Source organism: Polyodon spathula, chromosome 2 (genome assembly GCF_017654505.1).
Source record: "Polyodon spathula isolate WHYD16114869_AA chromosome 2, ASM1765450v1, whole genome shotgun sequence".
Classification (NCBI taxonomy): domain Eukaryota; kingdom Metazoa; phylum Chordata; class Actinopteri; order Acipenseriformes; family Polyodontidae; genus Polyodon; species Polyodon spathula.
This window is the reverse complement of record NC_054535.1, coordinates 44,157,164-44,222,875: the sequence shown is the minus strand read 5'-3', so window position 1 is coordinate 44,222,875 and position 65,712 is coordinate 44,157,164. Positions and strand designations below refer to the sequence as shown.

General features: G+C 38.4%; 1 protein-coding gene across 1 annotated transcript; it reads left to right on the top strand.

Annotated features, from left to right (window-relative positions):
• The first annotated feature begins 9,490 nt into the window (after positions 1 to 9,490).
• Positions 9,491 to 42,166, top strand: LOC121296959 (mothers against decapentaplegic homolog 1). The gene is made up of 7 exons (XM_041222934.1): positions 9,491 to 9,577; positions 16,842 to 17,463; positions 30,717 to 30,977; positions 31,554 to 31,673; positions 39,794 to 40,015; positions 40,227 to 40,483; positions 40,776 to 42,166. Exons 2-7 carry the CDS (start codon positions 17,064 to 17,066, stop codon positions 40,917 to 40,919), a joined length of 1,404 nt encoding a protein of 467 aa, XP_041078868.1. The 5' UTR covers positions 9,491 to 9,577; positions 16,842 to 17,063; the 3' UTR covers positions 40,920 to 42,166.
• Positions 42,167 to 65,712: the final 23,546 nt, after the last annotated feature.

Here is a 65,712-nt window from a genome sequence, read left to right as displayed (position 1 = left end):
ATTTTATTTTATATTTTTGATTGCGTTAGAATACACAGTGTGTGTATATATATTTTTGCCCTCAGCTGTGTTGACAACACTATAAAGGAAAAGGTGATGCAATAACCCTATCACGTCCAGTATTCTCTCCCTGAAGTGTAATTCTCTAGGGCCAGGATGATCTCACTGGCTAGCATTAGAATCACATCTGTAAGATATAACATGCTGCTGACAGTGTGCATATTAGAACAATAGCTGTATTTTTTCCAAAACTGCCACCACTTGGGTAAGTACTGTACTTTTTACACAATTCCTAATAGCCAGCTGACTTCTTGTTTTGTTACAGGCATGTTATTTGTAGCATTTGTTTTTTCTATATTTCAACTGTAATACAAGCTTTATATTCTTGTTTGCTATTCCTCCATTAAGTCACCTACCAGATATATATGGTTGTGTTACTCTGTTCAAATACATCCAACAAAATCTCCAAACAATATATGTGCAGCACACCCTCAATCTGTGTGTGCTTTGTACAGCATAATGTCAGTGCAGTATGGTTGTGTGTTTTCATGTGTGGGTGTGGGTGCATGATCCGGTGGAGGTATGTTAATATTACTCTATAATTAATTTACTAATATGATTACTAAAATAAACCTGTTACATAGTCCTGATTACTTTCTTATAGAATTTATATATTTCAGATAAGAACCGCTTTTCTAATAACTTTATTATTAAATTTGATATTAAACTTATGTTGATGAAGTTATTGATAATATCTGATAGTGGGTATCTGTATATCTGTACATCCTTCTATCTGAAATGTGTTTTTGCATATATCTACAGAAATTGCTTATTCAGTTGTCATTAAACTTGGTATTAACGTTATTTTTTCTGTAGAACTGCTTAACAAATTGTGGTTTAAGTTTTTGCACTTATGGTGTTGTGACAGAGAAAGAATGAATCTTGGTTATAAATCTCCCTCCTGACCTTTTAGGGCTCTGTGTAAAGGGAACAGAGTGCCCCAGACTGGCTGGTCTGGCAAGTCATTCCAGGGAAAGGTGGAAGTCGGCCATCTTGAAAGGGGGCGGAGCCACAGTACACCAAGTCATCTCCCCAGACGGGAGGCGATGTGGCAATCACGAATTGGAGGAAAAACAATTTTACTCGCTAACCAAAGGGGCGTGGCTGAAGGTACAAAAGGGGATGTGGCCGAGTGAACTGCTCCCTTGTTATGGTTGTGAGAGACCCACTGAAGGACCGTAAAGTTACCGCGAGTGTTTCGTGTTTGTTTGTTTGCCAATTCTAATTGAACTTGTTTGTAATTACCCCATGGTTTAAACTGTGCGATACACATTGCTGTGTATTGCCAGGGATTATTATTTATGGTCGCCAAAACTACCTGGATTATAAGACAAATAAAGAATTGTTTGGACCTTGGACTTTGTTGTTCATCATCTGTTTATGCATTGCGTCACCCCTACACCTGTGCACTGCAAACCACTTTGCCACAGGTGTACAATAGGTTTTAATAAACATAATCTTGCTTTAATGCTATAAAGGTAAAAAAAAATAAAAAATAAAAAGTTACAATTTTTGCATACAGATTACTTAATACACTTTTAAAAAGTAATACCTTACTTTAACAAGTTACTCAAAAAAGTGATCTTATTACATGTAAACAAATTATAAGTAACTTGTTAGTTTAACAAACCTGAACTTGTGTAAGCTCTTCACTTGATCAAACGCCAGATCTCAATCTCTAGGCAAGGCTGAACCTTGTTTTTTTTGTTTTTTTTTAAATATCATGGATACATCTGACTCATTTCAGGTTAAGTGGACCAGGGGGAGTTGCCCTTTGAAGACCTATTTACAATAGAGGCTTCACATGACAAATACAAGTTATGATTACAGAGAAAATGTACTATTCAAGCCAACTGAATAACATGCTAAAGGAGGCCTATCTCTATGTTCATGTAGTGAATGGATAAAATAGTATTAAATGAATAAAAGTGCATGTGAAAGGTTCCAGTTCCTGTAGCTGAAGCTCCCTATTTATCCACAGCACAGCAGCTGTGCGAGCCTCAGCAAATACAGACCACAAATCTGCACACATTCCTAAGACTCTGTAAGGACTATCCTCCTTGGCTTCCAAATGGACTGCAAGCAAAACAGCCAGTTGTGACACAGTGGCATACTGGGAACTGGGCAATCTTCATTTGAGATAAATCTAACCATCTACTACGCTATCCACCATCATATACAATTTATTCAGCTTTGTCTGTAATAGGATTTAAGGTGAAGTAAACAGGAAGCCTTTAACGAGCACAGCATATAAAACTGTATAGGTAATGCATAATGAAACTGTGAAAGGGTGGCAGGGCTGTAAGCCATTGGCTTTCACTTCCACAAAATCATCATCTCTCAGGTCCAGGTAGTTCTACTTGTTGAGGGAAACAGCATTCACTGATATTTGTCAGTTACAGAAGACAGGTTTAACAGGAAAACCTTATTTGTTTGAAACTATAGGTTGCATATATTTCAGGCAACCAAATTGTGTTCCAACATCCTTCTCCAGTTGGATGCAGCAAACTCTGAATGCACAGTACAACCGCATTAAGCTATGACTTTATAATGATGTTGTGCTATTATCGTCAAGGACTAATGACAGATATTTTGAAGTACATTATAATAATTTCTAGGACTAATAACATGACAGTATGCAAAAAAAAAATAGGTTAACAATGTCATATAACAACTAACATTATACATTTCTAAAATAATTCAGTTACTGAGCATTGCAAATATGCCAGTATGCAGCAGCAAGACAAGTTAAACAGACAAAATATCTGTGTGTATTACTATATCAGTTATAACAAGATAGCGTCAAGAATGAGACTCAGTCAGGAAAAGTTTAAGCACTGGTGTGCACGTTTAATTAAACAAATAACAAAGACAAACAAACAGCACAAGGGTCAAAATAAAGATTTAAGCAAACAAAAGAAACATATCCAAGCAGTGTTATCAGTGTGCTAGCCCAGAGTACAGTCTGCCAAACTTCAATTCAAAATAATACATTTAGAGCAAAATATTATTTACACGCAGCAGGGCTATTCCCTGCCACATCAGTATTAATAAATGCAGTCTACTGGTTTATGTGTATTGTTATTATAAAATAACAATAAAACTATAAAATGACTGCTGTTTTGGAAGACAAACACATTACTTCACCACTGATAAAAAAAAAAAAAAAACAGCATAACCTACAAACAACTTAATGATGTAAACAAGTTCTCTCACAGGAGATTCTGAAAACCCCAAGCAACTATCTGTCTCTTATTTGCCTACAGGGCTTTTAAATTGCAGACAATGGTTCAGACAAATTTATAATTATCAATTTTCAAAGATTAAAAATGCCTTCTGATGAGGTATGGTTTAGAAGGTATTGAAACAATAAAAATTAAATTAAAAAAATAAAATAACAAACAGTGCTGCAGACTTTTCAGATGAGTTCTTATGAAGAAGTATATATTCAGATCTTCTGTGAATGAACTGTACCTTAACACACATGGCCTCACATGCACCCAGCATGTTCTGCTAGCAGCTAGAACAGTATCGTGTGTACATCAGATAAAAGATTACACTTATAAATTAAACAGGGAGACACAGATTAAAATCACAGTTAACATTGTGTCTTGGAGTATCATTTGCATGATTTGTTATTTGTGTTAGGCCTGTATGCTGTAATGCTGCCTTTGGAATCAGGGAGCTGGGGAGTGACAAGAGCTCTCTTATTGCAGATAGTTAGGGATATTATATATGATAGCACTTGCAATCCCTTATATAAGTTTATGGATATTCTGCAATATGTTTTTATCATATACAGTATTTACTATCCATCACCATGGTATACCATGGTTTTGCTGTGCTTAACCATTATTTCACAATGTTTTTTTTTTTTTTTTTTTTTTTTTTTTTAAATACACCTCAGTAAACTTTATTAACGGATCTAAGAGGACACAGCAGACACTGACAGACGGCGTGTGTGTGTCCGATAGATAGATAAAAAAAAAAAATAAACACATTAACATTAACATATATAATGTGAGAGGCTACTGGGTTTGGGAGGGACAATATGCCTTACATCTAGACACTGCTTACCTTATATATATATATATATATATATCTATATATATATATTATATATATATAATATATACGTTATATATATACAAGTGCTTGGTTTGTTTTGTCATGAATACAAGTATATCTCTAAAACAATAAACCTAACGCACACAAACAATACTGTGCATAAAAAGGACCACGTTTTGGGTCAATAGAATGTTTGAAACTGACATATTACGGTTTTGTTTTGTTTTTTTTTTAATTCTAAACAAGGTCCTATAACTTCCCAATGTAACACATGGAACTGCTGAACTTGAAACTACAATGAAAGACTGACTTTAATCTAATACAAGTTACTATGTACAATTTAAAAAAAAAAAAAACAAAAAAAAAAAAAAAAAAAAAAAACGGCAATAAATATTATTTTAATTGAAAGCAAGTTGAGTGTATGCCATACTCCTCTACCTACATTTTCACACCTTGCAACAAATTATTTCTGAAGACAATAATATTTTTATAGACTTGTTTCCAAATCAGTTTCTTACAAAATTAAAACAAAGAACGAACGAGGTACATCCAGTTACAATCAGAGACACCCTTGAGTCCTCACTCTTCTACCCGCCCTTCGCTGATAAACTGCGGGCGTGTGTCGTCTGCTCCGTTACCGCTCCACTCAATTTGCTCACTCGCACTGTTTTCCCAGATTTCACATTTACTTGCTGCAAGCTCGAGCCTCACTCAGACATTCTGTCGCCAGCTGCGTGACGTCACCCGTTCTAGTGAGTGCTTCCATATATTCCAAAATGTTCATCCGCCGGCCGAGGTTTGTGGCATAAACTAGTCCTGGGCAACACACGGGTTGCAGTGAAATGAAGAGTTAAAAAAAAAAAACACTGAAAATTGATTCTGTTTTCTTAACAGGAAAACTTTGTCACACACGTTCTATTTGTAATTCCGTTCTAAAAAAAACAAAACAAACAAAAAAAAAACAATAAAGCTTTAATAATCAAGTTGTCAACAAAACCTACATTTAAGTATTCAGAATAATGGCAATGGTTCAGTCAGAGTTGAAGTTTGCATACCGAAGTGTACCTTCCCAAATTTCAACCATACCCGGAATATTTAAAATAGCCTTTTCAATTTTGGTATTGTATTGAGATGTAGTTAGATTGAAAACAAAAACCAACCACCACCGTTCAGTTCCCACGCCAAGGCTTGCACTGGAAATCTGAAAAAAAAATGTAACACTGAAACACTTTCGAAACGAAGTATTTTTAGAATAGAAATATTATAGAAACGGAGTGTAGTTCTTAACAGCGTGGAAAGGACTAATTTTTGTTGTTATTATTAAAAAAAGAAAATCTTCACGTCCCTAGTGTTCTAACGTTGCTCACAAACATCTATTTTAGTGCAGTAGTATGAAATATTAATGAGCCCATTTGATGCCCATCTGGAATGGCTATACAATTATTGTGTGTGTGTGCTTTTGAGACACATTAATTTTGACTCTTTCTGCTATATTTGCTACTGGCAATAGGGTAGCTTATTTCAATGCTGCCAGTAGCTGCACAAAACACATTCTAAATCTAAGACCAATAAAATATAAATATTTATTTTTCTGCATTCTTAATGGGAGGTTTCTTACTGGCAGTAGTGAAATAATACGCCAAATAATGTGGTTTACTGCTTTGATAATAATCTATGTACAGATTTTTCATTTAAATGCATTATCAGATTTTAAACTGATTTAAGATGTTCAATGAATTACTTTTTTGTAATTAGTATTTACTTTGTTATGTTTGATTTCATTCAGATAGCATTTCTGTAACAGTAAACTTCGATGTGGGTAATTCATTAATCTTTAATAGATAAACGCATTAAAATTATGTTTTCGAATGAATTTTCTAGGATTTCAGACCTGGTTGTGACAGGAGTTCCTCTAATATATAAATCAGCACTGGGTGTGTGGGAGTGAGGAGGAGTAAAGTGGTGGACCTGGGCTTTCACTCTCCAAAGTCCTCAGGGTGTAGCATGCAAGGTTATCTCAGGTGTCACAGGACCCAAACAATCAAGTACTGACTTGTCACAATTGTTTTAAGGAGTCCTATAGAGATTTCCTTTAAATCGATACACTGAATGTTCTCCTTAGTGTTCCAAGGTTGCAAAGTGTAGACACAAACCATTGCATGTTTTTCAAGGGAGAAATACTGCAGTTATTTACTAATTTTTGTGGGAAAAGAAAGACTTACATAATACAACTATTCATTAATAGAACTGTAGCTAATAAATGTAACATACAGAAGACAAAGTAAAACTAGATCAATTGAGCAATTGTGGGCATTTCACTTTAAGATAATTGTCTTTTCTATGCTTTTGAAATTGTTGTTGAAGTGTTTCATTTTATAATGTTTTTATATATTATATATTATTTTATAATATATATATTTGTGGAAATTAAAGCTAATTTAACAATGTCCTTTTTATGTCCTAGAAATTGCTACTAAAAAGAGGCAGCAGATAAAAACAGTATAAACTGATTTTTTAAAAAACTTTTATTTATTGCTGTATTTAATTATTGCTTGTTAATTCTAATACTTTTCTGAAAAGCATTGCCCTCTTTGTTTAAAGTAATCCCTGAGTCACTATTTATTTTACTGAATAAGATTGCATGCTGTGTTTTGAGGTAACCCCTGAGTAACTATTTACTTGTACTGAATAGGATTGCAGGCTTTGTTTTAAGATAATTATGACTTAGTCATTCTTTAGATGCGTAGAACTAATCACGGGGGTGGGGGGGGGGGGGGGGGGTGACTCTTTCAGTCTCTAAATAGTGTCTGCAGACACCCACTAAACATGATACTCTCTGGATAATCCCATGCACTTGACAGAGAAGGCTTAAACAATAATAATAAAAAAAATGACCTGGGTTAGGGTCACCCAGGGGGAGGTGTTAAATCCTCTGTAGATTTTAATGAGTATTCCACCTCAGTGCAGGTATGCTGCAAATATACACCAAATACTGGGTTTCTACATAGGCTGCTCCCTATACTAGTACCACAATTCATATTAAAAAATACTACAAAAATAGTGAGAAATGATTCCATGATTATATGTGCTTTGGCTACCAAAGCAAATCCCCTCTGTTAACAAAAAGTTGTGTCTCATTTTAACTAGTGTTATACTTTTAAGTTCCGTCACAGTTGCGAAAATAATCCATTATTCTTTCTTGTAACCATTTCTATATCTCAATGTGCTGTCATGGCACTGTCAATAGGGCCATAACATCATGTTAGAAGTTAAGGGGTGCCTTCCATGTATAACGAGGTAGCTATAAATGAAGTGATGGTTATGCTATTTAATATAAGCATTTCTTGTGCAGACAAAAATATGCTACTCAAAAGTGAAGATCTAATTGAAGCTTTAAACAAATATACCAGGATGAGGGTTGTTTTTGTTGTGGCTCACTTGCAGCTTCAGTTTGAAGGTTTGACTCCTGGTAATCTTCATGTTTTGCTGTAGTCCTTTGCGGTCTTAGTAAACTGACTGTAACTATACCTTACTAAGTGTTAGAAACTGGAGATATATGGAGGAAGGAGTCATTACAGTGCTGTGACTTTTAAAACTGCATTAGGAGGCAGTGTGATCCAATGGTTAAAGTCCAAGGCTTGTAACCAGCAGGTCACTGGTTTAAATCACATCTCTGCCACTGACTGACTCACTGGGTGACCCTAAGCAAGTCACTTAACTTCCTTGTGCGCCATCATGCGGATGAGATGTTAAATCAGCATCCTATTGTAAGTGACTCTGTATATAATGCACAACTCACAGCCTACCTCAGTAAAGTGCTTTGTGATGGTGGTCCACTATGAAAGGTGCTATATAAAGATGTTTTTATCTATGTGAGTTAATGTAATGAAGCAGTGCCGTGTCTTTGCGTTTACTGGTTCTGATCCCCTGCAGATGAGACAAAGCGTTATATCTTCCTGGGCAGTGGTTGCCCCCCTGCAACACAACTTCGTTTGACCTCATGGATTTGTTGTTGTTTTTTTTTAAATAATAAATTTGCTATTTACAGCTGTTCTAATTTATTAGTTCTAATTTATTTGTTCGAATTTCTAATTTATTCTTTAATAGAACCAGAACAACCTTTCCTTCCTTGTATTACCAAATTATGCACCCATGACGGTGGGCTCATATGCAGGAGCTGCCTGTTAACATGTGGGTCCTCTCTTCTCTGTACTTCTCTGTTCTCTCTGCATAATGACGATGGAAGATCAAGATTTGAATGTGTGATTTTAAGAGGACACTGGAGCCAGTCCCCCTGCTGAGGGGCTATTTATCTCATCTTAAGACTAGCTCCTCTTGTCATGCCCCATAAAACATGTAACGTATTCTGCTGGAGTATTTCCAGGTTATCCCCATGTGGCAATTGAACTTGTAACCTTCTGCTCCACAGGTAGGTGAGTCACTTGCTGTCCTGAGCCACCTTATGTAAATGTTTATTGATTTTAATACGGTTTCTTATTGCTTTAAATCCAAACTTTAGAGTGCAGTCTGTTCTTCTTCTTCTTCGTTTTCTTTTAAGTTCTTACTGTAATTTCTTTCTTTTAACCTGTTTTCAAATAACGACATTTGAGCTTGTCAAATGTATATGCAAAATGAGAAATACATTTAAAAAAAAAAAAGATTGTTGTATACAATTGTAAAGACTTCTCTGCGCACTAAAAAAGGAGGCATGGTATTCCAGTGGTTTAAGAAAGGGGCTTGTTACCAGTAGGTTCCCAGTGCAATCCCAACCCTAAGCAAGCTGCTTAACCTCCTTATGCTCCTCCTGTAAGTGAGTCTACAGCAGAAGCTGGGATGTATAGTTAACCCCCTAGTCTCTGTAAGTTGCTTTGGATAAAAGCATCTATTAAATGACTAATTCATAATTTAAAAAAAATAAATAAATAAATTGTAAAGCTAGAAAACCAGAATGTAATTATTGAGTTGATATCATAGTCTCTATGTCTTTACTGTATTATAAAAGGTTATGCTAATGAACACTTTAGATCCACAGTGTGTGCATCTACAATTTGCAGGTTTAAGTGGACTGTAGATATATATATATTATATATATATATATATATATATATATATATATATATATATATATATATATATATATATATATATGCTATATAATATATGTCATACGTCATATAGAGTTATATAGAGTCGGCTATAGTATTTACAAGTGTGCACGCAGAGATTATAGAAGGCTATATTGTCCCTAGTTTTGTATTGAGACGCGTGATGTAAGCTCTTCGTAAGTGACCTGGTTGGTTATTGTAAGACGACCCCTAGCTGTACCCCCGCGGTGTGATATTGAGCACTGGGGGGGGAGGGTGCGGTGGCTCCCGACTCGCTGACGCCAGGGAGACCAGATCAACCTAGGCAGCTGTGGAGAGAGGAGCTGGGGGGAATGAAAAGAGAGGTAACTTTCGTTTTACTTTAGAGGATACACGAATAACACAGAAATTGCAACAAATACAGCGATTCCTTTGAACTGGTAGATTATTATGTATGCGGTTGTTTAAGTTTGCATGTTGTTTTGTCTTTAGATAAGTTTGTAAACTTTTTTTTTTTAAATACATTTTTCCTCGTTTTTAAGCCAGCATGATGGCGTCTAAAATCAGAAGAAAGTCTGGATTTTTCCAACGTATTTCGTTATGAGATTCTTTTAAACTGCTCGGCAGTGGTGTGTTTTTGTATGTAAGAAAACGGATTTCCGCAAGTTAGTGAAAGTGTACGCTATTATTTGTTAAGACATTGGTTAAGTGTTATTTGATTCAGACGACTGCATTTAAGTAACTTCGTTTTGTTTACATCTAGTTCATCAAACATCGAACTTGACAACTTAAAAAAAAAAAAAAAATGTACAGTTCGTGGAAGGGTAGTTTTAAAACCATTTTTTCTTAAGAAAAAAGTCATGATGTGAATCAGTGATTTTTTTTTTTTTTTTTTTTTAATGCTATGCGTAAACGGTGCATTTAACTTTCCAACATAAGGTTTTAAACGTCACCAAAAAATTATATGTTGCACAAGTGTTATGTTTTGCTTTTGCTACGAAATCAGTTATCTCAGCTTCACTTTTCTTTGAAACTCCCGCAGTCGTGTGTTGTGTTTTGTTTGTACTGTGGATACCCTCGTAAAATGCGCCATCTATGTATACAAAGTCACTTAATGTAACACTTTGGCGGTAATTTGAGTTTCTTTTGTTTAAATGTTTTTTTTTTGTTTTGTTTTTTTAAACGAAGTGCAGCTGGCCTTTCGCAGCTGGCCAATTCAAATACTAAAATAAATAATTTTAGATTTGCTTAGAACCTTTACATTTTTTTTTTTTTTTTTTTGACCGGTCCCCACGTTAAAGGTAAAACAGCATTTAAAAAAAAAAAAAAAAAAAAAAAAAAAAACTATTGACACAACCTAAGTCGGTGGTGGGCGAGGTGTCACATGCGTCTCGATTCTAGAACTTGGCATATTGCAATAGTGATGCTATGTGTTGTACAGTGTATATCTGTACTTGATGTGGACCCACAGCAGAGTCTGGAACAAAACTTGACAGCAAGCAGTTTGAGGCAAGATCTTATTACCTAAAGGACAGATTTCTCCTTACTTTTTTATTATACATTCCTGTCACATTTGTTGCTTTATATAAAATGTCTTTGTGGTTTTGAAATGCTGTACAAGATTGATTTGGGAGCAAAGCTTACTTAAAAACCAGAAAGATGGCTGCGTTGGGTTGCATTAGCTTCTAAATGACAGGAATCGCATTAGGTACCCCACCACAGCTCAAAAACAAAACAGAACCGAAGTTAAGTTAACTAGAGTTTTATTTTCAAAATGTGTCAAGCATTTGTTGGTACAAAACTAAAAAATGAATAAATTCCAAATGAAAAATGATTAAACTGCATTCAGACTTGTGAATGCCCCCATTTTTATATTTGTTTGTGATGATCTAATTGCAATTTTATCCCTGAGGGTGATGTTAAGTATGTTAGTCAGTTGCCATGTTAAGACATTTATTTGACTGTTTTGTGACATACTGCCCTTGTTGTAGATATACACCTGGCAATCTGAGCTGGCACATGAGAGCAGTTTTATGCTTTGTGAACAAAAGGGTTTTTAACTTTAATTTGGCATTGAGTGTAGAAGTGTGTAAAGCACATGGCGCTCTGTTGTATCCTGAGGTCAAACTGAGTGAATATTTTATAGTCTGTTTTCTTGTTTCAGTTAAGTGCAAGTTTGCATTGTGCATTAGGTTTATTCAGAAGTTGTTTTAAGAACAGTTCTGCATGTACTGTGTCAAATTTGACAGCCCATTTTAATGCATGTAGTATTGTATGAACTTAAAGGTGCAACTGTATCAGAGAAGATTTGTAGCTCAAACAACATTCTAAAGTGTCTGAGTTTAAGCCAGATCACAGAAGGGCTAATTTGAACAGCGCCTAATGGAGGCATCATCTAGCCCTTTTATAAATAATGTAAGTTCTGTATAATGTGGAGTCCCCCAGGGCCATAGATAGAGCATCATTACCAGCCTCTTCAACCTGCTTGAGATCCTAAATTGATTTACAGCACTGAACCGTTGCAAAATGATACAGGATGACATGGAGGTCAGGCTGTAAAAGTCTATGATGAGATCCCATTAGCTCACATGTGCTAATTGAAGCACATAGAAAGGGCAGGAAATCACAGGTGTCTGGTATAGCCTTTTTTTTTTCCTCCAAAAGAGTGATGGAAGAATTTTAGTGTTGTATTGGGAGTAAGATTTTCTAAAAGTAGTAATTCTTAGTAGTATTAGTGTGTTTGTGCTATTAGTATTGTTTGGTATTTTTATTTATTTACCAACTTGCAGAAATACAGCTCAAGGAATGCTTTAAAACCTAGGTTGGCACCGAATGCAACTGACATGCCTTTGAAACATCTGTGCTTATTGTTTAAGAGTCAGTGGTAGAGATTTATTTTACTGTTAATATTTATTATTTCCTGAAAATAGTTGATGATGCTGACTTTGCTATAATATTTTTCTCAGGAAGGAGACAAATGTGCACCAACATTGAATCTTAATTTTTTTTTTTTTTTTTTTTTTTTTTTTTGCTCTAGCTGTGAGGACTGTTAACACTAAGCCTATAGCCTTTGAACGGCTGGCTGGCTGAGTTGTTTGACCATATGAGTTTAAATTATCTTTAAGCTCGGTTGCTATATTGGTGGGTGTCAGTAAAAATGTGACTGGTGTCCCATCCATATCGCAAGACCATCGCCATCATCCTTGGTAATAATTGGCTCCTCTGCAGGCAGCCATTTGGACACAGCAAGACCCTTTAATTGACCGTATTATTATTATTATTATTATTATTATTATTATTATTATTATTATTATTATTATTATTATATTATTTATTTTTGTTTTTGGCAGTCTCCTTTATCCAAGGTGACTTACAGGTGTTATAGGGCAAGATTCATATTTAAATACAGTGCAAATACTACTCGAATACAGTATGAAATAGGATGCAACAATTTAGGCTTACAATAAGTTATATCTACAGTGACATAATAGTGCAAGGATAGTGCATTAGCTGAAGGTTCGGCAACGTGGTGCTGAGGTCAGGGAAGTCCAGTGCATAGTAGTAAACAACTAAACAGGTTTACCTCAGTTTAGCTGTTGAACTCATTTCCTCCATTAGCAGAGAAAAGAAAACGGTTGCCCATCATAGTTTATTCTAATGTACGTAACTCTTGCACACGGCCAGCGTATGTTAGAGATGTACAGAAGAATCAAAATCCTTGTGATGACCAGAGAAATGCCCTCTTCATGGGCTACAGTGGTGATAAAACTTTCTGCATTATTTGCCACAAAGATATAGTAATATTAGAATTTGGCTGGGCGGTGCTGTATGGTGATCATTTTTGTGATACTGTTCAATTTAGTTTTACACACACTCACATTTGTACACACTGAGCTGCAGGCAGAAGTGTCCTTGTTGATTTACAGTAAGGATACAGATTACCAGGTCAATTATTTTACCACAAGTCCTTCAGATCCTCATCAGTAAGCCCATTAAATGTCAGTTTGTTAACTTGTGTCCCACAAGGTATTTCAGCCCTTCAAAGATTTTGGCCATTTTCAATACTTTCATCCGGAAGCCTTTTTGTGGAGTCATTAAATCAGACAGTAAAGTAGGTAGACAGTAGCAGAGCTGCAAACAGAAAGCCAGTTAAATTAAGAACACAAAAGCAATTTGAAAGTGACATCTCTTCAACTTTAGAAGGAACATGCACTTCAAAATCCCCACCCCCCCAGCAGCACATAAATACTAAAGTGGTGGTACTTATTTTGCATGAATTCTGCAGAAGACCTACCTGGTTATCTGCACAGAATAATTCATAGGGCTTCTGACGTTTCTAAGTGTGATTCTGAGGATCTGAAAATGACTCCAAAATGAGACGCGTTTACAAAAGGGGGTGTAGCTCAACAAATCTTCATTGAGCTTAAATATTTGGCCTGGTTTCTTACCTGACCTGTACCTTCCACTACACAAAATTTTTAGTTTTGCAGTTCTACTAGCAAATGACCTTCTGTTTAGCCCTTAATTATAAATGGAGCTCTGGTTAAGCCTTAAGTATACATAAGTTGAAAAATCATTTTTATTGAATGTCACAATCTGCTGTTTCCTATATAAAGGACATTCTAGCATTTGAAATGGTTCATACTACAGAGTAATGCAATAATTCTGCTTGTCTGAAAACCTTAACTGCAATTCATATTTACAGTAAGAATAAAGTGTATTCAATGTACAGTTGCGGATGCCTATATGAGAATAAGCATCTAGACACTTAGTTGATCTCAGCTGTGCCTTTCGGTAAACCAATTATAATATAATTCAATAGAAAATACATTAAGCTTTAATGATGGGTAACTCAGAATACTTTACAATACATGATTGTGTTCACTTATATTTCAGTACTCTTAAATGTATTTTTTACAACAGGTGTGTAAACTTGACATTAGTGTTTAAGTCAAAGCATACGCCTCTGTGCCAAGGCTCACTCTACCAAAGCTATTTGTAGTCGTTAGTGCAGAACAGCTTTTGAAACCATTAATGCTGTACTTGTCTGCGTAGACTGATTAACTGAGTGGATTGGAGAGGGGAAGGGAAGTTGCAGTGCTTCATCACTACAGCTGCCTCTCTGTACAGAGCTAAAGGACCTGCCAAAAGCAGTGTACAATTCAGGAAAGTCAATTTCTTGCATGCTATTTCTGAGGTTGGTCTTTTAAGGATTTGTGATTGTTGTACATACAATTGAATTATACCTTATAATTATAAATACGTTTGAATTGCGCTAGTCATGCAAATATGAGATGAGTTAGGCCTCTGTACACCTGACAGCTGGCTGAAGAACTGAGATGTGGTGGCACTTTTTCCAATGGCGTGAGAAGTGACTGCTTGTTCCAGCCTTCCTGTACAGTGGGATGTTTTTCTGTCATAATGACAGGGTAGGTGAGGTTTGCTAAAGTTAGCTTTGATCTACAGATGCTGACTGATCCAGAAACTGCAATGCGTTAAACTGTGATAAAAAAAATGTCATTCTTAATTCATGGCAATGAGAGAGAAATAACATTGGTAAGAAGTGTTAAAGAATCATCCTGCGAAACAAAGGACCGTAAAGAATTACAATGCCTAATAAAGTTCTGGAATTTTCTGCTAAACATGGCTGTTTGTGCATGAAATAAACCTTCCTGCTACTGCCTCAAACTTAAATGAAGAGCTCTAAAAATACGTAGTAGACTTTCACCCTAATGTTATTATATAAAACTAATTTGAGAACCTTGAGCAAGTAAGAAGCAGAGCAGTATTAGACCATTGCTGTGTGTTAAGGCTGGTTCATACTTGTGTTGCAGATGAATGCGATACATTAGGTGCAGAAAGCTATAAAAGCTGTGCAGCTTCACTCTGACCATTCAGCAGATATTGACATTTTTCAATGTTATCCGACCCTATGTGATTTCAGTTCGCCGACCCAAAGAGGCTGTACGTCTTAACATAAAAAATGCACGTCGTAAGAATGCGGGTGACGTAATTCTGACCTGACGCAAGGAGTCGGAGACCCTCGACTCCGACCAGAAGTTTGAAATATGAACCAACATTTTGTCTTGTCAACAAATAGAATTGTATAGTGGACAGCTTGATGCTATTGGGCAATATGTTCTGCGCTGGAGTAGAGACCTTTACCACACACTATTGTTTGTAATGCTCTGCTGTATTGTATTTTATTTTTTTATTTTTTTTTAAACTCTGTTAACCTTTTTGTAGTTGAGGTTCTGCTAACCAGGCCTCCAGACAAAAGAGTGGTCACCTTTTGTTTTAATTGAAGGAAAGGGTTGTGAAATAAAATCTGCACATTGTGACCTACTTAACTCTTCTAATATCCATCAAGGGGTTAAGCACATTGACGTGACAGTCAGGGTTGGAGTGAGGAAATGGCCAGTAGCTAGCATGCATTATAGTTGATTGTTTTCCAGTGGTTCTACAGTACAGCCACCCAGTTCCTGCAGTCCACCTGTAGAGAACTATAAACTTGTTGGGGAGGAAGTGATGTTTTCAGCAATAAAAATAAATAAACTCTTCGTTGTTCCCAGAGGAGTTGTAGAACAATGTGGAAAGTGGCATGGGACTGTGTGCTGGCCGCTCGAAGGATATCTCCTCTAAAGATGTTTCCTTTGATGCTGGTTTTGGATATGAATGTGTTTCCGTTGCAGAAGGTCCAGATTAAATTAGCAGTTAGAGTGGGAGCAGGCACTGAGTCTAAATATAGGGAGGGCTTTTAGCTTTCCTGTCAGTTGTTGTTGATAGCCACGCAGACTTATTTTTTATACTACTGCATTTTGGAAACAGCAACTTATTTAATTTAATTTGTTTTATTTTTTGTGTTATATATAATGTGTTGCCAAATGAAAATAGTTCTATGTAATTGTCACTTTCTGATTTTTACAAAGTTATAAGTATTCATTTAAAACTACTGGGTGTTGGAGGCACAATATGTGATGGTTATGGGTTCACAGACAATAGATGCAGGGCCATTTTAAAATGTTACGCCTAAATGGATTTAGGGGAGGGATGATTGATTTGTAACAGCCAATCTTAAGCATTTGTCTGAGTGGTTATGATTCCTCTCGCACACCTTTCAGTTTTAGAATTAGAAGTATAAAATGATTATTACACGGTTAACTAATTAAAGGAGTGTGTGTGTTTTTTTTTTTAATGCATGCATGGCTTTAAATATGCATTATTTCTCCAGGGGATGTTTCCCTGCATAAAAGACTTGCTGTGCTTCTTTATGAACACTGGGTTTGCTGACTCTCTCTTGTATTGAAAGCCAAACTGCAGTGCTAGTGTTGGGACTCCCACTATTTCCATGGTATGTGTATCATTTGACCCTATGTTACTCAAGGACCAGAGATTCCCAGAAGCTATAATAAAATGACATCACTTTCCCTGGAGACCAGGATGTTCTGCCAGTTTTAACTGCTTCCTGTGCTAGGTTTCATTCAGAGTTGGTATACTATTGTTTTGTCCAAGTCCTTAAGTTTGGACAAAATGTATAAGACCCTGCCCATTTTGACAACTTCCTTCCCCTCAATGTTTGTTTCTCTCTCTCTCTCTTGCTCTCTCTCTCTTGCTCTCTCTCTCTCTCAGGTGCTTGTGACAAAGCGCAGTAACCAGACTGAAAGAACAACAAAGCTGGGCTCTGATTTATTCAGATGGCGGAATTCTCACACAACCTTTAACTGAGACGGACAAAAACCTGAATTTAACTGAACTCAGTTGTGTTTTCAATAAAAAAAAAATATATATTTTGTGGGAAGCTGACTTTACAAAAGGTTTTGGTTAAATCAGAAACTGCTCACGGAAAAAACGATGAACGTGACCAGCTTGTTCTCCTTCACCAGCCCGGCGGTGAAGCGGCTGCTGGGCTGGAAGCAGGGTGATGAGGAGGAGAAATGGGCAGAGAAGGCGGTGGACGCCCTGGTGAAGAAGCTGAAGAAGAAGAAGGGTGCGATGGAAGAGCTGGAGAAGGCGCTCAGCTGCCCCGGCCAGCCGTCCAACTGCGTCACAATCCCCCGCTCCCTGGACGGTCGCCTGCAGGTTTCTCACCGCAAGGGGCTACCGCATGTCATCTACTGCCGTGTCTGGCGCTGGCCCGACCTTCAGAGCCACCATGAACTGAAACCGCTGGAGTGCTGCGAGTACCCCTTCGGCTCCAAGCAGAAGGAGGTCTGCATCAACCCCTACCACTACAAGCGGGTCGAGAGTCCGGGTAGGTAGTACTGTAACCCTTAGGGAGCAATTTGTAATGAACAGTTGGATTTTATAATTACTTGATTGAGCTGGTAGTTTCCTTCATGGTGGATTTGTGATGTTTTAATGTGTGTTAATGACTTTCTGGTCGAGAGAACTGGAAGATCAGGTGTTGGGATCAGTTTAACTCATAACTATCATTACAGATTTGCAGGAGCACCTCTTATGATCAGGCTAATTGTGTGTGTGTGTGTGTGTGTGTGTGTGTGTGTGTGTGTGCTGTAAATGCCAACATGGAAGCCAGGACACACCAGTACATCGCATCGCTTCGCCTCAAATCACTTTTTGATATAATGTGTTTCAATGAGATTGGACACACAGGCGCTTCGCTTCGTGTCTTGGATTGGCACGTCCAGATTTCTTCAAGAATAATTCTCGAAGCCCTGAACACTGACCAGTGTGCTCTCGACCAATAGCACTGAACATCTGAACATCTGTGTGACGTCCTGGACAGTAGAAAATGGAGGAAAAGCTTGCCCCCTAATCAGAAGCATAACTAAAAATATGTACAAAGCTCACGAATCCTACAACAAAATGCATAAATGAATAAATTAATTATCTATATTTAAACACAAGGTAGGCTACAAATAATTAGTCAAATGTTCTTTATTTTAATTCATTAAATTCAGCTGGCTCGAGCTAAATTATACAGTATCTCGCTTATATATACGCACACACACACACACATATATATATATATATATATATATATATATATATATATATATATATACATATACATACACACATACATATATATATATATATATATATATATATATATATATATATGGGGCTCTGTGTTTAGATTTTTAACTACTGGCCCCTTGGGCCACTGAGCTTGTGTTTTTACTGGCCCGGATCAATTTTATTGGGCGCAATATATATTTAAATTTTTTTGTCATGGTGGCTTTTATTTTCACTGAGTAGGGTAACCAAAGAGCCCACGGCTCTCAAAAGAAAAAGAAATTGGCTAAGCGAAGTCTTTCAATATATGTCAGTTCAGCCATTCAACATGCACACATCCTGTGTGCTGATCAGAAAATGAAAATACTGTTAAGATTTAAAATTATAATTATTACAAATGATACTCCTTTTTTCACGAACAAACCCGCAACCCAGCTGTTGCAGTATGGTCACAGCAACGCTAAAACTGAATTATAATAATCCTAATTAGGGATGGGTCAGTGTAGTTGATTACATGAAAACAAAAAAACAATTTGAATAGCATATTACATATTCGAGTACACACACAAATGTGTGAACTGAAACAAAATAAATGCATACAGCAAGTGCTAAAAGAAGGAAGTCGAACTTGGGAAACATTGAAATTAGAAAAGTAAATTTAACGTCGTGATGAATATAAAAGGCATACTAAATGTTAAGCAGGACAACACAGTGACTAATAAGAAAAAGCAAGATACTTGGGAGCTGGGACTCTGGTCTGCAGTTCTCAATGTAAAATGTCTACTGTTGACATATTGTGAATGGATAGCAACGTCAGCATTTGCGCTGACCATTAAAAGTATAACCAGGAATGTTCTTTGTTTTGAATTATTTACAGGTTACTGAATAAACAAAGTAACTTGATTTAGATTCGTCTGAGGTCAGTACTTGATGGCTAGTTATAATTGGTAGAAAAATGTTGTGCTATTGTAATGTTGGAATGTATTTTTTATTGTTTTGGCCAGGTTACAATATTTGCACTATTCAGATTATTTTGTAAATGTTATTTGTTAGAATTAAACAGATGTAGAATATTTAGGTTGCTATGTAATGGGTGTTATTTTATTCTGAATACACTACAGTTAATTTGGTTTGCACAATGTTATGCTACTGTTGCTTTAATGGGAAGAGATACGTGCTGTGATGTTGCTGCTCATTGACTTATGTATTTTAATTCAGTAAACAAAAGGAAAAACCTGTGCCGAAGGAAATAGAGTGTTGAACAAAGAAATACAGTCTTAGACATTGTTTGTATACTTTGTGAACCCGGCTAAACTTTACTGGCTTACGCTGTTGTGCTGTGCTTGTAGTACACAAACACATTTGCCTTTTGTTCTTGGGAGTGTAAGAGCAGGGACTAGAGTTCGGTTAATCGAATAAGTGAAAATGTTGCACCCCGTGCATTCTAATAGGAAACTATTCGAAATTTCCATTTCTAATCCTAAACACTATTAAAACAACATTCATAATACAAAATAACTATCCCTCTCGGAGCGTTGTCGCTTGTGTAGACTCTCCCAAGTCAGCGCTAATCTTGCTGAGTGATAAACAAGTCCTGGAAAGATCATGAAGTCACAGCAGACAAACCCCCGAACTATTACTGTGAGAGTGGATGTGATGTAAACGAAATGTTGAATTTTCAACAAAGCTGCTGCTTTATCTGCAAGTCTGAGGAAACAAGGCAGAACATTGCTTTTTTTTCGCTGTCATGATGAGTCAGATGAAGACTCCAGTCTAAATGTTTGTCTTTTTTTTTTCATAATTGCTTTCTTTATGATTACTCATTTCAGCACTTTTCTTTTGGTTGCTTCATTGTAGAAAACCTGATTTTGTAAATGTCCATGTAGAGGGAGCGATGCTTACCAACACAGCACTTTTGGTAAGCAGTCTCAGTTTCTGACAGTACAACAAACAAAAATTCGGATTAAATCAATTACGTAGTTATCAGAGAGGGTGGGGGATTGGTTTGTAAGTTAGTTTTTGTAGCTGTGTGGCAGACTGGTCCGTTTGAAACGGAAGCCATGTGCACTATACTTATACTATGATATTGGTTAAAAAATGTAATCGGCCCAGCTGGGCCTGTGGTGCTTCATAACTACAGACCAGTCTAGCTGCTACAATGATGTGAAATATTCCAAATGAAACCTAAGTTGTGAACCCTGTCATAAGAGGCTTAACTTCAGGCGATTGTAGTTCTGTCCAGGAGTACCTCGTACACACACTGAATATGTCTTTGGAGTCTATACTTCTAAACAAGCTATAGGTGGCTTTTACGGTGCCTGAGTAATATGTGTGTAACCTTCAGTGCACTGGCGCTCCAAAATGAATGGGGCTGAGTTTTAAGAGTTAAAGCGAAAGTCATCACTTGCAAAACAACACCTAGATTGACTTAATATCGTCTTTTTTTTTTTTTTTTTTTTTTTTTTTTTTTACTTACTGCAGTGTACTGGGTTTCTGTAATGCTTAAAGATAGGGTCTGAGAATCATGTACAAGAGAATAAAGCCTTGCGGCACTTAAAATATCCAGCACTGCTTTTATTTATTTTAACCAGATCTACTCAGAATGCGGCTCATAGTGCTTTCGTCACGGACACCCACTTCCTTAGAAATTATTGTAGTGTTTCAGGCATTCTAAATTGGGTGAAAAATACAGTTACTTGGTGTCTTAAAATCTCTGCAGGATTTTCCTGCACTGAAAGTTGCAGATATGTGGGAGCAACTTGGAAAATGCACGATTTCTGCAATCCCATGCTGAAGTTCAAGCCCTGATCTAGCTATCTGTATCTATCAAAAAATGACCCACAGTAGCATTTCACTTATACAGTATAGTATTATTTAGTCTTCCTAGTTTTTTTTTTTTTTTCTTCCCATCTGGACAATGGCTGCAAATGCATTGTATTGATTAGATCAGTTTGCACCCCTAAAATGAATGAAACTGTGAATGCAATGAAGTGGAGTTGGCGTTCAGACCATGTGGCATGGGGTATTTCCATGCCATCTGGTCTAAAATATCAACGCCATTCCTCGTCTTGCAGGTGGATAGTAAATTCATGTGCTTTAGAATAGATTGCAGCCATCAACCTATTTATTCTTTACAGTGAAACGCTGTTCACGTGTTTCACAATGTGGATCTCATAGATACCAATTGCAAGAAATGCACAGGTTAATAACTAGGAGTAGGATAACTATACTGTTGCAGCTAGACAAACAATACATTTATATATATGCATGTATATATATGGATGTATCTCGGCTGCATAGCCTTTAGCCTAATATGTGATTTTTTTGGACTATGGTGTATAAAGCTATTTAAAATTGTTACCTATTTACAGAGTATTAGCTATAGAATGTCTTCAGAAACATTTTGCACTGAAGTACTATAGGCTACATAGACACATTTATTATAATCATTATGTACATGGACGCATTTCGGTTCAAAAGTATTATTTTTATTTATTTATTTTTTTTATTATGCACAAGGCTACACTGTATGCATTTTTGGTATATAAACCCAATTATTTTCACTTGTCTTATATACAGTTTCGGTTCTGTATCACACTCATTTCTGTTCAGTTGTTTAGGCGGTTACATTTTTTTCATAGTTTTTTGCAGTTTGTTATGTCCGGCCTATAAATTGATGCGTAACGAGTTGAGTTAATTTACTAAACAGTTGGACAGTCTACCAGTTACAATCTAAAGAGAGATCTCATTTATATATACTCGGCAATCAAATTACCGTAGATTACAATATTATATTAAAGTACAATAGAAACTATTTACAATATTCTGTGTCAGTACTTTTCTATTCAATTGCAGCTTGCCTCGTCTCACTGCGTTCATCTGCCTTGGGACAGGGAGCACCCGAGGGAGACTGATTTTATTAGCACCAATGCAATGTTTTTTATGTTGAGAAATTTCAGATTTTAGGCTACTTATTAATTTATTGTTAATGTTCAAAATGTGTTCAATGTCCTGTTGGTTAGGTATAGCGGCAATTATTATCCATAGTCTTTAACAATTTCTCTGTGTACCTACTGCCATTGACAATCTGAAACCCTTTCCTTTTGAAAATATTGGAAGGAAAAGGGATTACATTTTTGTTTTTGTTGAATTGTTACTGAAAACAGTTTGTCTACTTGACGCTAATTTGCACGATGAAAGGTCAAACTAACATTCTGAAACACAGTAAAACATGGTTCCCTGTATTTAGTGAACCTTAATTTAGTGGTGGTAAACTTATTTTGGTTTAAATGACACCAGTATTTTTAGATCTGGGACAAATATTTGAGCAACTGTTTTTTGACATGTATTAGGATACAAAAATCAGACGTTCGTGTTCACTACAAATGACAAATACCATCTCACCATACTTTGTGCGACAGTTTAAAAAAAAAAAAAAGGCAAATGAAAAAGAGCTCGGTGTGATATGAGAGATTGGGGTGGGGGGGTGGAATATATCTATCTCTATCCTAGCCATCTATCTATCTAGCTCTATATAAAAACAATAAAAAAAACCACAGGATCAACACAGCAGCTCTGTTTTAACAGCAAAAAGTAAAAGTGCACACTTAGTGATCTCTATTGAAAGCCATCTGGGACAAATGCGTTGTGCTGCTTTAGAGTCAGAATCTCATGGGACAGAAATGCAAGCATGTCATTTTGAAGTGCCTCGCTTAAGCAGTACCCAAGTTCCTGAAAATGTTGTTTAGGATTTAAATCGGTTGTATATTTTTTTGTTGCGTCTATTATGTGGAATGTAATAAACAAGAATCAAAATGGTGCCCCCCCCCCCCCCCCCCCTTCACTTTACAATGCCATTTTCACGCTTTTGTTTTATTTGAACTGTAGTTAAAGTTTCAGTCTTCGTTTGCTTGTTCAGCTACATGTATATATTTTTTTTTGGATGAGCGGGACAGTAGGGCCAACTGGCGAGAGAAAAACAGCTGTACTATGTTGAGAGAGAGAGAGAGAGAGAGAGAGAGAGAGAGAGAGAGAGAGAGAGAGAGCAGGAAATTCCAGACGGGGATAATGAAAGCTTTGTCTTAGGGTTGCTCTCTCCACCCAGCTGCAGCAAACATGTGGTAACACTGAGGAAGAGTGCAGTGGGAAGCTTGTCATCTGGCATGTGGCGCATACAATAGTAGGAAAGAGCAGTGCCCAGCTTGCATTTGTCTTATAGTCTCCTCTTTCTCAGCTATTCCCAGGACTGAAAATACTATTTATCCTTTTGGATTGGAAACAGCTGCAGTATATAGTCCAACATTTACTTGAGTCTGTCATCTAGCTTGATCTCTGAGGAACACATTTTATTATCTTTCATTCAGTCGTCCTTTTTTCTTCATTTTATTTATCAAATACATGCATAGTATATTAAAAAAAAAATGTAAGTTTTTGACAATCGATAAATTGAGTCTTTTTAAATGCGTATGCTCTCTGGACTTTAGTGGTGGGACAAACAACGTGTTGGTTTTTTTTTGGGGGTGGGGGGGGGGTTTGGATATTAGTCTGAGAAATACGTTCATTTGGAAATTTAGAAAAAGCCATTAAATGAAAAAAATTGTTTTTTTTGTGGAGAGATATGCAGGGAGTATATTTCTTGCATGTGACATTTAAACAAACAAATCTGAAAAACAAGAACACAGCTCTGTATACTATTGACATGGCAATACTTCAGGCCATTTCATAACCAACAAATACCAACCAATAAAGAGATTTTAAATGTATTAACATTTCGTTCGCAATACGTGTTCTTTTATAGAATTTAAATAAACTCACCCTTGTGGTGTTCACTTTACAGTCTAACAGAAAATAATTTTAAAAACAAAATCAGAAAAAAGGTTTGTTTTTGAAGTTCAGTTTTTTTTTTTTTATAAAAGAAACAGAATTGCAGGCCTGCTTCTTTGTAACTGTTACCGGCTGCTGAAAAATTCCTCTCTGGCAGTCGATGTTGCCGGTATGCAGAACATTTCCCTTTCAAATTGTGAGTGTTGGAAAACGCAAGGCATGTTGCTTCCACCATAAGAGCAGGTCGTCTTTGACAGAGTTTGGGTTTTTGCAAAAAAAAAAAAATTCCTCATCTACGCAACTGCTATACATGTTTTGCTTTCTGTTGGCCATGGTGGGTGTTTTCTGTGGTAATTGAATCAGTGTTGCTGACGGAAACCAGTGCAGATGTTGCCTCGCTTCCCAAATCCAAAACAGCACCTGAAACCCCAGTTAAGGCAGTATTTGCCAGCTCTGGGTTGCGTGCGTATAATCTGGACTTGTAACAGGCAGGAGATCAAGACAGGGATTGAAGTGGACACGCCCCGCAGGCGCGCCGGATTTATTCACAACAAACAGAAAGTAAGTAAATAAAAATGGTCATGTGACGTTACCAACGATGGTAAAGCACACAGGACTAATACAGCAAGCTGTACAAAAATAACACGGTACAAAAAACTATCAAAATAAAGGTGCCGTAACAACGGCGTGCGCTACTCCCTAAGACATGGAGGTCCCGCTCTATACACCTCGCTCACTATACATTAGTGGGGTTTACAATCCCTGAACTAATCTTCTCTGTTCAATTATATCTAAACCCCGATTACTAGCAGGGCCATCGTCAGTTTTGCTCCTGATCCCGGGTCACTCTCATGGCGATCTGGATTATGCAGCCAGGTCTCCATGTCCGGGTAGCGTGGACAATCTTTAGCCCGTTGTCCGTGGCTTTGCAGCAGCCCCGAGGTGAACAAACAGGACCTCTTTATACCTAGCTGGAACACACCTACTTGCTGATTATCCACAGCTGGCATCATGTGCTTCATTAAATTAATTACAACAATGCACGCACTTCTTTACAATATATACACAAAACCCACTCCATGTGCAGGGCTCCTGCCCTGCCACAGGACTCAATTTCTCTTAGTGTCTTTTTGGACATCAGAAAAAACTTGGATCGAGAGCAATTGTTAGCACTTGCACAGACGTTGTTCATTTATTTTGTCAAAATAATTTCACACGTCAGACTGAGGCCTTTTGCCACTTGCCATATTGCAATTTCTGAAGTAAACCCTTCATTCTGTACATACAAAATGTATTATGTACTTTTTACTTTGAAAAAAAACTAATAAAAAAAAAACACAATACGCATTTCTGATGAATACAACTATTTTATTTTCGTGTTCGAATACATGTTAACAAAAAAATAAAATAAAATTTGTTCTGATATTTTTCCCCACCCCTAATGAACTCTAATAGTACTAGTTGAGGATCCTCCTATAGTCTGCATAAACTCCTTGGTCAAAATGTTCTTGTGACATTTCTGAAAATAGGTTTTGATATACTGTATGCAAAAAACTTTACTGTTGAAAGATTTTCTCAAGTTCAGTTAGTGGTGTTATGAAATAACCCTCCAGTGCCACACTTCAAACACTTCATACTCTGGGTTCTCGCCAGCGCTGTTGAGTGTAACAGGCTGTTACATTGCTACGTGGAAAAATGACGCTGTAATCGGGCCGCTACGCTGTGTTTTCAGTTTGAATAAATGCCAAATAATAATAGTAATCCTGTGAAACATTGTTAATTATTCCTTTATGTGAGAAATTGGTTTGCTTAAATTACTTGTTTAAGCTCTCAATACTCTTCAATGAGTTGGTTCTGACAGCATGTTCTTTAGTTTGGTGCGTGTGATGTTCATTCCCCCCTGTTGACAGATGAGAATAGATCCTGGGTGCGCCCCTGATGCACAGCTCTGTAACAAGCAACACCGTTGCAAATCTTTATTATACCATAACTACGTTCTCTGTAAGACTTTACATTATTTTGACTGACGCGGTTTTCTTTCAACTACAGAACGGTAAAGCAAAATTGTGCGAATAGACAGTACTATTGGTGTATGTTAATATTAATGCCAACCTCAGCTCTAGTTAGACAAGTGGGATGAATAATATTAGTAGGATTGTACAGTCACTACTGTGTTTAAAAAAACATTTTTTTTTACCGTGTTTTTCCACCTGTGACTACTGACAGTAAATATTGCACCGATTCTAACAATAAAACTCAATAAATCATAGTGAGACAAATCCTTTGTTTTAAATTCAAATAAACAATTTACTTATTCCTCCTTTGAATCCACTTTGTTACTTTTTCCAAAAATATATTTTTAGCTGTGATCTTGAAGCTGCTTGTTTCTGGCTTGCCGTCTGTGAAAATGTTCTTTCCTGGCCAGGGGGTATGTTTGAAACCATGACTGTGTCACCTCCCTGTGACTAGTATCACGGTCATATTTTAGTTGTGTGCTTGGGTGACTGGCATTCCTTGGGCTGCATCTTTTGGAACATGATTCTGGTAATTGGCCTGCACAATTTGTTTCATAACATTTTTTTATTTTTTTTCTCGTTTGGCTGCCATGTGGGTTTTTTGTTTTTGTTTGTTTTTTTTACAAGTAGGGCAGTCCACTGATTTGTTTCTGTTCGAGCCGCTGTTCTCCCGTTTGTGGCATGCATATGTTACGTGGTCAAGCTAAGGAGCGTTCATTTGGCAAAATTTAAGTCAAACTAAAAAGTCTGTATTGACTCATCTACCAGCACATACTGAATGTATGGCAGTTACAAGTACATTTTTTCAAAACCTTCGCCACCGGGAAAAATAGTTGAGCCACAAGGGAAAACATTTCGCTTGTGGTGACGTGTTTAGCGGTAACATAGCAAGACAAGCTGGGTTAAATAAATAGATCGTTCAGATGAAGAACAGTAATGTGTATTCCAAACAGTTTTGAGATATTAAATCTTTTCTATTTCAAGGTCTTTAGAAAAAAATCCAAAGTTCCACAATTTTACTGTAATCGTTTTATATGACTTGAGTTTCCCATAGAGAGATTTTCATATAGTATGTAAGTTTTAAAATATAAAATGTGGGACACAGTACATGTCCAGTTTTACTTGTGATAAGTGGGGAAAAAAAAGGTTTTTTTTTTTGTATATTCCTTAATTATGGAACAACAGTGACAAACAGGTTTTCCACTTATTCTTGCAAGCACATGTGTGATCAAGTGTAAGTTACTCTTAATGGTGCAACAACCATATATATCGGCACAACAACAAAAGCAAAACTCCACAATCACATGATCACTGTAAAGTTTATTAGAATATTTAAAATGCGAGATGATGCACGTTATTGATTACTAAAAAAAGCTATACTAAGTAACCTGTATTTTAACTACAAATACAATACAACTCACATGCAGAAACTACATCTATGCAGTAGGGTACAATTTGAAAAAAAAAAAAGTTGTGAATTAAAAAAAAAAAAAGTTTAGAAAACCTAATTTATTCTATTTTTGAAAGAAGACTAAAAACAGCACTAATTATATCCACATAATCGTAGGCCATTTTAATGTTTTGAAATTTAAAAACCGGTTTCTCAGTCAGACAGAAACGATAACACTACGGCAAAAATCTAGTTTCCCGTCAGTGGAATGGCACATATGCTAGGGAGTTTGTCAACCTATGACGCAGACTCTGCATCTACCTGCTGGCAACCATAGGTAAAGAATATTATCCTGACAACTACTTCCACAAAGCGTAAGCATGTGCATGACTTGTCCTTGCTCGCCTGCAGGGGAGTTGCCAGGATCTCCGTTTCTTTCCCCGCCTCCCTGCTCCACCCACCACCACGCTGTGAAAAATTCCTGGTCAGAACACCGATACTGCAACACTGAATACGACTCCTCACAGTGGAGTACTCTGATGCTTGCATAAAGGTTGCTGCGTTATAAATATTCAAGATTGTATTTAAAGTTTTCCAGAATTATTTTTTTCAATTTAAGCAAGCTGTGAGACAAAGGCCTTATTGACTTATCCTTTTCATATTTGCACTGCCATGGTCCTCTTGTTTCCAGATAGGGCTCTTTATATGTGCATACATTTATCAACTGCTGCTTGATAACACCCTTTGGCCCTTTATGTACCTCCAGAGTAAGATGAGGGCTGAATTGACAGCTGGTTAACAAATTGGTGGGTGTTTGGTATTATTATTCCTTGCTGTGCAGGAGGCAAGCATGGACTTGCTCTATCCCTGAAACCTAACTCTGTTGGGTTTGCTGTTCTCGGAGGACTGCAGAGGGATGCTGCAGTGTGGCCTGAGGTGAGGCATGTGCACAACCATATCTAGAAGCTAGATTCGCGTTCATTGAAGCTAGACAAATTGTAGATGGCAATGGTTGACAATATAAATGAGAACTGGTCAAGAGAGCTGTTTATCTAGTTCTGTTTTAAATTAAAAAAGGGGGACACTGAGGGTGTTTTTACAGAGCAGAATGTTTGGCATTGAGACAGAACTCCACTGAACTAATGGTTTAGGAGCAGTAATTCCAAAAATGTAGGCATATCCGGCAGCTATACAGTGCCTGTAGAAAGTCTACACCCCCTTTAACTTTTTTCACATTTTGTTGTGTCAGTGCCTCAGAGTTTCGTGCATTTTTTAAAACTCCGCACTAATAAAGGGAAAAAAAGTTTTTATTGAGAAAAAAATTATATATTAAATACAAAACTGAAAGATCATAATTGGTTAAGTCTCCATCCCCCAGAGTTAATACTTAGTGGAAGCACCTTTGGCAGCAATTACAGCTGTGAGTCTGTTGGGATAGGTCTCTACCAACTTTGCACACCTAGATTTGGCAGTATTTGACCATTCTTCTTTACAAAACTGTTCAAGCTCTTGTCAAGTTCCTTGGGGAGCATCGATGGGGAGCAATCTTCAAGTCATGCCACAAATTTTCGATTGGATTTAGGTCGGGGCTCTGTCTGGGCCACTCAAGGACAGTTACCTTTTTGTTCCTTAGCCACTCCAGTGTAGCTTTGGCAGGTGCTTTGGGTCGTTGTCACGTTGAAAGGTGAACTTCCATCTCAGTTTCAGCTTTCTTGCAGAGGACAGCAGGTTTTCCTTAAGGATTTCTCTGTACTTTGCTCCATTCATTTTCCTTTCTGTCCTGACAAGTGCCCCAGTCCCTGCCGATGAGAAACATCCCCATAACATGATGCTGCCACCACCATGCTTCACATTAGGGATGGTGTTCTTTGGGTGATGCGCTGTGTTGGGTTTGCGCCAAACATAACACTTTGCATTTAGGCCAAAAAGTTCCATATTAGTTTCGTCAGACCACAAAACTTTTTGCCACATGGCTACAGAATCTCCTGAGTGTTTTTTTGCGTACTTTAAACAGGATAGAAGGTGGGCTTTTTTGAGCAATGGCTTCCTTCTTACCACTCTAACATACAGGCCAGATTTGTACTGTGCTTGGAATGTTGTTGTCACATGCACACTTTGACCAGTCTTGGCCATACAAGCCTGTAGCTCTTGCAAAGTTGCCATTGGCCTCTTGGTAGCCTCTCTGATCAGTCTCTTTCTTGCTTGGTCATCTAGTTTGGAGGGATGGCCTGATCTAGGCAGGGAGTTGGTGGTGTCATACATCTTCCACTTCTTAATAATTGCCTTGACAGTGCTCCAAGGGATATTTTAAATCCTTTTGATATTTTTTTTAATACCCATCCCCTGATCTGTGCCGTTCAACAACTTTGTCCCAGAGTTCTTTTGGAAGTGCCTTGTTGTTCATGGTTGAGTCTTTGCTTTTTGAAATGCACTACTCAGCAGAGGGAACCTGCTGGAACTGCTGAATTTATCCTGAAATCATGTGAATCACAACACTTTCACAGGTGGAGACCACTTGTGATTTTGAAGGCGATTGGTTACACCTGAGCTTATTTAGGATTGCTATTACAAGGGGGGGTGGAGACTTCTCCAACAAAGCTATTTCAGTTTTTTAAAAATTTTCTACAGATTTCTAGAATTTTTTTTTTTACTTAGAAGTTGTGGGGTATGATGTGTAGATGTAGAAGGTGTAAATTTTGAAAGGGGGTGAGACTTTCTATAGGCACTGTATATGGCAGGGAGGAGCTTTTTGTATATTTGTCTTCCCACGGATGACCTAGCTGAGATCCCAGAATCTTCATTCTAAAATATGCTTTTATTAAGCAAGATTCTCATTGACACACAAGGACGTTAAGGTGAACTGCCCTTGGCAATAAGGAACAGCAGCCCATTTTCACACCTAGGATATGATAAGGATGGAGGCTGGGCAGTTTCATATGTATTTTTTAAAAGGGTTATTTTAAGTATAGTTAAGCTAAGCAATTGTATGCTGAAATACAATACATTGAGGAAAATGTAAGTAGTTTTAAAGTTATAGTACCTAGACTTTTGTACTGTTCCACAATGTTGAAAAGGTTTCTGTAATATAAAAATTCTTACTAACTAAACTCTTTTTTTTGTGGGCTCAAGGAACTGTCCATCGGCTTAGAGTCAAACTGAATGAGTCGAGATTCTAACGGGTCCTCGGCTAAGCACTAATCCACTTTGGTCTAAAAGAAGTAGGACTTTGGCTGCTTAGAACTGTCTTATTTTTTTGTCTCATTTTCTAATCTTTGATTTATTCCCTCCCCTCTCCAGTGCTTCCTCCGGTCCTGGTTCCCAGACACAGCGAGTTCAACCCTCAACACAGCCTCCTGGCACAGTTTCGCAACCTGGCCCAGAACGAGCCCCACATGCCTCACAACGCTACCTTCCCTGACTCCTTCCCCCAAGCCAACAGCCACCCGTTTCCCCACTCGCCCAATAGCAGCTACCCCAACTCTCCAGGCAGCGGGAGCAGCAGCACCTTCCCACACTCTCCTGCCAGCTCGGACCCTGGGAGCCCCTTCCAGATACCAGGCGAGTGCCTGGACAGGTGGACTGTGTTCCTCCTGATTTCATACCTGGTGGTGTGTTCTTCAACGTTTCAAAATGTATAAAAAAAAAAAAAAAAATGGAAAATTCCACCACAGTTTGTTTGTTTTGATGTGAAGTAATAAATACTAATACCATATAGTTGCTTTCGGAGCTTTTCAAATTGTGGGTGTGATTTTTTTTTTTCTAATTTATTAATTTATTTATTTTTGGTAGTGTCCACCAGGTCAGATTGAAATTACTTTGGATCACTGTTGATCTGAGGAAAAAACCTGGAGGCATTGTTACTCAAACCCAATCTCTTCACTAAATTAAGTTTTTCACTTAACTATCTGGTGTGATTATCCCCCAGGAGGGATGCATTTCCCTGTCGACAAGAATATATAGGAGGTTCCCATATGTTTGTATGTGTGTCACACTAAAATATATGGAGAACCATAGAACCACATAGCGTATTTAACTGTGATGAAACTTGGTAATGACATTCCCAAGTCAGCATTGAGCATTTGAATCTCTGGCTATTTCAGTGTGTCAATGCAGTCTGTTACTTTCTGTTTTTAGCTGAAACTCCTCCTCCTGCATATATGCCCCCAGAAGATCAGATGACTCAGGATGGCTCCCAGCCTATGGACACCAACTTGATGGCACCTCCTCTTCCCCTAGAAATCAGCAACAGACCAGGTAAGCAAACCAGGGCATGGAAGCTTTTTGCTTTCTATACGTATGGTACATTTGTTGGTCAAATCTACAGACTATGAAGAGAAAATGGACAAACCATATTCTATCACATGAAATGTAATGGTTTGTCTAATTTAGGATTCGCTTATTTTCACAGGACTAAAATATAAGGAACATACATAGTTCTAAAATATTGTGTGTGCTTTGAGACCAAAATTTTATATATATATATATATATATATATATATATTATATATATATATATATATATAAAATTCTTTTACCCGTATTGAAAAGGGGCTAAAGTGAACTTCACTTGAGAATCATGTCAAAAAGTATTTAATTATACCCACCGTTTAATATGGGTGGATTGCAAAGCACCTAAAACCTTTTTAGTATAATTTTTTTTCCTCATCCACAAAAGCAAAACATTTGCTGCAAAAGATTTGATACAAGGCAGGATTCAACGATAATGTGGCACAAGTTACTTTTTTTTTTTTAAATTTTAAACATTTTAAAGGTGTGTGATTTGTCAGTTGCCAAAATCTCAGTCAGCAACTGAAGAGGATAATTTCATACCACTTAATTTGCACTGATGAAACATAACCTGGTTAACCATACTGATGGCATATAAAATGCTTAGATGACAGATATGGTTGCATTCTTGTAGAACTTAAGGACACAATTAAATAAATTTCGACAAGGAATTGCATTAGTTCCATTACTTAATTCAGCACAAGGTGGTTTAAATAAATACTTTCTGATTTTAAATATAGGCCTACTATGTTAGTTTGGGATAGTAGTCAGTCTATTTTAAAACAATTTAACAAAATTGAATTAGGTAGGTGTTTGCTTTTAAAGTTAGTTTTTACATATAATTAGTCGAATTAAAACGCTACAGAATAAGACCATTTTGCTACCTACTTTCCAGGCAGGTATCAAGTCCTTACTACTGCTTTAAGTTAACTTCTAGCCTTGGTTATATCAGTTAATGTCTAGTTTTGGTATTTCAGTTGTGTTATTATATTGCTTTGTTTTGGTATATTATTGATCAAAATAGGTGCACAATATCAATGTATTAGTTTGTTAAAACGGACATATATATAGATATATATATATATATATATATATATATATATATATATATATATATATATATATATATATATATATATATAATTATAAAAAACAATATTTAATAAAAAATTATAAATAAATTACAAAATACAGGTTAACTGCTTCATCTTTTACTTTCAGTACCCTGACAAACATCTGTTTTGAAATGCAAAGGAACATATGTAGGTGCTTTAATGATTAAAGTATTTAGTTTCAGGTTGTTTCGATTCCCAAATGAAACAATCATGAAATTGTTCTCGAACCGTTGTTGGAAAATTGTACTAGGAATGGTTTTGATCAAAATTTGACATGGCAACTTGCCAGTTTGCCTTGTTTATGGTTTCAAGATGCACAGTAAGTGGTGGACTGTAGCAGGATTAGAGAAAAACCTGAAGGCTCAAAGCCTGTAGGTGAACCAAAAGTTGGTTCATTTTAATCTCCAAAGCAAGTACAGAAAATGCAAAAGGAAAAGTAACTTGATTTGTTTCTGTGGCTTCGTGGTCTGTCTAGAATTGTTTATTTATTCGGTCAATAAACAAATAGCTTTTCTGTTCATGCGTTCTTGAAACGCGCATACCCAAAATTTTGCGTCCCTGTGGCAGGCTGGCGAGTGGATAGAGGCCCAGAGACAGACTTCAGTTCAAAAAAATAACTATTTTATTATAAATAAACAAAAATAAAGTGCACAAGGGCAAAATAACAGATACTCAAACACAAATAAAGCAAGAACAAAACTCACAAAAATAAAGTTTCCAGGCTGGGCAATGCCTTCACTGGATTTAGAAAATTCAAAAACCACAAAACAAACACCAACCTGCTTCCTCAGCTCCCTGTCCCCCAAATGAGAAGCAGAGGCCTCCTTTTATATCAGGTGGCTGGGCGCTGATTGATCGTTAATCAACCTAATCAACTAATCAACCCCAGCCACCTGAACATAATAAACCCAGGCAGGTAGGGGAAGTTAACCCCATCCCTGCCAATTTAAAGGGCAGAGCTTTGCTCTGCCACAGTCCCATACATCAGATACTAAACAATCAGTTGTTAACACCAAAGGCTAATAAACTCTGCAGCTCTGCTAAGTGACAGCCACTGCCCTGAGCATGGCTGTTTTTTAAAGTTCTGAAGTCTCCTTCATGAAGAATCCGATTGAGTTCTTAGAGTCCCTCATAGCGACAAGCAGATTACTTGAAGTAGTTGAACACAGCGTTGACTGTTTGCCTATACCTCTTAATGTTGTGTACATTTTGCAGCGGCACCTGAAGAAACCAGTGCAAAACGATGTGCTGCATAATGCACAGATGTCCTTCGGGTATTCAGTTGTTTTAAATGAGTGCTCACGCCTGATTTACCCTGCCATCACGGCTGCTTCAACAGGCCCCAAATCGACAACTTTAGCTAATCGATTACCACCACTAACCTTCGACCAGACATTGTCTTGTGGTCTGGATCAGCATGCCTTGTTCATATTTTAGAGTTAAGTGCCATGGGAGGATGCTGTGGATGAGGTGTATGAGAGGAAGAAACTTCATTATGCTCAACTAGCTGCTGAAGTGGAACAGTGAGGATAGAGAGTCCGGGTTCCACCAGTGGAGGTGGGTTGTTGAGGATTTGTGACGCAGTCTACAACCCGGTTTCTCGGAGATGTCAGGTTCAGTGGCCAAGAGTTGCGTCACACAGTGAAGTACCTATCTGAAGCAGCAGAAAGGTTCTGGCTGGGGATCTCAAGCACAATAGAAAGAAAGCAACGCTGATGTACAGGTAAGTAAGCTGGGCTGAGTTGAGGGGTGATGCTGGGACCCCAGAATCGCTGTCGAGCCCTCTTGAGGTGTCGTGGGTTGGTCGACTAATCACAGATGATGGAAGGTGCCCACTTGAAGACCCCAGAGATGTACCCTATTTAGCTTAATCCAGATGGTTGACGTGCTGATGTGCTGGGGAGACTGCACTGTGGTTGATCCCTGGAGCCAGCATCGCAGCCATTGTGTGTGCTGATGTGCTGGGGAGGCAAAATGAGCTGATCTGTGGAGCCAGCATTACACTTCAGCCATCAACACCAGGCAGAAGGATATCTACATCATCAGATGGAAAGAAACGCAAATTGATGGAGATGTAGATGGATCACATTAGTTTACTGTAAAGCTACGTCTTAGTTGGTGCTTATCTTGGCGGGAGCAGAGTTCAAATCAGCATGACGTTTTAACATCCACTCTCATGTAATGGAAGTCCTGAAGACACTCTTCTCACAGACTCAGCAAGAGCATGCTGAATGTTTGTCAGATGAGTGATGTCTGTATAAATCATCAAATTTGAGTTTTGTATGTAAACTCTAAAGCCGCGTTACAGAAGAACTTCTTGTTTTTCTTTTTCTTGTGCCATCCAGTATACTGTGTTTTACTGTGTTTTACTGAGTATTACTGTGGATTCTAAGCACTGTTTGTTGCCTTCATCTATGTATGTTCATCTTTTTCTGCAATCCAGTAACAGCAAGCACTGCCATATCTGTGTCTTAAGCGAACAGTCTTAAAAATCTGTACATCCGCCTGTATACATTTTTTTTTTGCCCAGAAGCCTACAGTACATCTTGCTGTCTTGATAAACAAGCCACAGGTACTTAATCTCCCATTCTGAATGGTAAGATCATATTTTTTGTTTGCATTACTACTACTTGCAACTGCTTTGGTCACTGTTGTGCTCATACAGTCAGAAGTAGATGGCTGAGATGCAGTTGGGTGATCTTCATGAGAATCCCCAGAAAATGTTGACTGCTTAGCAAAAAAAAAAAACATCCTATTGACACCTGCTTCGCCATATTGTCACAGACACTGGTCTGGCTCCAGAAATGTCTAAAAGTAAATATCCTTAATATTGCTGCATAAACCAAGTATGTGGCTTATTGCTGCCATCTACATGACTGGAGTGTACCTTAATCAAGGTTGTTATATTCCAGAACCTTTTTTTTTTTTTAAAACAAGTATTTTGTGTTCATTTTTCTGCAGTGTAATAGATTACCATGAATATGCATGTCTGCGGCCTTTTCCCGTTCTGTGTGTCCCGTGAACGCAAGACACAATATTTTTCTGTCCAGTGGATTTATTTTGCGTCCTAGGATGCAAAACATTGCATATCTGAAATGTCTCACTTAAACAGTGCCCAACTTGCTGGAAATGTTGTGTAGCGATTTTTACATAGGCACACATGGGGGCCACACCCCCCCCGCCCCTGTTGCTGTTCTGCCTCTGGCTGCGTTCTGAACAATATAATGGTTTTTATTACTTTTTGAAAACGAACGACTATCCAAACGAAATGTTTACATTTTGAGTGAATATCCAAACACAAAAATCCTGTGGTTGTCCCAGTGTGTGTGTTTGTGTGTAAATAATCAGTTAATCATACTGAGGGCCATAGGTAATGTCTGAAATTTGACCATGTAGTTTAGGTTGTGCTGGTAACAAATGTCTTTCTCCACATTTGCTTGTTGTAGATAATATGCTGTTTTATGCATTTTATAGGCAGACATTATAGGCACAAATGTTACGTTTGTTTACAAGGTGCAGTGAAGGCATTTACTGTAGATGGTACGAACCATGACAGTATTAATTAGGCTAGATATATAATAAACCCCTTTGCAGCCAATTGTTTTGTAACCTTTTTACCACACTGTCTTTAAAATAAATAATAATAATATTTGACAGCAGTTTAAAAAAAAAAAAAAAATCTATCCATCCAAACCCTAACTTCACCATATAGTAAATAACTTTAGTGAAAATGTTAATAGGTTGCATAACAAAACAGGCACTGTATGAAACTGCCAAAAGTTTGTACAGACTAAACTTTTTTTTTTCTTTTTTTTTGCATTTGTCCATAACCATGTTAAGGCTGTGTTTTACCCAGTTCAACTCTGTCTCCAGATTCCTCAGGACCACTGGTTTTATAGAATATAAAGTATCTGGGTTGATAGATGTGGCTATGAGTGTATATCTCCATTGCAACAAGCATTACACAATTGGAATGGCTGTGCTACCAAAAACGTACCCAGATATCTGCATAATAACTAATGTAAAAGTGGCAAAATATTTCAAAACGGCTAGTTTACATATGTGTGTTTAAACTTATTAGTTCTAAATTGTGACCAGCACTATTTGCTGGAGGTTCTCATCAGAGATTGGATAACAAGCTGTGTCCTGTGGAGCTGGGTATTTTCCATTGTTGGGCTTTTCTGGGAATGGAGAAATGAGGTGCACCTGCTCACCATCACAGTATTATAAAGGAACACTGAAACAAACATGATTCTTTCTTCAACAGGCCAGCTGGCATTCTATCAGAAATGAAGTGGCATTGATGTAGCCTTGACATTTACTTGTACTTCATAAAATGAAAATAAATCATAGCTCTCATTTTAAACCATAAGAACTCTCAAATCCTTTATTTATTGTCATATCTTAATCCTTTTATCTGCTGGTTTTGTAGTTGTACTGTCTTCATTTTCATAATTCAGTTAAATTACTTCCTCATTCTTTAATTATTTTACATGTTTTCTTCTGGCAGTTATTTCTTGTCAGTGGCAATGGATTTCGGCAAAAACAGTACGGCCCGCAAAAAACTATCGACCATCTGCAAATGTTCGTATTATTATATTTAAGATAAATTATATAAATATCTCCCTACCTTGTTATGCGATGATGACTTGCAAACCTGTGGCTCAAAAGAAGCTTTTAATTGCCATTTGAAATACATAGTTTATAAATGAGAGGAGGCCATTAGGACCATCTTGCTCGTTTTGATTGTTAATAGCTTGTTAATCCCAGAATCTCATCAAGCAGCTTCTTGAAGGATCCCAGAGTGTTGGCTTCAACAACAATCCTGGGGAGTTGGTTCCAGACTCCCACAGTTCTCTGTATATTAAAAAGTGCTCCCTATTTTCTGTTCTGAATGCCCCTTTTATACTATCTCCATTTGTGACCCCTGGTCATTGTTCAAGACCGAATTAAGACATGCCTTTTCAACCTAGAATAATTATGGTCACTCTCCTTTGCATCCTTTAAAGAGTAGCGATATCCTTTTTATACCGAGGTAACCAGAACTGAACACAATGTTCTAGATTAGGTCTTACAAACGCATTGTAAAGTTTTAACATTACGTCCCTTGATTTAAATTCAACACTTTTCACTATACAGTGCCTATAGGAAGTATTCAACCTGAAATCTTGATGCATTTAAATGTGATTTTTACATTTAAATGTGAATTTACAATTACCTCCAGGTGCAGGGGATAACTAAACAATTAAACAATTAAACCCTTAGCCCATTCACCCAAACGTGCATTCTCACATGTTTTTTTAGCAGGGAGGATTTTTAACCCCCTCCCTGCTATCTCACAATCCATTAAACCATTTTGGCTATTTGTTTTAGATTTTGATTTGTCTGCGTTTGGGATGTATTTGTTTTGTGCCTCTAGTGCTACGTTTTTGCTAAATAGCCATCCTTTTTCTGTGGATGTTTTTTTTTCTATTTTACTCAAATCTACTTCTGTTAATCTTTGTGTTGTCACCATCATTAAGTTAAACGGTACCAGACCAGCCATTCATTTAACAAGGTCAAAAGGTAACCCTAGAAACCATCAATGCCTTGCAACAGCTTCGCCCTACAATAGCAGTGCTATATTGAACACCACCTGATGAGTTCACTGTAAGTACTATGCTTTGCAGATTTTTACATTTTTAAACAATGATTTCAAATACAGCTACATTTTCAAGAAATGTGCCACTGTGCAGTTTAATGTTTCACTTTTAGGTGGTTCAAGTGAAATGTCTATCAAAACATATTCAGAGATGCTGCTTGTGACTCTGTTTATGACTCTTTGAAGATCATGGGATATCTTCGCATGTAATTAAACTTTATACTTTTAATGGTTAACTTATTTTGATGCCTTTGAAGATGTTTGAATCAAAATGCATTTGCACCCCATTCTGCCTTCCGAGATAGTAAATTATGTCCCTTCATATATGCAATAACAGAGTACCAAGACATGCTTGTGCTTGACAAAATCAATATCCCTGAGAAGCATTCTAATTTCAGAATGCAATGTATTTGATAGGGGATGGAGACAGAGACAAAGGGCAGAAGTGATGTTGCGATCAAGTGTGGTGGGGACTTGGTAAGATAGAGGGCTGTCCGTCCGTCCCGAGCCCTATGTTAATGTAAAACCCTCTGAAGGACTCAAATGGAACCTTTTTTAAATTCTTTATCATGCTTCATTTTAAAAATATTCTGTTAGTCAGACATCTTTCCCAATCTTTTATAAATGTCTCTTTTTTTTTTAAAATGAAACAGGCAAGTTCCTTTACTAACTTATTCCTGAGAAGAACTTAGTGGTCAGTCTTTTAAATGCAAGATTCTTATCAGTTGTGCACCTGGCATAATTCAAACAAACATTTGTTCTGCCTTTGCATGAGTGAGTTCGTCAAATTTTCTTAACTATCTTGCGCCCCGATGTCTGTTTTGTATTCATGCGGAACATCTCTTGATGGTACGTCCTATCTGTTTCATGCCACGAACAGCAGAACACAGGATTACAGGCAGCAACTTCATATGCATAGGTAGAATACCGACAGTAGAATACTTGTAGAAGAAAAAAGAAAACAAACTGTATTCAGCTGATGCCAAGGGGATTAAATGCAAGAGCATTAAAATTCTCTTTACAGTGACTCGTGTCTGGGGCCTGGGTTCTGGTTTAACCCTTTCGAAAGGCACAACAAAGCCCAGATATTAAAGTAAAATGTGAATTGGGAGTTACAAAACTAAGACATTATAAACATAAGATATTAAAAATCAAGTAAAACTGGTTCCTGTGCCATCAAGAACCTGCCGTCAAAGTGCACCCACTGTTGGAAAACGATTGAGTGGTGCTTTGACTTGGCAGACCATCATATCTGCTTGTTACTTACATGCTTGATCTTTACAAGAACCTTTCTAATATGTTTTAAATCCATTTTTTCCCCCCCTCTGCAGATGTTCAGCCAGTGGCCTATGAGGAGCCGAAACACTGGTGCTCTATTGTTTACTATGAGCTGAATAACCGTGTGGGAGAGGCGTTCCATGCCTCCTCCACAAGTGTGTTGGTGGATGGCTTCACTGATCCTTCAAACAACAGGAACCGGTTTTGCCTTGGGCTCCTGTCCAATGTTAACCGCAACTCCACCATTGAGAACACTAGGCGGCATATCGGCAAAGGCAAGCAAGTCTGCATTGTATCACAAAACAGACAAGGGTATAATTCAGCATCAGGGGCATGCTTCTATTTATTTATTTATTTATTTAAAAAGGAGGAAGCTGCCAAATAAACTAAACCCAATAAAGTGGATAGTATTTCATTTCCTGATTGAGAGCACTGCATTTTCTACATTTTGGTTATTTTGTACACCTATGGGTTTGTTTTTCTCAGGAGTCCATCTTTACTATGTTGGAGGTGAAGTGTATGCCGAGTGCCTTAGCGACAGCAGCATCTTTGTGCAGAGTCGAAACTGCAACTATCACCACGGCTTCCACCCTACGACGGTTTGCAAGATCCCCAGCGGCTGCAGCTTGAAGATCTTCAACAACCAGGAGTTTGCTGAGCTTTTGGCCCAGTCGGTGAACCACGGCTTTGAAGCCGTCTATGAGCTTACTAAGATGTGCACCATCCGCATGAGTTTTGTAAAGGTAAGTGAAGGGGTGAGGGGGTGGGGGATAGTAAAATGTAATTTGGCTCATGATTTGCGGGTCAGCAGTGAGAAGGTTATAATTTGGTTTCCCGAATTAGTTGTCCAAATCCGGTGCCTATTGCATTAATCTTAAAGCCATCATAAAAAGTGTCACAGTTAAATACCAAGTACTTGGTTGAGTACCAAGTCAGCCAGAGATGCTTTTTGTTAGTTTTTGTAGGGGAAAAATAACTTCTTGAAATTTGAAATGAGATTTATTTTGTTGGTAAAAATATATTTGTAACCCCCAGGGTTGGGGTGCAGAATATCATCGCCAGGATGTCACTAGCACCCCCTGCTGGATTGAGATCCATCTGCATGGTCCTCTCCAATGGCTGGATAAAGTTCTTACACAGATGGGATCCCCTCACAACCCCATTTCTTCGGTGTCCTAGGCAAAACTCTTTCCTTGCCCATCGCTGTTGAAAACTAGTATTGCATTTCAAAGGGGGGGGGTTGCATTTTACTTGAAGGATGTTTGAAATGGGCACATTGCAGAATGGCACAGGGGTGTGTGGGAGTCTGGAAGATACTTGATCTTTGTGACCAGCTGTACTAATCAAGACCATTTTTCTTTTGAGTATCAGTGCTGGTCTTGTTAATATGTTTTAGTTTACATCAGTATTCCATTGTATACCCAAGCAGTTAGTGGCTCTCTTAGTGGGTCTGTTACATGAACATTAAGAATTAAAAGGTGGAAGATGACCAATTGGGGGATGGGGGGGGACAGTAAATAGTTTATTTTGTAGCAGAAGTTGTCATTAGCTTGTTTCTGTATTATAATCATGGTCAAAAAAAAATTCCAATTGTTTTTTATGCTCACAGATGCTTACACTGTAGGATAAAGATGTGTTGCACAGATGTAAAACTACCAAGAGCCTTTTTTTATGCTTCCCATAGCAGTACTTCAAAAGGGGGGTGAAATACAAAATAAGATTTATCAGTGTCCTCTTAATAACCTTTCTGTTGTGTACTGATTGTTACAGTTGTTAAATGGAAATAGTGTGAGATGTATTCTGCATTAGAGTAAAACAAAAAAAAAAAACTGCCTGTAATGTTAGAAAGTTTAGTATGGGTAGAATAGTCTGCAGGATTATGCAGGTAGTTGTATTATGGTAGAAAACCAAAATAAGCAGAAAAGCAGTTATACATGCCGCCCGATGTGCATTTTACAGGTAACATGTATATTGCTGTGTTACTGACCTAAATCATTTATTTTACATAAAATGTTATGCCTGAGCCCATGTGGCAAACACATTTTTTGTTTTGGTCTTTCTTTGTTTTGAAGATGTAGACATGGCTGTTGCTGTATTAAATTAGTGACAGCCAGGTCATTTCTAAACTTTTGATTTTATTTTTTTAAGCTTTGCAAGACCCAGCAGTAAAAAAAAAAAAAAAAAAAAAAAAAAAAAAAAAAAAAAAAAGAAAAAAGTTTTACAGGAGAGTTTGTTTTTAAACTGACATTTTGTATTCACTTTTTTGTATGATCTTTTCTGCTCTTGTTATACGCACTTTTACTAAATGCTTTCCCTGTCAGTTTTTTGTTTTGTTTTGTTGTGCTGTATGTAGTGTTCCCGGAAGGCAATTTTATTCCATGAATATCAAGTCTCTACTGGAAGATTCAATAAAAAAGGTTTCATTAGCACTTGCTTCCTTCCCTTCTTTCCTATAAATAAAACTTTTCAATTCCAGAGAACCTGGTATCCTGCTGACTTATTTTTGCAGGGTTATTTAAACACTGTGCCGGAGTGTTGGTGACCATGACTTTCGGTGGCTATTCTATTGAGGTTGTATGAATGAGACGATACACTTGAGTTACATCTGTCCATATCTGTGATCTAGACAACATGCTTTTGTTACACAGCGGTGATTCACTTTCAAGTATGAAATTTAACCATTATCAAATGGGTATTAACCTTAAGACCCGAAACCTGAATAAAATATAACAAAGCTGCTCAGCCAAGCCCCTGTGACAGGCATGCCTGCCCCCGAGGGTATAAAGGCTTGCACGCCCAGATCTCTGTGCCATTTTTCCTTTCAAGAACTGACCTGACATCTAAGTATTTAGTTAAGTACTTTATTACTTGTTCTGTTAAAAATGATCACATCAACATAGATAAACTTTCCAATTCCAAATACATATGTACACCCGCAGCACACTATCAGCAATCTTTGCACAAAACAAGACAGTAATTATGATTTTTACACAACACCTTTTTATACAAGCTTGAAACCAGTGTCCTACCACCTCTGGGGAGAGAGTGCACACTTCAAATCAGCACTTCCTAAATAGCAGCACGCATTTCTGTCTACCCAGAATGCATGATTTAAAGTAGTATCTGCTAACAATTAGTTGATTAATTGGTCCGATTTTAATCTGTTAATTGGAACAAACCTAGATATTACAAATGGCTGTTTTGGCCCCTTCCCAGGGATCAAGCAATGTAAATCTGCTGACTTTGTGCCCTCCCCACAGGCTGCAATAGCTCCGGCTGGCATAACTTTTATTCTTGTTTTGGCTTCAGCCAATATTCCAAGACAGTTTGTATAATTTAAGTAACTGTATTACTGTATTGTATGAGAGAAATATTTATTTTCTCAGTGTATTCTGTTTTCACAGAAACTACACACAGGATTATCTGTATTGTGTGCTGCGGCACACCACACTTGTGTAGTGAGAGCAGCTGCTGCGCAAGACCAAGAGGCTGCTTCGGGAATCCCTCTCACAGCACCTTGATACTGTTTTGGTGACAGCTTTCTCATCACCTTTACGAGGGCTGTTAGTTTACTAACTTGCAGGCTTCCTTCAGTCTCCTGTGGGTACTGACTGAGTGGTTTTGCCAGTAGCTTGCACAGGTCAGTGCTCTGTTCCCAACCTGGTACCATACCAGGATGCTGGTTAATGCACCAGTATGGTGCAGCTATAAACCGTAACGGTGCTGTACCAACCCGATGCTACAGGCACCGTACCGTCGGTACCATACCCACCCAGTGCTACAGGCACTGAACTGACCCGGACTGTACCAACCAGTGTTTACATCCGCAGTCTGGTACCAAGAAGATTTTTAACAGCCCTGTTGATGCCTTTAGCAGCTAAGGCAGTATCTACTTTCTTATTGTACATTGCTATTTGCATAATGCCTGGGTTTTATCTCTGCGATGCACGCAAGGCCAGACTGCCGGTGGAGGGCAAGCACACCAGATGCTCTTCCTGCCTCGGGCCGGAGCACACCAAGGAGGCATTTGTGAACTGCATTTTCTGCGTGTTGTCTGCATTTCTCAAAGCGCTCTGCCCCATCACCCCCATCTGTTAGAGAGGTGGTTGCATCCTCACCCTGTGGCTCTGTGCCAAGGGAGATCGGATGATGAAATTAGCCCATGCAGGAAACTGTCCTCGTGGTCGTCCTCACACTTCTCTGCCTTTCCTGAGGAAGAAGTAATCGGTCCAAGCTATCAGTGGACTCAAATGGAGAAGCTCTGGGCAGCAGTTTCCCCATCAAGTTACTGTTCTTGCTGAATTGCTGCATGAATGTTTGGCACTGCCTGTTCCTTTGGGGTCCTAGGGGGCTACAAGGGCAGATTGGCAGCAGGATGATGTGCTCGCCATCGCTGCATCTGAGGAGGTAGGCGAACAGGAGCAGGCGTTCCCATCTGAGGACGCTGTCAAACAGCACGTCCCCTGCGGTTAAGCTCTCCCTGTCAGCAAAGCTTCTGCCATTGATCAAGAAGGCTATTGCAGTCTTGCAGGTGCCCTGATCTACAGGAAGTGAAGCAAGACAATCAATCTTTGACTGCCATCTCTTCTCCCTCCCCCAGTGCACCTGGATTTTCTCTTTGAGATCCAGTTGTCCTGCGGTCACATGGCTACAGCTCCTGCTGTTTCCTGGTCCTATGGACACCCTATAAAGGAAGTATGATGCAGAGAAGCTGGGCCTGGCTCAGTTTCCGCTAGTGGAGGCTTCTGCTGCTGCATTGGTACAAGCGCCTAATTAACACTCCTGTCCAAGGACACTATCTGCCCCAAAAAGTAGTGTCCACTCTCAGAGGTGATCCTTAGCCCTTAGCGGTCCATTTATTCAGTGCTTGTCAGGAGCGTCTGGTCAAATTTATTTTCACGTGCTGTTTGTTTTACACACGCTGTTTAAAAATTGTTTTTTTTCCCCAGATTAAAACAGGTTTAAAAGGCACTCAGTACTGCATCTCCAGTCAAGCCCCACCCCTTGTTTGCAGTATTTTTCACATACCTCTTCATAGTCGTGCATACTGATAAATCCTCTTCTGACTCGTTTTATCACCAAAATCCTCAATAATGCGATCCAAGTCATTATTTTATTACTGTAACATCTCAAAAAGCTCTGCAAATGTCCATGATATTCTTTGAGCGCTGGATGCGAAAGCAGCTATCTTCTTTGTGTCCGTGTTATCTGTGGTGCAGGGGCTATGTGGATTGCTCAGATCCGCCCTCCCCCCTTTTTTTTTGGCTTCATTCGGCTCGTATCAGTCTCACTCGGCCATTGAAAGGTTTTCTCTGCTTTTTCCAGAGAAAAAACGACTAGAGACCTGTGCTTGACGTCTTTTTGATGATGTCGGACAAGATCCAACATCGGCTTGGATAGGAAAAATTATAATATAGGACCGCAAAGGGTTAAGCCAGGACAAAGGTTTTGCTCTATACCAATCTATCGAAAACCATCTTGGCATGTCATGTCAACCAGTCTGTGGAATTGGAGGCTTTCCATCCACCTCCTTTCCAGTTTGACAGAGCGGCAACTCCATACGCTCTGTCCTGTGCGGGCACTAGCGTATTATGCTGACAAGACAAAAAGTTGGAGGTAGTCTGAACAATTGTCTGCTATGGGGCAAAGTCCCATGGTCAAGCCCTGTCTAAAGAGAGGCTGTCCAAATGGATAGCCGATACAGTCAAGACTGTCTATGAGCTGGCCAACTTGCCCCCTCCAGAGAAGCTCACTGCCCATTAAATGAGTGTTACGGGCGGCTTCCGGGTCAACCCTTACAACACAGGCATAGAGCTGAATTTCTCCCTCAGTTTTTTAGCCCTAGCTACTTGTTACTTAGGTTACGAATGGTAACGCACAAGGCAGCCTCGGCTTAGCCTTGCAGCATGACGGTCTTGCAGCAATCTTGCCCTTGCGATGGCTTGGGTATACCGACCCATTCAGTAATGGTTAAGTTTCGTACTTGAAAGGGAACGTTAGGTTATTATCATAACCCTGGTTCCCTGAAAAAGAAATGTAGCCATTAACCTTCAAGGTCTCTGTGTCCGTTTTTGCAGCAGGATTGACAGAAAAATTACGTTGAGTTCTGTGTGTGCATGTGGCCATGACTGTGTCACATGCTCAGCTGAGCAGCTTTGTTATCTTTTTTTGAGATGGTATCTGTTTTTGGTTCTGACCGATGTCCAGTAAAAATTAACCTCTGAGTATATCAATGATGCATATGAAATACTTGTATATATTTTTTTGCATATTCATTAGGGGGCTGCTGATACTTTTAATAAGAAATTAGAAGGCTTTGGGTATCAATTAAATGTAATAAAACGTGTTAATTACTCAACGCAAAACAATGCATGACCAAACTAAAACTAAGCGATTGTCTTATCTTTCTTTTCTCCTTTTGATATGAATTTGAGTTTCTTTGGAAATACTTCATCTCTGCAGTGAATTGTGGGATTGGGCAAGGTGTTATCTTTGATTAAACTCGACCAAAGAAATACATATCCCAATTTCCTCAGCAGTAGTTTAATGTTAGATTAAAGAAAAGGTCATGTTTACGTGACGAATCAGTTGCATTTGTTAGTTTTGCAACATTTTCATTCAGTGCCCTAGATGAGAGGAATATTTTCTTCCAATCTTTTTTTTTTTTTTTTTAAACACTCAATGCGGAAGTTAATTGCCATTGATTAGTACTGAATTGTAAATGTGAGGGAAGGGAAGCATCTTGTTTTGAAATCAACACATTTATAAACAGGTGTTCACTTATGGGATACTGTTGGAATACTTCTTAAAGGCAACTACACAGGATTAGAGTTCATTTTATGTAATTACTGTTGTTCATTAAACACCTGACCATACATATTTTGCATGAAACATAAGCAATACAGTGCTCCATCATTGTTTCACATTGTTGTAATTCAAGAATTAACTTATTTTCATGTTTTTTTTAGGAGGGAGAATTGTGTTCATTGTTTTTTGTTATTTCAATCGCCCTCTTGGGAGACAAAACACGGATGACAGAGCTGTCCAGGGATATGAATGCTTACGTTCGTCCTTCCACTGCCTCTGGTACTCTTGGAAGAGTAACAAGAACCACAAATGAAGCCACACTGCTTTGTGAGGGAGCAGGCTACGACATAGTTCGAGTGGAGACTGTAGGTGAAATTTGTTTCCAATGTTAGGTGTTATTAGTAATAGCGTTCCTATTTAACTGTGGACTGCAGCTACTTGTCCTCGGATTCCAAACATATCTTAAGATCGAGACGTATGAGGCAACTTTTTCTGGCAAAATTTAAAACATCTGGTTCATAACAGATTTTCATACCTTCCAAGGAGCAATTAAACTGTTGCAGCATTAATGGATAGCTTGAGGAGACCTTTTGTGTTTTAGCGGGTAGTTGCAAGGGGTCTCCCTAAAAGCAAGGCAAGCAGCTCTCTCTGCCTGTTGCAAAAGTACAAGCTGCTTTGATCTGAACATGGTGAGCAATGCTTTACTGTAAATAGCTGCAGTCGGACTGCCTCTCCCCTTTCAGTGCATGAAGAAGATTGAGGGCAGGGCTACAGAAATCAATATCGTAAACTAACAGACGGTTCTGCATTTGAGCTGTCAATCAGAAAAGGAGGGCAGGGCCTCTGTATGTTCACATACTCAGTGTCTGAATACGGTAGTGGACTGGAGAGTGGAATAAACCCATATTGTGTTTTGTCTCACACACCCTTAAAGGTCTGTCCTCATTACTGTGTAAAATAACAAGTCTGATTTATTAATGGTACGTCATGGATTTTGCTGGCTATTCACTGTTGTTCAAAAGCATATTCCTACAAAGATTAAAATGTAAGCCTATTACAATAATCAAGACAGTAAATCTGCGCATGTCTGGGTTTTTTTTTTTTTGTTTGTTTTTTTCAGGTGTAGGACACTCTGAATTAGCTGTGGTTGACATGGTCGATATGTTTGTGTTGCTGATTCCGCCAGCAGGGGGTGACGAGCTGCAGGTCCATGACAAAAAAAATCAAGCATCTAAGTCCCTCTCTGTTCTAATGCTGGCCGGTAGGGAAGGGTCTGAACTGCTCTTGAATGCAGCACTCATTTTATACTGTTGATGCAGATGTCTCCTCTCCTACAACAAATTATCTAGTATTTGGTATGCCCCATGAGGCTTGGATATTTCTTAAGTGCACTAATCTAGTTTAAAATATATACCAGTAAAATAATATTAATTAAATATCAGTTGGATGCAACCTTGTTGTTTTTAAAATGTATTTTAGTTTATTGTGTCATTGAGTTGTTCCCTTAAAAACAGATCATATGCAAGATCATATTTAATTAGGTTACAATTACATTTACTGGTAATTATATAATAAAAAATCTCTTCAGGGAATCAAGCCAGGGATTATCGAAATGGCAGATTTGGTTGTTGTAACTAAAGCTGACAGCGATTTGCTGGTTCCTGCTTGCAGAATATAAGCTGAATACACCAGTGCTTTGAAACTTCTTAGAAAGAAATCAAAGACGTGGAAGCTGCAGGTTTGTATTATCTATATACTGCCTCTCCAAATGAAGTGTAGATCTTTATTGTAAACAGCAGGTTTTACAGTAGCATCACAAAGAGAAAAAAAAACACTCCCTGAAGTCTGTGTAGCTGCATAAGCTTTGTTTCAGAAAATATAGGTATTGAGAAGTAAAACTGATGAGGTCTGCTCAGGATCTGCTCTTGCAAAATGTATTATATCAAGCAGCAAAGTACATATTGTGTATATTAATTCTGCCCCATATTAAGATAAAACTCAAAAGTATGTGCGCCTTAATGTTTAAAATTCGCAAAAATTACTTACATTGGTTTAACGGTCATTGCTGTACCTAGAAAGACCATCACTCACTATTATTTATCTGCAATTGTGTTAAAAATGTGTAACACTGCAGTTGGTCACCACCATGGGTGTTCATCCTTGCACCACATTGAGGCCCAGCATTTCCCACTTATGCAGGGGTTTGGTTTTTTTTGTTTTGTTTTTTTTCTTAGGTTTTATTTTTCTTGTTAACATTAATCTAAATATATTAACTTCAATTCAGTTCTGCCCTCTTGGGTCAATTAAACAAATTGATAGTGTTGAACCTCTATTTTGAAGGAGCAAAAGTATTGGGACAATTGGCTGACAGGTGTCTCTTGTTGGGTAATTAGGCACTCATAAAAGAGCTGTGACCATCCGTTGACATCAGTGTTTGGAGTCCGTAGTCGAAAATCAATATGAAAACCAAAGAACTTTCTGTCAAAGAAAAGCAGGCAATTTTGAAGCTGAAAGAAAAGAAAAACTCAATCAGAACCATAGCACAGAAATTGGGCATAACAAAATCAACGATTTGGAATATACTGAAGAAGAATGAAACAACAGGTATAATTACCAATCAGCCAAGACTGGGTCAGCCAAGAACAACATCTGCAGTTGATGAGAGAAAAATTATCAGAGTTGTCAAGGAAAACCCTAAAACAACTGTCAGTGAAATCACCAATAACCTCCAGAGTGCAGAGGTGATGATATCAAAATCCACAGTTCACAGAAGATGAGAGAGCAGAAGTACAAAGGCTACACTGCAAGATATAAAACCTCTCATCAGCACCAAGAACAGAAAAGCCAGATTAGAATTTGCTCGGAAGTACAAAGATGAGCCAGGAATGTTTTGGAACAAAGTTTTATGGACAGATGAGACCAAGATAAACCTTTAACAAAGTGATGGAAAGGTTAAAGTGTGGAGAAAAAGGAACTGCTGATGCTCCAAAGAACATCACCTCATCTGTGAAGCATGGTGGAGGTATTGTCATGGCCTGGGCATGCATAGCCGCCTCTGGAACTGGCTCAATCATCTTTATTGATGATGTAATTAGTGATGGCAGCAGCAGAATGAATTCTGAAGTTTACAGAAACATTTTGTCTGCTTATGTAGAAGAAAATGCTTCCACACTTATTGGGCGGCACTTCACCATGCAGCATGACAATGACCCAAAACATACGGCCAATGCAATCAAGGAGTTCATCAGAAGAAAAAAAAGTGGAAAATTGACTGGCCAAGTCAATCTCCAGATTTGAATCCAATTGAGCATGCATTTTACATTCTGAAGAAAATATTGAAGTCAATACGAACTCAAAATAGACAAGAACTCAAAATGGCTGCAGCAAATGCTTGGCAAAGCATCTCAAATGATTACACAAAGAGTTTGGTGAGCTCAGTGGGTCGCAGACTTCATGTAGTCATTGCCTCAAAGGGATATACAACCAAATACTGACTTTTACACCCTGAAAGCTACTTAAGGTGAATGTGTCCCAATACTCAAGGTCACTTGAAATAAGTGGGTTGAACACAAAGTATGTTTTTGTTCTAATATGATCAAATGTATGCATGGAATTACCCCCCAAAATAAAACATATATAATTGTACTTATTATTCATATTAAACTTGTGATCACAAATTCAAATTGCTTGACTGTAAAGCAAAAATAACAGGTTAGACCTCACTGTCCCAATACTTTCAGAGGGCACTGTAACTTGTTTATGTACTTTTAAAACTTAAAGTAAAAGAAAAGGAAATGTCCTTCAAACTGTTTAACTACTCTAGAGATCATCTACCATGAACTCTTGATCTTCCTTCAGGTCTGTTATTCCAAGCCAGGAGTATCTTTGTGCTAAAGCAAACACAGGTTCTCATGGGGGAATCCCTGTGCTACTGCCCTGCACTGACTTTACTAACAGCTAGCTGTTCCTAGCCTATGCACAACACAGATTTAGGATTTAACTTAAATATTTAAAATTTAAATGATTATTTTGAAAAACCCAGAATTAGGCTTGAACTTATATTTCAGTTAAATATTTATTTAAAATTTAAATCTTTATTTTGCAAAAATAAGAACTGGAATTTAACTTAAATATTTATTTAAAAGTTAGAAGTTGTTAAATATTTTCAGATTTATAAATTATAGCTGAAAGTATGCATTATTCACGAGATTTGTAAATTCGGGAAAACAGTCATGTCTTTGGTTAGATCTGGGAATAAAGACAGGTAAAAATATTTGTTATATTTTTTACATTTGGCACCCCTATGCCGCTGGCCTGCACAGACTTTACTAAACAATTGAATATATAACTTAATCTAGTTTGATTCACATAAAGATAAGCCAATAGAAATGTAGTTAAGAACCAGCACTGAAGTAGGTCATTACAAGCGGTAACCCAAAGCCACTGGCCTGCATTAATATATAATTTATATTTATATAATAAACACCCCCAAAAGAGCCCAGACCATCTGTCAATGAATCATTACACGTTTTAAGTGACATAAGGAATTTGCAATGCGCATTAAAACTGGAAGAACTGTGTACAACTGTATTCTTTTGTTAAAAAATGTTTTTTTTTTTTTTTTTTTTTGGAAAGCAATCATCCTTAAATGTTTGTCCAATTTTAAGGACTTTTGCAATCCATGTTTTTGAGCAGACCTGTTATTTATTTCTTTCTGAGACCTGTAGTTTAGGGACTATTAAATCAATTTCTAGAGCACTTATGCAATGTTGGCTCCTGGACTAATGCCTCTCCCGTTTCAGTGTATGAAGACTGAGGGCAGGGCTACAGAAATCAATATCGTAAACTGACAGGTTCTGCACTTGGGCTGTCAATGAGGAAAGGAGGGCAGGGCCTTTCTGTATTGTTCACATACTCACTGTCTGAATACGTTGGGGGACTGGAGAGAGTGGAATAATTCTGCATAATTCAAGAGCTGCTTCCATCTACTTTTTAAGTTAAAATATAGTATTTGAATAAGATGAGGTGTACTGTATGTGTGTTGAATAGTTGTAAGGTTGGATAGTTCCCCCTCCTTGAGCGCAGCTGGCAGCCTTCTCGGTAAGCCCCCAGTCATTAGTGAGCACTGCTATTCTGAACTTAGCGTGGTCCGCATCCCACGGGGACTTCCCATCATAGCGTCCTGCTTTCACCACCTGCCTGCTTGCCCCTGGCATCATGTTACTTCCACTATGCTCATTCTCTCTCCTGCGATCAGCGCAGGGCCCGTGTTGAGAATTAATTCTACGCTCTCCCATCAGACACAAACTCCACTTGTCTATCAGTAACTACTACAGCAATTCAGGTTGATGGTTTGTAAACAAGGCCTCATGGTTTAAACAGGCTATCAAATTGCTGCCCTTTTCCCTATCAGTCCATCCATATATCATTGCCGTTATTTTCGAATTGTTTCAAAAAGTCTTGCCATTCGGCCTTACCATCATACTGTAGTTGGTGATAGTAGGCCCCTTTGTTTACTTCCTGCTGAGCTGAGCGCACGTCTGGTGGTGATGTAGCTTTCTGCTTGACGCGTGCTTGTGCTCCTCCCATCCCTGTGCATGACAAAGTTCTTGCCATCTCTTTTTCTCCCTTGACGATGATGACCCAGTGCCACTCAGCCTGCAGGGCAGTCTGCCATCCTGCCATCTCCACCATCTTGTTCTTTCTCTTTTCTTCGGCCAACTGGCCCTCATCTCTCTGTCACCCTGTTGACCGTGCTACCGCCTTCGAAGCAGTGTTTCTCGACCAGCCTGCAACACGCTGCCTGCCAGTCTCCAGGAAACAAGAGTGGGTCCACATAGAGGGGAAGGTGCAGACAATATTTACCAATTCCCAAGACGCCACTGTAACAGCCACGCCTACTGCTGTGGGGCGCACAGGAGAGGGAATCTTCTTATATGCCCCCGTCAAGATTGAAGACATACCATGCACGGCTCATATCGATACGGGCTCTTCTGTAACTATTGTCCACCCCGATGTCAACCACCAAACCCACATCAACTGGCAAGCACGAGTGGCTGGTGAGCTAGCCCTAATAGAAGCACGAGGCTGGCTTTGGATTGAAAATGGAGGCTACAAATACTGCAATGAAGTCTGGATAGCCTCCGTCCAAGACCGCTGTATCCTCGGCCTGGACTTTCTACAGTGTGTGGGCTCGATCCTTGACCTGAAACACGGCCACATCAGACTGAATGCGGCGCCACCTAGCGACCCCCTTCCAACGGAAGCTGTTGTTGCCACTTCGTCTTTCATCCTCCAAACCACCCGAAAACAACCAGCAAACAGCGGCTGAACGTCCTTTTGTCTCCCAGAACCTCCCACCCTGAACCATCCCAGGCAAGGAACAAGACCGCTACAGAGAACGAACGTCCTGGGATAGAGCTGTAAAGGACTGAGCCATGACCAACGTGACCAACTGTGAAATCTGCTATCAGAGTTCCCTGACATCTTCGCCACTCGGCCGAGTGAGATGGGGCGCACCCACTTATTGCAGCACTCCACTGACACAGGGAACAACCGCCCAATTCGGCAACCCCCACGCCGTCTGCCCCTGGCCGGACAAGAAGCAGCCAATCAGATGCTAAAAGAGATGCAGACCGCCGACATCACAGAACCATTAAACAGCCTGTGAGTGTCCCCTGTTGTCCTACTGCCCAAGAAAGACGGAGAATGGAGATTTCACGTTGACTACTGACGCCACCAAAAAGGATTCTTATCCGCTGCCTTGCATAGATGAGTCCCTCGACTTTGTTGCCGGCTTCACCTGGTTCAGCTCTTTGGACCTGAGAAGCGGATACTGGCAAGAGGAGCTTGACCCTGACGCTTGCCCCAAGACGGCCTTCTCCACCAGACGCAGCCTAGTCTGGCAGTTTAAGATGCTCCCTTTTGGACTCTGAAATTGAAGCCCAGAACCAAGCATGCTGTCGTCTTTCTGCTCCTTCCCTTGTGTCTCCCCCACCCACGGTTGTCTCACTGCTGGAGACGGCCTCCCCAGCCGAGGGAAGGGACACCACCTTGCGTCACATTATTGTCACCTCCCCATTGCTGCGAACTTACCAGCCCCACCAGCTACAATCAGGCACCGGGTGAGACAGCACTGCCTGCCCCTCCACTACCGGCAATGTAGTGTCGGGTCAAACAATATCGAAAGTTGGGACTTTGTGTGTTCTGTGCTGAACTGGCAGGGGGATTGTGATTATCACTGTTATTTTATTGCTGTGTGTATGAACTGCTGCCTGTTACTTTCTTTGTGTGTGTCTGCCTGCCTTCTGTTGTTTGTGTGTGTGTGTGTGTGTGTGTGTGTGTGTGTGCACTGCCCCCTGCAGGCTCGCTGCGCTGTGCGAGTGCTTGAAGGTTATGCAAATCACCTACTGTAACCCCAACCAATGGGCAGCCTGCACGCTGCAGTTGTGTTGTTGCTGGGAGAGTAAAAGAGCTAAATCCATCTTTCTGAAAGAGCTAAATAAATTAAACAGCACTTTTTACAGCCAAAAAGAAATTCCTGATAGCGTCTGATGTACTGCTTCTTTTTCCTAATAACAGTTACACAAAAGGTTCAAATTATAGCATGGAGTAATCATCAATAGGTTAAATTAAAAATTCAAATGTACTGTATTGCAGTAACTGTACAACGGAGGATATAAATAACACATTGCAGGAGTCACCATGGCTTCAACCATGGTATGTAACATAGAATCCTTTAACAAATGCCCTGGCATAGAATCATCAAAAAAACTACAAGAACAATACCCGCCTCAAAATATACTTAATCATAACAGGAGATGAAACGGAAGCTTCGATGGGATCAACAGTCTTGGATAAACTTCAAAACTCATTTAGGACTTACCATTATGAATACTACATCCACTTGTCCACTGATCATGCGCGTAATAAGATGGAACACTGTACATTACCAACACGCATTTCACAGCGTTATTTTCCTCATCGTCTCATTCTGCTGTAAGTATTAAATAATATGGGCATGTAAATAGTAGTTAATGGGCGCGTTAAGTGAGCAGCGCAAAGAACCCACCTAACGACATGTTCAGTTCAGCTCCCACTGAGCAAGCTCGAAACTCTGCAAAGCAAATTTCATTGATGATAGTGACCGGAAAAATTCTAGCTCTGCGCCCCGCACTTACTCAATGCACCTGCTTGTATTTTAAGTTTATCCAAAACCTTGATTAATGCAATTAAATGTACTGTTATAGAATAGTATTCTTCAAATGCAGGCCTAAATGTTATTTTTACAAAATCCGCTCGCCCCAGTACGGTATAGGCCTAATCACATTAAAGTACAGTTACTCCTGTGTTCATATATGTTCCCAGTATGACTAAAGTGTAGCTATTTTGGAACTGATGATCTAAATGTGGCGAAAATTATTAACTTAATATAATTAATGTTTACCACCTCGTACACATTACTTACAAACAAACCACTGCTACGTCATAAAACAATACCATTGTGTGTCGCAACATCCTTATGTCACTGCTCGCCACACAGGGTCAACGCTGCTTTTTAAATTGGGTGTATTTTTGTTCTGTAGCTACAAGTTACAACTGCTGCTGGTGTTCCGCATCGTCAGATTAACCGAGTTTCGGGTACGGTATTGAGTGCGCTGTTTGTTCTGGGGATTCAGCACCACAACTGCTTTAAAGTGCTGGGCTTTAGCAAAAACAAACCAACAAAAATGTACAGAGCATCACGTGATTTAACCTGCATAATTTACACCTGGGCTCTCTGACTTGATAACTTTCGAACTGCTGTGAAAACGTCATTAAAACATTTCAACGATTGCACGTTTTTTAGAGTTAATAATTATCGAAATTGACGTGTGCTCAGGTGCGTAGTCCTTCTGACAATTGCACTTTTAGAAAACGTTTTGGGGACGCGAAAGATTCAGGTCTCCCAATGAGACTAATGGAACAGCGGGACTTAGAAGACATCAAGAAAAAAGCGAGAGTTGGGTGGGAAATGGATCATGTGCGAAAGAAAAAAAGCGCCACCACCTACAGGGGGCAGCACTGCGCCAAAGACCTGGACGAGCAGACAAGTCTTAGGCGCAGACCATGCTCCCCCACCCGGTTTAACAATCCTCACCCACCAGAGTAAGTGCAGGGCTAGTGATACGTCAGCTCTGTCTGAAAACTGTGGTATACCCCATGTATAACTGTAGGTTTTTTTGTTTGCTCATATGTACATGATGTAATGCGGTCTGTAAACAACAAAAAAGTAATTATGCCTATGTAACCACAAACAACAAACCATAATCTACATCACTTTTTTTTTTTTTCCTAATCCAGTGTGTTTTTAGTAACCCGGCTTCATAGCATCCCAGGGCATATGGCTAATGTACGACTAGACCCTGCTTCAGATCCAAGCGGTAAGCACACTTTCCTTTATAAAAGAAAAAAGAGAGGGATCATTAATCCTCAGGAGGATAGTGTTTGCAGTGGCAATACGACCACTTCGAAACATTCAATTCTATATGTTACTTTTGTTGTTGTTTTTTTTATTTATTTTTTTTATTTTATGGTATGGATATGTTGTTACACTTTCACAAAACGTGCCATCGAAATGTAGTACAATATCACTGTTACTGTCTTTACTCAAATTTGGTGTTTACAAGAAACACCATAATGCCACACTTTTGGGTAGTTATAGTTTAGGAGTGATTCCGATGAGGCCAATTACTCTGAAGATTCTAGCAAGATGCGCTGGGCAGAGGGAATGGGAGTGTTTATGCACATCAGTGTATATAAAATATGCAGAGAGCAAAAAACATATTCCTACTCCCAGGGCAGGCCTTAGGCTGTGTGAGTGCAGGGTCGAGAACATGAAATGAATGCTACAGTAGCAACCATATCTTAGTTATTATTTGTAGGTGAATCGTGTAATTATGTGACAGGCAGCGTTGAGAATAACCAGGCAGAAATAAATACAGAATAATAACAAATAAATCCCTCTTGACACTTGACACTCTGTTTGCAATACTACTTAACTTTTTTTTTTAATGACAAATTAACCCCTGGGCTTTATCAAATCCTTTATTTTTTCATTTTACGTTCTAAATTACATAAGAAAATAAATTACAAAGACATTTTCCTAGTTTTAGCAGCAGCAAAGTCATTTTCAAATATGAGTATTCTAAATTCTTGGCAACTTAGCTCTCAATTGATCAATTGTACATGTATGGCCACATTTTTGTAATCATCGATGAGTGCAAATATGCCTTGATCAATTACAGCCTGCAAGCTGCGCTCACTCAAGCAACCATCTCTGGAATGGTCAGAAGTATACATATTATGGTGCAGGTGTTGGGGAAGATGTCGGCTAATCTGTTTTCATGCATGTACTGCAGCATTTTCATAGGACTCATACTTGCGAGGTGCCAACACGGTGAGCGTTTTGCGAGCACGTAAGAAACACTCTAAATCTCGCTCCACATTAAATCTCACGGCAGACCGGTTGAGCACGGGGCCGCCTAAGTGGAGGGGGCCATAGGCGGCCACCTCGCTCGCCTTTCCTTGCCTTAAAAGGCAGGCCCTGCCTACTCCCTGTTTCAGACTAAACGTTTACTTCACTTGGAATGCATTTTTTTGCTTTTTTATAAATCGTTCTGAAAATAAATAAATAATAATGTGGACGTTTGTCTTTAATAAAGCACTTTACCATCCAATTATGAAAGGATTAACACTTTAACAGTGGACTGACTAGCAACATTTTACAAGTACACTGCATTCAAGTTTCAGTTCAGTTAGTGAAGTGTATTAGACCCCATTCACACTTGCGTTTTAAGGGCTGCCTTTTCTCAAATGTGAACACTCCAAAAAAGTAAAGGTAGTAGTTTTTCGAGATTTACGATTATACTGTAAATGTACAGTATAATCGTAAATCTCGAAAAACTACTCACTTCTAAATCTTTTGTTGTCATTTTTGTATTACTTTAATATAAATACATGTTAATTTGGATTCATATGTTGTTTTTTTTCTGACTTTATGTGAACGAAAAGACACAAAAGCTCCTGTTTTCTCATTGGAAATAGTGATATTTCAAACTAAAGCACAAACTGAGCACATCTACTACTTAAATGTAAATGTATCCAATTTCACGAATACAGTCTGTATTTAAAGTATGAACAATAGCTGCAGCCACTTTACACACTCAAAAGGGCTGCGACACGATGCGTCTTTGTAGAGCAAATAGTGAAGCTGCACAGCTTAGCTGTCTGCATCTGACATATTGCATTAAACTGCAACATAAGTATAAACCAGGCTTTAAGGCTGATTCATACTTCAGACCGACATAGTCCTTCACTTAAAGAATATAGAGATGCCTGAGTAGTAGAGACAGTGTTGGTGTGTATCATTCAGGAAAAAATTGGAAAAGGACTGGCGAGCCTGTGGCCACACTCTGCTGGGCGTTGACACTATGTGCAGGGTGACTGCAAGCCTTTCTGCAGGTATCACTGCATCGGTGTGTATTTTTGCATTGAAGCAATGGTCCCAATCTGTTTAACAGGTCGTCAGGCCTTTCACCTGTCATTCAAAAAATGTCTTACCTGCATCTCTCCAATTAATGTACAAAATTCTCCCTTTCGGATTCTCTGTTGGTTGAGAGGACGGATGTACCAACAACGTCGCTTTAATTTTTTTAAACCTCTTATAAGGGGTACAAACTCAGCACCTCCTAAAATGTCAATTTATCCAATTAGGCGAATTAAGTCTGTATTTAAACTATGGATGACAGCTGGTAACAGAAAGGCTGGGAAGTGTATGCAGAAAACAAAAAAAAACAATCCTGCTATACAGTAAGTATCAGTTTCTGTCACAGCTGATGTGAGGCAATGATATGCAATGTAACAAAAGAATATACCGAACATAGCATCGCCTGTTGAATACTCTTCTTATTCATGAAATTCGACTCCTGCTACAAGTATTCATATGTATATATCAAAGTAAACTGTAAGACGTAAGAAAATATACTGTATAATTTAAATGCATTAAGGTGTGTAATAAACTGACTCCATTGTGATTCAGCAGTTGGTTCAAACAATTTAACAGCAAATGCTGGGATTTTTCTGAGTAATTCTGTGTAAATATAAAACTATAAAGAAGGGGCAACAGTATTAATCTAGAAAAAGAGAACACTTTTTATGATAATTTTTTTTGTACTTTTTATAATAATAATAATAATAATAATAATAATAATAATAATAATAATAATGACAGTGCAACACAAATTTCACTTATATAGTGCTCTTCATGCAAACATTCCAGGTCGCTTTACAAAAGAAATATAAAAATGTCTGTTTCTAATATATAATCCAGGTACAAATAAACAGACCCAAACAAATACATTTTTAAACAGGATTTAAACTTGCAATTTGACCTCAATGCCACAAAAGCAAGGATGAGATGTAAAACTGAGGTCCTATTGTAAATCTGCAGCATTTATTGATGCATAGTTTACCCCCTAATCTCTGTAAATTGCTTTAGATAAAAGTGTCTGCTAAATGACTAATTAATAATAATTTAATAAAAGGCAGCAGCAAGCTTAAATATCTTCCAGTCAAAATTAAGGGGAAAAAGTATATTATCTGCATGTCGTTCAGGCCTCTCCGAAACAGTCAACCCATTGAAGAGATTTTCCATTTGGTGTTAGGGCACAGAGCTAGACCCCCTGTCCTGCCCAGTGGCAAGTCTCTCCCAGTCGGGCCTACAGTTGATGACCCGCCAGCCATCTCTTCATACCAGACCTGAGCTGCAAATATATGGTTCTGCAGCCTGGAGTGGGTGTGTATGTGTTGAAGTGTACATGTATATCCATTGCTACAGCACAGGTGGACCACGATGATGGATATCTCTTCTGGAAAGAGCTGCATGTTCTATGTCTTACCTGATGATGGCAGGCTGCAGTTGCTTGTGTTGTCTGGTTCCTTTGGCTGCTTGTGTGGGGGTGGGAATGGCGAGTTTGGGTTAAAAACCCTAACGCCACATTTCCTTGCTTTTGTGGCGATGCATCAACATAGTTTTTTGCAGTGAATTTCCTTGCTTCTGTTCAGGTGTTCCACACATGACTGCTGCATTTTACCACATTTTATTAGACATCTTAATGCAAAGAGTGCAGACTTCTAATTCTGACAAAATAGTAAAAAAAAATGTTGATCGTTTGTATCTAAATAGTTTTTTTGAATCTATGATGCATAATTGTAAGGTAAGAAATGAAGTGTCTCCAAGGTTGGTCACACTAGACAACATAAGTGACTTAATGTAACCTCGTAGCCTTTTGTCAGTTTAAACAGGTTTTAATGGCCAAGTCATAAGGTTCATTTCACAAGGTCTCAAAATGCCTCATGTTTTGTCCATAAAAACCTTTAATTATCATCTATTAATGAAACATTTATAATGCAATCTTCATTAACAGTAAAAAAAAAAAAAAAGAATTATAATTATACATAAATGTAAATAATTGTTTTTACAATTGAGAGCAAGGATTTAACATATTGCTCATTCTTCACTAAACTTAGAACTTTTTAAAGTGATTCTGTTAAATGTTAAACAGCAGTTACAATGGTTATTTCAGTCTAGTGTAAAACTGCAGTGACAATGTAATAGTCCCAATTGACCTGGAGACTGGGCAGGTAGAACATGAGAATGCCCTCTCAATATACATATAGCAGTGTAGAACAGGGTGCCCACTTCTTACAGACCGTTTCAGTTAGCAGCTTTACTTGCCTACAGGTCATGAGACAAGATCAGCATGGGTTTACACATTTTAGCAACCAATTGAAGTTTCTCCCGGAAATCTGCTGACTGTTGCCTTATGACCCACATCAGCTGTAACTCATCAAGACTAACTGAACTTACAACAAAATTGAGCTAACTATTGATCTGTGATGACCAACCTTTTAGAAAGCTCAGACTGTAGTTGGCAGCACTTGGAAGGGCTTCTACAGGGAAGAAAAAACATTTTTACTGTATAGTGATGGTCGCTCTTGATTGGATGGCACACTGGAGTTTTCTTTTTTTCAGTCACATATGCATTATATAGCTCCCCTGTTTATAGCAACTGTGATTCTAAATTGCCTTAAGTGAGAGGTTAGTAATGAGAAGGTCAGTAGGGGAACAGAAGTAATTTCCGTCTGAATGAAGGGATGTTAAATGACCTGTTCCTAGCTGTCCACATCACACACAACATCATCACTCTGGTAATGAATCTACACTACCCCCTCACCCCTTAACCCTGCAACACAGGCATAAGCCATGCTCACATTGCCACTACCTGTGCTGTCCAGGCTCAGAAGATGATGCTAGCTCTCCAGTATTGGCTTCTGTAAGCAACCAAATTTAAAACACATTTATAAAAATATATATATATATATATATATATATATATATATATATATATATATATATATATATATATATATATAAGAAATATGTAATACATTAGATCATACTTTTGTCGACATTTTTACTGAAAATCTAAAGAAAAACGGTATTTTATTTAAACAAAACTGGATAAAAAGAAAGTACCTAAGACCACTGACTACGAAGGTATCTGGTTGGTAGCATCTCATCCAGTAGGATCCATCCTATCTCAATAAAGAATTCTCCATTGTTTTAATAGTACAGTGACGGTTAATAAAAATTCTTCGCTGACTCTTATCACTGACCAATATCAATGGACTAAGACAGCGAAGCCGGGAAAGAAAAGAAAGAGAAAGCGATTTCGGGAGGTTGGTGCAGTGACTGGCTGTTTTTTTTAATTATTTTTATTGAATGCAGTACAGCAATGCATATAATGTTTCTAAAGCCCGGGACAGACAGACAGACAGACAGGCGTGGCGCAGCACCACTGGGTATTTTCACGGTGCAATACCGCTAGTTCGCACCCGGGCACACAGGAGCGGTATGCACTGTGCGACTGGCTTTTCTTACAATATTGTAGAAAAGTGGAATGGTGCAGTACAGTAGTTGTCATTACCACTCTGTAGGCTATGTACTCAAATATAATTTACACATATGGTCAAATGTTTTGAATCACCTAGAATGTAAGGGTGCAGACATTAATTAAAAAAACAAACAAAAAAAACGACATGAACATAATTTCGTTTTTTATTTAACATCATGCAATCACAGAAACTACAAAATGATATCGCAAAAGTCTACTGGTTCTACTTGTTCCTGCCACTCTGAGCCTGTGCCAGAGCGAGCAGGTAGGATCCTGGCAAAGATGACGGACAGATGAACCAATAAAAATTATTAACTTTTGTGAGAGGTGTCGGGAACTAATGAAATTGAACAGGTTAGATTCAACCAGCCGATGTTATGAATTCAGAAGACATTTTGACCGTAAGACCCGATGCATAAGCGATGTGAAACGAAAATTACTGGTCAAAACTGATTTATGACCGGGGATATGTTAAAATAAAGAAATAGTTGAAGGAATGCGTACGAGGCGGCTAGGGAAAGTGATGGGTTGTATTTTAAACCCAACAGCTTGGCTCTGGTGCTCTGGTATGGGTGGATGCTCTTTTAAATATAGAACAAGCAGTACCTTGCCCTCAGTATTTTCTAGAAACAATATGCCCTGTGAGGATTAATTCCTTATTTAGGAAGAATGTTGCACTGACTTGAGCATTGTTGTTGTGTTGCTAATGCATTCTTTTCTTTCTGGCCCTGCTCATAATGAAATCAGGGGCCACAGAAACAGCCAGGAGTTAATATGCCTTTTCAGTGCAGTGCCTCTGTTTCTGTTGACAGACCCCGGACTGTGTTGTGTCAAAGAACCGATGGCTGAGGAAAGCTGGGAATGAAGGTACAGTTTAAAATTTGAGAGATTTGAAAAGTACATTTTCAGTTATTTGTGAGATTCAAAAATGTTTTCTCAAAGGGTCAATATACATTTTTAATCCCACTCCTCTGTTGAAGCCCTACAGTAGCTGGTGTGGTTCTAGATTATTTTACTGTGTGATATACTGGGGTAAAATATTTAATTACGGACAAATAATTCTGACCTGTCGTGCATTCCCATTCGCTATGTCGTTCTCACATGTATAGCTTTAAAAGAACACAATATAGCAAACTTTTTGTTTAGTTGTTTTTCATTTAAAATAATATTATCTGGTTCCACACTCCAGTCTTTGGGGCACATCTGGGATTTCCTGTTTTCTGTGTTTTTGGAGTGGGAGTTTGATGTTGTGAGAACTGTACTGTGATGTCACTGTGACTCCTGTTTTCTTCCAGAAACCATGGCAGTAGAAGAGCTGATAAAAGCCCTTTCCATGAACCGTAGGTCGGCTCTGACATGTTGCCCTCACTTTCACGCCACCGGCTTTGACTCACTTGGGGTGAAGCATCTGAAGCCAAAGATTTATGATTATCAGATTAGCCCGGAGTGGGCGACACAGCCCTGGCACACCCAGTACCGCCAGGACAGGGACTAAACCCTGCCTCCCAGAGCGCACCAACAATAATCCCACTATCAGTTTAATTAACAGAGGGAAATTAAAGGGTTACAGCTGTCTGAAGAGGTGGGGCGTGGAGCGGTTTGTTTTGTAAAATTAATCAAACATATACTTTTTTTAATTTTATTGAAGTTTTAAGAAAAAAAAAGTTAAACATATGACCCTGTATTGTAATGTCACTGTATAATTTGCTTTTATCACTGTCTCAACCTTTACTGCTTGCTAACAGTGAATTTCATCTCATGTTCTTGCTCTCTTGGAAATCGCCTTCGGCCTTAATGATTATCGGGCTGGTAAATGTTATAACATACTCCAGACAGACTGTGACATGCTTTCTGGCGATGCTACCAGGAGGACTGGTCCACACTGTTAGGAAGCATTGGTTTTACAGCCCTGTCCCCTTCCATCAACTTAAAGAACGCCTGGTGATGTGATGATGGGCAGCGCAGTGGCGAGGCGCTGCACATTTTGGATGCATGGTTTTGAAATTATGATTTTTTGCTTTAAGATCAACCTATAAAATGTTGATCAGGTAGCATAACAGGTCCCACAGAATGCAATGTCAGTTTTCTGAGTGGAAAGCATGTAGCCCTAAATATATGGGTTTAGTTCAGAAGACACTACTAGGAAGAGAGCCTGAGATGAGTGTCCTCATTACTAGGGTTGCACATATTTTTGATTTTCCAATTCAATTTGAGTGCAGGTAATAAATGAAACGGAAACAAACCTGTGTTAATTTCTGCTGCCTTTCCCTCATTTATACCACATAAACCAGTACCAATCAATAGCAATGAACTGCAACACTGAGTGATTTAAACTCCATTTGGAAGTACATTTCACTCAGGGTGGTGACGTTTTTACTGCTGTACAGTGGGTTGAACTGTAAACTAAGACAAAACACGTGGCAATACCAGCAAATGCCACTGAATCGTCACATACATGTGACCTTTCCCTAGCCCTAGCTTAAGAATGAATCACTCTTTCTGAATAATCTACAGGTGTTACTGGGAGATGTTTGTTGAGTTTAAGTCAGTGGTTCAAGCAGAGGGTAAATTGCAATGCCAAAATTCATTGCAGAGATGTTGTGCTCATTAAATGTGGAGATAACATTTTTGTTTGCTTGCTCACGACAGGTTCAACATTAAATCCCACTCTCAATTGTTATCGATTGGTACTCAGTAGTTGGGCAAACAAGGGAAAGAATTGTTTTCTGTCTTAAGTAAGGTGTTCTCAAGTGGGCTTAAAAGGAATTACTCAGAATATCAGAGTATCTGCACACCCTCCTAAGCAATATCTGTGAAGGACTTGGCTAGAACGGGGTATGGAATGCTCACCAGCTAGAATCTTACATTCTAAAGATTCAAACCCTTAAAACATTTGTTGTTTTAATCTATAAATTGATCTTTTTTGTGTATCTGATGATGATGATCTCCCCATTGCCTGATTCTGCTGCATAATGGTTTCCATAGCAACTTACAGCATCCCTCACTTGGCCCCTACCTGGTCACAATGTACCATGTTACAATATAAATTACATTTTTGTGCCAAAACATAATCCTTCTAAGCTAAAACTATGTTATAAACTCCAGTCAAGTAGAGAAATGTTTTGAAAATGTCTTTCCAAAGACTTTCTTGTACAATAGTTTTCACAATACTTACGGTGCAGACAAAAGCACCCTGTGCTTATGCTACCCTAATTTAGTAAACTTAAAAAAGAAAATACACAATTTCTAGTAATTTAACAAATCTCTTATCAAAACCAAATATATTTATTTAAAGTGTTGGCATCTCTGCTTTAGTATTTTTTATGTCCTTTTATTATAATTTTCAAACAGTTCTTGACCAGTGTGTTACATCTTGTCAGTGAAATCTGAGCCCATTCTGTTATGCATAATTCCTTCACTTCAGACAGATTGGATGCACAATGATTAGCTATTTTTTTTCACATCAGTCCAAAGTATTTCTATTGGATTGAGATCTGGTGATCACGAAGGCCATTCCAGTACTTTTACCTTAGTTTTCTTCAAGAATGCCAGAGTTGACTTAGTTTATCTTCCAAAGCATACAGCTGTCTGCCAGTCAGCCTACACGTATATGGTATCATTGTACTTTGTAGGATGTTTTGATACATGGCTGCATTCATTCGATCTTCAATCACGTCTCCAGTCCTTGAACTGCTAAAACCCACCCATATCATGATGGAACCACCTCCATGTTTAACTGTTACCAGGTTTTCCCTTTTTTTCTCCAAACATACTTTTGTCAATGTTTGAGGAAAAATTGTATTTTAGTCTCATTGAACCAGATAATTTTGTTGAAGAATGCTTCAGATTCCTGTTCATATTTATTGCCAATTTATGGACAGTTTGTTTTATGAATTTTCTTTAAAAGTGGTTTCTGGCAAGGTCTACATGCATACAGCTCTTCTGTGTTCAGGTGCCTTTGTACAGCCCTTTCATGCACTATTCTGCCTGATGCTTCCTTGGCTGTTAATCCTGGATTTTTTGTTTTGCTGCTCAGACTATTGTAATTCTCTTTGGATGTCCAATTTCAGCTGAATTTGTTCTGTGGTTCTTGATTATTGCCAATTGTTGATTTTGGTATTCCATATTTCTTTAATACTGTTCTGTAGCCATTTCCTTTGTTGCAGTTT

What these genes read in the sequence shown, in the direction of transcription:
- LOC121296959 (XM_041222934.1), top strand. Translation starts at nt 17,064, where the DNA reads ATGAACGTGACCAGCTTGTTCTCCTTCACCAGCCCGGCGGTGAAGCGG. An exon ending in TAGGCGGCATATCGGCAAAG is followed by an intron (nt 40,016 to 40,226) that starts GCAAGCAAGTCT and finishes TGTTTTTCTCAG; the next exon opens with GAGTCCATCTTTACTATGTT. An exon ending in TCCGCATGAGTTTTGTAAAG is followed by an intron (nt 40,484 to 40,775) that starts GTAAGTGAAGGG and finishes TGTAACCCCCAG; the next exon opens with GGTTGGGGTGCAGAATATCA.